This window comes from Chelonia mydas, chromosome 7, assembly GCF_015237465.2.
Source record: "Chelonia mydas isolate rCheMyd1 chromosome 7, rCheMyd1.pri.v2, whole genome shotgun sequence".
Taxonomy (NCBI): Eukaryota; Metazoa; Chordata; order Testudines; family Cheloniidae; genus Chelonia; species Chelonia mydas.
The window spans coordinates 90888404-90960492 of NC_057853.1; the positions used below are offsets into that span (position 1 = coordinate 90888404).

The 72089-nt window shown below is 45.6% G+C and overlaps 1 long non-coding RNA gene across 1 annotated transcript; it reads right to left on the minus strand.

Moving 5' to 3' along the window:
* Positions 1-23328: 23328 nt before the first annotated feature.
* On the minus strand, positions 23329-37262 carry LOC122466587. Its single transcript, XR_006292221.1, has 3 exons — positions 36082-37262; positions 35463-35574; positions 23329-26267 (listed from the first exon to the last, which is right to left on the minus strand). It is a non-coding gene; the product is annotated as an uncharacterized LOC122466587 (long non-coding RNA).
* Between the last annotated feature and the right edge of the window lie 34827 nt (positions 37263-72089).

Here is a 72089-nt window from a genome sequence, read left to right on the forward strand (position 1 = left end):
ACAGGTTACAATAAGAAATGCAAGGTTCAGGCAGCCAAACAATCTTAATGCTGTTCTATGCTGCCACCACGCATTAACCACAGAAGTATGAGCGTTTCAGTGTTTCAGCGTTTCAGTGTTTTTAGTCCCAGATAATCAAATCTTATTTTTAAAGGCACATTAGTTTTATTCATATTTTTCCCCTTATGTTACTACAGTGCAGAGTTATTTCCATACCTAAACATGTTTGTATTTCTTTTAAATATAATCTTAACTCTGGATTTCCAGGGTTTGTAGGACTTGGTTTGAGAATAATTCCAACATCCTTGTGATGATTTTTGCTCTTCAATTACTGACGTATACTCTCAATCTTAACTCCATTTTATTGTCATGCAGCTTCACCCTGAAAAGTCATGCTGTAAAATGGTACCTTCTCACCCAACATCTCGGGCCTAGAGGCATGATTCTCATTACACTTACTCCAAGGTAAATCAAGAGTAAATCACTAGTGTAAGGGAAATTGGAATCTTGCCCTCAGTGTGTATTCAAAGTCATATCCTCTCTAAGGTTAGAAACAAAACTAAAGTTTTACTACTTTTTCTTGCAGTTAGCACTGCAGAGCCAGCCTAACTAAAGGACCATCAGTGGGATCCTAGTCCTTTTCACACATCACCAACAAAACAAATAAGTAGTTTCCAATGTCATTTGCAAATAGAGGGGTTGCACAGGTATAAATGAAGCCAGAATTTGCCCTGCAGAATATTGACAGAAGGCACTAATTTCAAATCCCAGATTCACTTTGCGGGGGGCTGACTCTTTAAGTGGGGGGGAATCTTTTGAATTGTAAAGTGAGCCCATTTGTAAGGAGATCACTAAGAAAACATCAGCATGGGACTGTGTGGCACCATTTCTACGGAGTGCCTTTTTAAAGAAGGGCTTTTAGGATGACATCAACAGGACTCCACTGGGAATTTCATGGGCATGCCTACATGATTCAGCCACCTGATTCCATTAATATATCAAAACTTTTTTAAACTAGTGTGGCTCACTCCAAAGCAGATATTTTGTTATCTGAGATGTTAGAGATATTGAGTATCTTAACGTTTGGTACTATACAAGTTTCCTACAGGTATTTGGCATTACAAGACACCTGTTTGACCTTCATTTAGAACTCATGTGTCTCTCACATGGTAGGATATAAGGTCAAATGATATTTTGGGCCTGATCCTAGGTTCTTTACACATCTAAAACCTCTACTGTATTCTGTGTTTATATGAGGAACCAAAGCAACACCTTAAGCTTTGAATCTGAATCCCTGCACAGGTGTTCATAACAAAACCATGATTATAAGGAGTATAATAGCTCTTTATATGCATTCATGTTATACGGCATATTTATTATCAAATTATTGTTACAACGTTATTTTGAGAGTATTTAACAGATGAACATCTAAAAATATAGGACCATATAGCAATGACCTTTTTAGTACCACTTTGCAATCTCTTTTTAAGTGCATTTACTATGTCCCATGTGAATATGTTTGATGGCACTGTTGGGGAGGGGGGGATTCCGTCCCTCCTAATTCTATGAAAAAGTCCTAACATAATGTAATAATCTTTCCGTGGAATTTTTCAACCCAGCCATAGAAGTCTATGTCAGGCATATAATTCTGTATTAACAATTCTATTGAACAGATATCATTCTTGATTAAATTCAGTGGGGGGTTATAGTAAGTTTTACAGGACTCTATTTAATTTCTATGGAATCCTATTGGCTTCTTTCTTTATTGTTTTCTGTAAGAATTTTGCATAACAAAATGTTTATAATTTTAATTTTTCTTTTGTCATCCTTCTACAGTTTGTGTCTCTGGAGACTGATGATGATCTGAACAGTGGTGAGAAGGAAGGATGGTTTGTGGTTAAGGTATGTTGGGCACATCAGTCAATCTTTCTGTGCTTCAGTTCCCCATCTGAAAAAGGGGGATAATACATTCCTGAGAGGGTTGTTGTGAGGATAAATCCATAAATACTCAGGAGGAATTCAGGTGGTGGGAGCCATATGAGTACTTAGATAGTGGAAAGTGCACTAATGATTCCTGAACAATCAGAAAACATTACTGGAACTAAATCTTGCTTCAGAAAAATTACTGGTTCAGAAACAGAGCTCTGGAATGGGTGATATAGTACAGAGGAGAATGAAGATAATTCTTGGTTTGTGGTTGGAACTGAAATAGCTATGTAGTTAGCCACAGCAAAAATTTCTGGAAGCCAGAATAAATAGATTCCAGTTTTTCTAGGTCCTTCCTTTGAAAAATAATTACACGTACGTAGCTGCCAACTTCTGTTGGCTCAGTTATTAGTCTTCTTGCAAACTCAACTCTAACTCTCCATTAGTGATTACAATAGGCTTTCTTTGTCTTTATATGGTTGTTTCGTATCCCACTGTAGTTAACTCAGACCACTCCCAATTACATTTTTATAGGTTAGGGAATGACAAGCCTTGTGATTCTGGGCATCGGTCCCACTTTTGAAATAGAACATAGCCTTTCCTGTTTACATGAAAGGTGTGCTAAACCCAAGGCTGTAGTCTGCTGTTAAAATTTAATATAATCAACAAAGAGTGATGTTTAATTAGTAAATATACTAAATAACCCCTTTTTTCACCCATTGATAGGACAAAATATACTGGAACTCATCCTGCTTCCCTAGCATTTGGTTCATATTTGGCTTATAAGTTTGTTCTTAGATAGTCAGTAGGCACCGCTGAAATGAAGAATAAATCTTTGCCCCAACGTGCACATTGTTTATATAGAAGGGAGTTCAGATCTCCTCACTGGAGGGTGTTCTCTCAGGGACATAGTCTATTAGCATTGCATTTTTGAGATTGCTCTGCATGCACCTGTATTACTGACATCTCTTTAAGCAGAAATTAATCAATTTACAAAGTGATGTGCGACTATTTAATCATGTGCAACTTCTGAGGATTTTCAGTCTTCAACATACTGCAATGATATATGTACTGTGGAACATAATACTGTACTTTTATACTTCCAAGATAATAAAAACTAAAAATACAGTGGTGGTTCTCTCCTTGGGTGGTACAGTGTGGTGTGGTGTGGCGTGGAGGAGGAAAAGCTGGCAGACGCATGTGGGAACAAAACTAAGGAGCTGTATGGACAATGTAGGAAATGTTAACGTGGAGTCAGTTATTCTTCTCTTCTCCATAAGATCAGTATTGCCTCATCCAATGCCTGATGAAATCACTGGAAAGACTCTTGTTGATTAAAAGTTGCTTTGGATTGGACCATACTAATATACCGGGAATTGGACATATCCCATTGCATAAGACAAACTGTATTGCATATGCATGGGATTTGTATTTTTGATATCAGGTTTTTGAAAGATTATGGAATTATTCAAAAATAGAATGCACATGGTTTTCTTTTGTTCACACTTTATTGAAGTTAACTGAGAATGTTATTGTTTTGGAAGCACTTTTGTTAATATTGAAACAACTTCTCTTATTTCAGCTCTCCTCTTGCATAATCTCTATTTAACCTGAAATTCACTCAGTCCTCTGTAAAATTCAAGAAATATTGTTCAGGAGGCAAGAGTAAAATAAGATATTGGTAAAGAATTCAGGATAAGTGCAAAGTCTTAAGCATGGAAATAACAAATTAGTCAGTCATCATTACTTTGCATCATTTTGGTTTATAGAACAAGCAAAGGTTGGGTCTGTATGCCGATGCAGTTCTTTGTTTGATATATTCCGCCAGACTGTTTGTACTTGACGGAAAGAAGTTCTGTTTGGCTGTCTACCAGTACTTCTCTTTGCTTCCTGAGGAGGAGGTCTGTGTAGAGCATGTAGGGTGACATTCCAGAGGCCAAACTGTCCATATAGTAACACTGCAGAGGTCCAGTGTGTTTAAACTTCTACTGCCATTAGAGTTATCAGTGAAGCTGAGATTGCCCATGTGAACTCACAAGGACAGCAGGACAGGAGACTCAATAAGTGTTTAATTTCCTAACAGGAACTAAAACTGCACCCAAAAATATAGATAGTTAACACAGTGACTGGCTGCAGGAATGGCAACATTTTGACCAAGGAAAACTTGCCAGTGTTGCCATTTATTTGTATTACAATGGCACCCAGACACCCTAACTGAAATTTGGGCCTCATTGCGCTAGGTGCTGTACAAACATGATTAGTGACAGTCCCTGCCCCAAAGAGTCAGAGTCTAAATAGACAAGAAAGACACTTGGCTGTGGGGAAGCAGCAGCACAGATCAGTGAAGTGCCTTGCCTCAGGTCACTTAGTGAATCAGTGGCAGAGCCAGGAGTAGAATCCAGGTCCCTTTACTCCTCGGCCAGTTCACTATTCACTGGGCAGTGCTGCCTCTAAACAGGGATTAAGTGGAATGTAAGTAGTGCATAGACTTTGTGCTGGCTCTCTGAACGGGGCGATTTGCACCCTTTGTGAATGCCATTTTATTTTAAATCAAGGAGCTATATGCATTTTCAGAAAGCTATAAACTTGTGACCAGACCCTATTGATATTTCATGTAAACAAACTAATTATGATTTTTGTGATTTTTGTATTTGTATATATTTGTATTTCTGTATTTTCTGAGCTAGTATCTGGGATTGCCCAGATAAGGGGTTCTTTCACCACCTTCCCTGTAACCCTGGGTGCTTCTGTACTGTGCAGATTTGGCTCAGAGCCCTGACACTAGCAGTCTGCCACAGCACAATGGCCTCACTCTGGTTTCTACCAGCCTGGTTACTCTTTAGCAGTGACACCAACAACCCTTCTGATCTTGAGTCTCCCCATCTCCTCTATCGCCCCTGTAGGGTCCAGTCCCTTTCACTGGATACTCACAGAAGTTACTAAGTTTGCTGCTGCCAGAGAGACAGAACACATAGCAGACTCGTAGCTGAGGACTTCACCCTTAGGTTTAATATGAAGCACTGAGATGATTTTATAATAAAACAAGAGTAAGTTTATTAACAAAGAACAAAAAGAAAAGGAGTACTTGTGGCACCTTAGAGACTAACCAATTTATTTGAGCATGAGCTTTCGTGAGCTACAGCTCACTTCATCGGATGAAGAGCTGTAGCTCACGAAAGCTCATGCTCAAATAAATTGGTTAGTCTCTAAGGTGCCACAAGTACTCCTTTTCTTTTTGCGAATACAGACTAACACGGCTGTTACTCTGAAACCTAACAAAGAACAGACATTTTAGTGATAGTAAATAAGAGTTCATGACACAGGCATGGGTTACAAGTCAAACCAAATCAAACCCGCTTCTAGTGACTAAAACGTAACTTCAGCATATTACAGTCTTTGTCTAAGCAGGCTCCTCACCTATAGTCAGTTCCCAGAGACCTCAACCCCGTTAGCTGGCCTCTTGTGTCCCCCAGGAGATCAGTGCCAAAATGGTTTCTGCTTCTGCTTGTAGTTCCCAAAGTCTACTGACTGTTTCCAGAGCCAGGAAAGCTTCCTGGGGTTGCAGGCTCCATCCCCCAGTATGACTATTAAGCAGTCTTCCCCACCACCACCTGTTTAGCTTTCTGACTTTGTTTACCCTTTCTCTGTCGATACACTTTTCATTATCCTCTGAGGTATTACCTGGCCCAATTTACACTGGAAACTCAGGAAAACAAGTAATACAACATTCCTATGTCTAGGACAGACTGGACTTATGCACTGCTTGCAAAACACCTTCTAAGAACATACTTCCAACACACATCTATAATTCTTTATACACCACCCGTACATACATCACACAATAATTTTAATTCCCAGCATGTTACTGATTTGGATATGATACCTTACATGACAGCTTTTAGATGCAGATTATGACAAGAGTGTGTTAGGGCAAGGAGTGTGTCAGGCCGATGTGAGTTACAGGATGAGGTGCTCTCTGGCAGTGGGACTGAGGGACTCCCTGGGTCACAGCTGTACAAATATGCTATCAACAAGACAAGGAGATGATAATCTCAGCCATCAAACCAAAAGCAATTCGCTCGGTTTTCTCACTCCTAATGCTCCAAGAAGAATTTCAAAGGCATTTGCTATTGGGTTGCTAACAGCTGCTTCTGTTCCTTTTATCCAGTAGATTCTAAAGCCCTGATCCAACTCCCATTAAAGACAATGGAGAGATTCCATTGACATCCCTGGGAGTTGGATCAGGCCCCATATAGTCTATGTTCTGTATCTGGAACATTTACACTGATACAAAATACAAATCCTGGAGTTTGCTAGGGAGGAGTTCTGCATAGCAATGTAACAGGGTGTGCCACTGTAATATAAATATTGGTTGATAATATTTGTGTGAGGGTTCACAAATGAGCACTCTACTAACTGTTTGCTTCTGCTTCATTGTACATGTTAGTTTGGGTGCTAGCATTTAGAAAAGCATTTAACATCTGCTAAAGTAAAATAGCAGAAAATAATTAATTAATTTAATTAATCTGAATATGAATTATGCTGATATTGTGAAGGCGGTGAATGTTATAAGCATTGCTTGGTCAGTTTTTATAAATGTTTGAGAACAGTTGCAAAATGACTGCATGTAATATTTTTAATTTCTAAAATATGTCCACTGAGATTTGAAAAACAAAATAAACCCTTCTAAGAATTAGCTGACAATAGGGCTGTCATTAACAAATGTTCCCAGTATTTTACCACAGCCCTTGGTTGACAGATGATGTGACAAAAGGAAGGCCATTTTATAGTTTCATTTTCTGTAAGTTTGCATTTAAACAAGTTTGAATGCTTGAAAGAAAAACTTGGATTTTGAATATCTTAACTTTTTCACTAAAAGTCAGTGCATTTTCATTTCATTGCCCACGGCACAGTAGTATATCTATGGTAACCTATAATGGTATCTGGTAAAATGTTCTGAAATATGGAACTCCTAATGAAACAAGCCATTGCACTGTTGAATAGGGAGGAATTTAATAGGTTATAAGAGAGAATCAGGGAATCAGTGACAAAAGCTAAAAGGAAGTTGAATAAAATTCAAAATATATAAAGATAATGTAGTGTTTTATAGCAGCTTGTGGGTTGATCATATACCACACAGCAATCCTTGACTATATAGCAGTGCTTCTAATATAACTGGGAATGTGCAGAAACTCTCAAAAGTGATCACTGCTTCCTGCTCAAAATAGGATGTGTGCTGCAGAAGCTACATCAAAGGCTTACCGCTCATCAGACACCACATTCTCCCATGCCTTCACTCAGCTCCGTGCATTTTCTATTAATTTCTATTACACACACTGCAGAACTTGCTAGAAGCAGCTTACCTGTTTGCTACCACACTTTGGACAGTTAGCACATTTCACAGATTCTTCATCAGTTTGATTTGTGTGCCGCAGCGTGCTCTACAAATTAAGACCTGAAATTCACTGCAGTGCAGAGGGCCCTATGCATTTCTTAAACCCAACTTCAACGATCTAAGTGGTGTTTAAGTGGTGCAAAGCCCTGCACGGATCCTCTACACTGGAGTGAATTTCACCCTATTGACTTGGAATGAATCGAGTCCTTATGTGCAAAGAAAGCAACAAAAGAAGTTTTGGAGCAAAAGTACACGTTCTGCCAGCTGCTTCCTTTCATGTGTCTCGTGAGCTAACTATGCAGTGAAGTAGCATTTTCCACCAGGGTATACTCTGTTGCCCCATATGATTTCCTACACTCGGCTACAGACTCGCCTTTAGTTCTGCTGGCAGCTTGTAAAGTAAAGAAAGAAACATGCTTTTGATTCTGTGATCCCTACCCTTAGTCTCCAGCCTCTAATGTTAGAGAAGCATTTCAAAGTCAGATGCCTTTGAAGTATTGTGATAATCAGACCTAAAAGAGGGGAAGTGATAATACTTCACTAATAGAATCATAGGAGAAACAGTGCCCAGGTAAATGAAGCATATGGATAAAGAGAAGGTTTGTATTGAAAATGGCTACAAATACTCTGGTAAAGCATTGGCAGTAGACCAAAACCCCAACTGGGGTTGCATTTTTGAGCGGATACCCTAGAGCAGTGTTTCCCAAAGTATGCACAGCACCCACCAGTGGGATTCAAAAGGCAAGCCAAGGGGGTGCAGGCAGCTTTCTCCATTGTTCTGCAGCATCTCAGCTTTCAGTAAAAAAAAGAAAAAAAGGAGGAATGCAATTAGTCTCGTTCTCCTGAAAAGAGGGGAGGGGGGAGGGCATGTAGCTTTCCAAAGAGCAGGAAATGTTGTTCTAGACAAATAAAAATGTTTGTTTAACCCTTTCTCTATATAGAAAAATGATGGAAAGAAAGATATGGGAACCAAAAATCCATAAACTGACACGGAAACTGTATAAATTTCCAGTAACTTGGTTATATGTGGCTTTGAAGCCTGGGCAGGTCACAGGTAACTCCTGTTCTTAATACCAGTGTAGAGTCTTGTTTTCTTCCTCTCGTCCCTAAAGACAGGTTCCCATAAGGCTCTGATTCAGTAAAGCCCTTCAACGTGTACTTAAAGTTAAGCACATGCTTAAGTGCTTGCTGAATTGGGGCTATACTGAATATTTTACTGCTCTACTTTTTGTTTTTTGAGAGAAGACATGGCATAGCCAGTCAGAGTAAGAACCACTTAATATGGTAAGTTTGTTTATAAAATGTACAGTTCCCAAATAAAACAAAGAAGCTAAAAAATCAGAAAACTTAGTATGGTTGTTCAGAAATGGTGGCATTTTTGTTTTCATAGAGATCTTTTTCTGGATCAAATTTGTAAATACATTTGAAAGTATCTGCTTTTTCTTGTAAATATTTATTAATTAGTCATTTTCCAATCCCAGTAAACCAATCTAATTAATTTTCCAAGCTATTTTTATGTCTATAGTACAAAATTTGCTCATAAGATAGTGGAAGTAATGATCCAAAAAAATGTTTTCAGCAGCAAGTGGAGACTTACTGAGCAAATATTCTGTTCCCAATTATTCAGAGCCATTCTGAGCTCCCTGTTTTTAATCACTTCACATAGACAATTAGTAATGCACTTAATACTGGAGTAAGCTTCTTTAACTAAAACATGGAAAATGTGGTTATGAAAACATTTGAAGTCTGTGACTTATTTTCTGGATAGACATGTTAACTTTTTAGCTAACATTGTTTGGATTTTTTATTTTTAGCCCAACACGTGCTAAAAGAGGGCAAAAATGGTTTGTGAATCAGATCCAAGCAATTTCCCAAGATATTTCATCATGATCAAGGCAGACTTTTATCAGACAAGACCATTTATATTGGCAATTTTTCAGAGGTTACCATTCTCAAATCAGGTTATTTACACGGATAACTCATACTTTACTCTGGACATTGATTCAGAGATTGCAATCATGTAGTAAAAAGCAATATGTTAAATTTTAACTGACCTTTAATAGACTTTTTAGTTTCTTTCTGATGTATAAACTCAAGTTAGCTATGAAGAGTCAATATATATTTTTAGCCCTGCAAATGTTAGCAAACAACTGAAGGTTAACTAAAAATTTTGACTGCCCTAGTTTTCAGTTTCATCTTCCTAGGTATTATTAAATGTAATATGTATTTTAATCAAATAATAGAATTGATTCACTTTTTACCCACAGTATGAAACTCTTTCTTGATTGCTAGCTAAAAGTACAGTAGTATAGTGCTCATCAGTTAAATGGGTTGAACTGATTAGGAAGTTAATTTTTACTTTTTCCCCTATTTTTTTTCTTGAATTTGCCTATAAGTGTGTGATGTGATGTGAGAGAAAAAAAATTTCCTTTTAGCTGAATCCCTCTTTGTTATGAACTATTATTCTGATTCTGCATTATGTCCAGGACACCCAAAATTGTGCAGTTAAAGGGACCCTCAGGTTGAAGGCCCCCAAACGTTTGCCAAAGGTCATACTGAGGTAAAAGAACAGAAGGTGATACTTTTCTGAGCTGCCTTCAGTATGCCTGTGGGCTCTGCTACGCTTCTTGGACTTTTCTCCTTCTTGATCAGGGTAAAAAAGTAAGTGGTGGTATCTCCTAGACATCATCTGCATTAAATTGTGTGGATCTGTGATCCTCCCTCTCCTTTCTTACGTGAAGAGAAATGAAATAGTTCATGCTGACAGATACAGTGCCATCCACTGGGTAGCTGAGTTAACCCCTCCCTGAGAAGAATGAATAGTTCTCACCTCTGATTGCTGCTGTTCCAGGTTCCCTGCAGACTCATCTCTGTATTATTTACACTTATTTCACACTTTTGAAGTTTTCTGCACAAACATACCACCTAGAGACTTTTTTTTATAATAAAAGTTGAGATTCTAGCAAACAAGATAGTAGCTTCGGAGAGGCACTAATAGGATGTAGGGCTGTGTACTGGCTGCTTCTGAGCTCTGACACTTGCAAATTAAAGAGCCAGCCCTAAAATAGCCCAAAGAATTGCAAACATAGGCTGAGATCCTCTAGTATGATTTATGTGGGAACATGACTATGCCCCCAGAGTCCCATTGAAATAAATTTGGGCTCTGTATGAGCACAAGGTTCTGCCTGCAAGGTTTCAGTTGCAAGATTGGGGTCAAATTTGTTTTAAAATATTTTATTTTTCTTGTTCTGAAAAGGAATAATATATAATAAGAGATAGAAATGACAAACTACTTTTTTATCCTAATTTCTTCACCTGATGGGAGATTACAATTTAAGACAATAGATTTTTATAGGAAAAAAATTTAGGGACTTAGGGAAGCCAAGGGACTCAGGCTTCTAAAATGTTACCTTTTCTTCTAGCAACAAACAAACATGTATTTAACATAGCTCTGAAAAGCTAAGAATCCTTTTTCACCAACATCTCTCTTCTTTCCTCTTGACCAGTAATATCCTGAAGCTTACCATTTTGTCTGGTCTGTCACCGACTGCACATTTGGTATTCTGAACATGTCCTTCATGTGGCTAACGGGTTTTGGCTGTGGCTTTATAACTGGAAGCTGTGAAAACACAAAATGTTCATATTCTGCTACATGAGCCAGAATGTGATTTTGAGGCCACAGTGCCACTGAGCAAGTATAGCACACAAGAAGGAGATGGACACAAACTGTAACACTTACTGCACATAAAACTAGCCAGGTCTGAGGAAGGAATGGGGAAGACATTCTGCTTTTCAACTAAGTGAGAAACATGGCAAACCATATAATACTCCATTCTATGGTGGCCACATACTTACTACAGCAAGAAATAAAGGTATTTGCAGAACCCAATGACCCAAAAATCATTTAATGATTTACATGCAGCAAAATAAGTGTGTCCCCTTAAATGGGCCCCTGTATAGATGCCACTTACGTGTAACATCCCATGTACATTGGCTGTTGTCCCAGTGGTGTAATGAACTAGGATATACATGCTGTTTGCGCACATAGATCTACACAGACTCTGTTAGGCTGCCTTGAAAATATCATTGCAGACTTCATTGCTAGGCCTCAGATGGTGTCTAAGCACCCACAGTGACCAGAATTTGGGGCCCAAGTTTTCCCATAGGTGCACAAATATTACTGAGATTTGGCTTCTCAGTTATATGTGTACTTAGGATAAATCTGTCTCTAAAATATTTCGTTCTGTCCCAAAACTTTCTAAAACTGCAGACTAAAAGAAATATAATCTACAGCTTCATTCCCTGCCAAGACCAATTCTGACTTACTTCAGGGCATACAGAAGATCAGTCTGACCTGTGCAGGGTTCAGTTGTATTTTGCTTTTCAGAGACCATTTTAATTCTTCACGGACTCATATATGGGGTTAAAATAACCTGTGAACTGGTCTTTTCACTATGTAAAGTTCCTAGATGATAGAAACACCGTGAGAAGACGAGATTTCATGCAGGTTTCAGCTGCATAAATGGCTGTCTCTGAGGTCAAAAATATGTAACTAAAAACATGAACAAAAATACTAACACTATGATATTCAGGTTTACCTGAATAGGCCCCCATTCAGCGACGTACTTAACCTTACACACATGCTTAAGTCTCATTGAAGTCAGGACTACTCACATACTTAAAGAGATTCATGTATTTAATACCTTGGAATCAGGGCCATAGGGAGAGGTTGAAGCTTATTGTGGTTCCCATGGAGCACTTGTGAGGTCTCAGCTGGAGTACTGTGTCCAGTTCCGGGTACCAAATTTAGGACGGATGTGGACACACTGGAAAAAGTCCAGAAGGAGAGCAACAAAAATTATAAAAGTTTTGGAAAATCTGACCTATGAGAGAGGTTAAAACTGGGCATGTTTCCTCTTGAGAAAAGAAGCCTGAGGGGTGACCTGGTAACAGTCTTCCAGTATGCGATGGGCTGTTATAAAAGTGATGGGGATCAATTGTTCTCCATCTCCACTGGAGGTAGGACAAGAAGTAATGAGCTTAATCTGTAACAAGGGAGATTTAGGTTAGAGATTAGGAAAAATTTGCTAACTATCAGGGTAGTTAAGCTCTGGAATAGGCTTCCAAGGGAGGCTGTGGAGTCCCCATCATTGGAAGCTTTTACGGTTGGGTCACCCTCACAGTTATATAAGTATGGTAAAATTATAATCAAGTAGTAGTAGAAATAAAGATAGATATCAGAGTTATATAGGTATTGTAAAAGGTTCTGAATATCAGCTCCATGCTGTATTATTATGTTGAATTTCACTCCGTAACAAATGCAAGACCAAAGTACAAATTATCTCAGGCTGGTACAAGGACTGAGTTAATAGGCCAGGGGTCAGCAACCGTTCAGAAGTGGTGTGCCGAGTCTTCATTTATTCACTTTAATTTAAGGTTTCGTGTGCCAATAATACATTTTAACGTTTTTTAAAAGGTCTCTCTCTATAAGTCTAATATTATATAACTAAACTATTGTCGTATGTAAACAACGTTTTCAAAATGTTTAAGAAGCTTCATTTAAAATTAAATTAAAATGCTGATCTTACGCCGCCGGCCCACTCAGCCCATTGCCGGCCTGGGGTTCCGTTCACTAGGCCGGCAGCAGGCTGAGCGGGGCCTGCGGCCAGGACCCTGGCTGGCAAGGGCCCGGCAGCCAGAACCCCAGACCAGCAGTGGACTGAGCGGGGCCAGGACCCCAGACTGGCAGCGGGCTGAGCGGGGCTGGCGGCTGGGACCCCAGACCGGCAGTGGGCTGAGTGGCTCAGCCCGCTGCTGGCCTGGGGTTCCGTCCGCCAGCTCCTGCCAGCCAGGGTCCCGGCTCAGTGGCTCAGCCCGCTGCCGGTCTAGAGTCCTGGCCCTGTCCACATAGAGTAGGTACCTACCTTCTCCCTGGTTCTAGCCATTCTCTTCCTCTCTCTGCACTGAGATGAGGGTGGGAGTGTGCTGAGAACAGGGCTGGAGGTGAAGGAGCAGGCTGGGCGTTGGTGTGCAGGGTCTGGCCAGGAACTAGAATGAGGGAGGGGACTCAGGGTTGGGGCAGGAGGTTTGGCTGTGGAGCGCTTACCTGGGCAGCTCCCATTTGGTGCGTGGGGTGCAGGTGGGAATGTGGGTCTGTGTGTGTGCAGGAGCTCCCGTTTGGTGCTCAGGGTGGGAGTGGGGATGTGCGGGATGCAAAAGTCAGGGCATGGGGTGGGGGGGGCTGGGTATGTGTGGGGGTGCAGGAGTCAGGGCAGGGGGCTGGGTATATGTGGGGGGTGCCAGAGTCAGGGCTGGGGTTTTGGGGGTGGTGCAGGGGTAAGGGCACGGAGCTGGGTGTGTGGGGGGGTGCAGGGGTGAGAGCAGACGGCTGGGTGTGCGTGAGGAGGGTTCAGGTGTCAGGGCAGAGGGCTGGGGCGTGGGGGGAGTGCAGGGGTAAGGGCAGAGGGCTGGGGGTGTGAGCTGGGGTCGTGTGGGTGCTCCCAGCCCCCTGCCCTGAGCAGCTCACGGCAGGGGGGTGGAGGGGATATGCCCTGATTCCACCCCCTTCCCCAAGGTCCCTGGAGCAGAGAGCATGCTGTGGCTCCGCTTTTACCTCTCCCCTTCCGTAGCAAGAGCCGTCAGCTGATCGGCCGCAGGGAGGGAGAGAAGGAGGGGCAGGAACCCAGCACGCTGGGGGGAGAGGTGGGGGGAGGGGGAAGCTTGCCTGCCCTGCAAGGAGAGAGCCATGGACAGGGTGCGGAAAAGAGCGGGCCGAGCTGGGCAGGATTTTTAGTGGCACACTGCTGTCTGCCCGGATCCAGCAGACAGCAGCGTGCCATTAAAAATTGGTTCACGTGCCATGTTTGGCATGCGTGCCATAGGTTCCCGACCCCTGTAATAGGCTATGCAAGGAGATAAGAATGGCCAGTATAGGACAAAGAGTCTGTGCTGGAGAGTGATAAAAACTTTGAGAAAACAATGCTGTTCTTTGAAGCAACACCCTGATGCTCTTCCTCCCCCGCGGGAGTCCCTTATCATGACTATGTAAATCTTTGTAACCAAAGAGGGAAAAACAGTGGGATGAAACTTGTTAAACCCAAAAGAGTCCTGAGACTGTGGTTTTAAGTAAAAGAATGAATAATGAGTGCATGGAATTGAATGTCTGAAGTGGGTAAATAATTGGTTAGTAAATGGTGCCAGTCTAATCCTAAGAATTACAACCTTGGTATTGATAGGCCAAAGAGTATGCAGAGTGGAGATAACCGGATGACCCCTGGAGGGCGAACCGGAATCCACCCAAAACGCAGCAAGGAAGAACAAGAAGATAACACCTAGCCGTCATAGAGCCGTCATGGGTGTACCATCTGCTGACTGAGCTGATTGATGGTCATCTCAATTGTAAATTCAGCATGATGAAGCAACTTCCATAGACTTGTATTGAACCAGAGACCTATAAAGATTGGACCCCGGGACTGTGTTCTTTGAGTCTGGTTCTGCGACCACCCTCCAGGAGCATCGGATGCGCATCTGACAACGACTCGGCTCCACTCTCGTGTCCAGGCCCACTGGCCAGTGACTTGGCATGAGCAATGTCTAGGCTGGTAACTATAACAACCTCTTTGCAGAACCTGTGTGAATGTCTGTGTGTGTGAATGGATCTATATAGAAATTGCATATAGTAATGTTTTGTTGTATTTACAATAAACGTGGTGTTTCTTTTGCCTTATCCCTCTTATAAGATCCTATTGGTATTATTTTATTAGTGTAACATAATTGGTGGAAATTGCGGAAGAGGGAATATTGGCATCCGTCCCAGTTATTGTAAACCAATCAGTGTGCACACAACGGCTCATAGGAGCACGGCAGTATTGGTTAACCTAAGCTCACTGGCCTCCGGGACGTAGGAACGCTATAAGAGATTGGTACCTAGCTCACTGACCTCCGGTAGGTAGGAGCTTCACAGAAAAACTGAGAATTTTGTTAAAGTTACGATTATGGTATTCAAGCCGGATTGCTCAGTGAATGAGATCAGGAGTAATAAAGAGCCGAAAGGCCCAGCACAAACTCGCTGAACGACATCGAGGTAGACAGATCAGTAAATCTTGGCTGAATTACTCAATGAGCAATACCAGGGGTAAAAAAGGAAATAAAATAAGCTTGTAAAAATGTTTAAGAAAAGGCAAGGTAAGCCAATAATGGAGGGAGGAATGGAATTAACATACGCTCCAGCCTCCTACTTTGTAAAAGAGATTACACCTTTTAAACAAGTTCTTCAAAGGTACGGGCACAGACCATGGACTGAACAAGCCCTTGCAGATGTATGTACTATTTCGGACTTAGAGGATAGATTGGCTCAATACATCCTTATGTACAAACCCTCCAATGCGGCTAAAAGAGCTGCAATTTGGTTATTATGGGAGGCATGCAATAACAGCTTCCTTCGCCTAACCACATGCAAAGAAAAGAAAGCATCACTAAAAGAAAAAAGAAAAGGAGGACTTGTGGCACCTTAGAGACTAACCAATTTATTTGAGCATGAGCTTTCGTGAGCTACAGCTCACTTCATCGGATGCATACTGTGGAAATTGCAGAAGACATTATATACACAGACACCATGAAACAATACCTCCTCCCACCCCACTCTCCTGCTGGTAATAGCTTATCTAAAGTGATCATCAAGTTGGGCCATTTCCAGCACAAATCCAGGTTTTCTCACCCTCCGCCCCCCCACAGACAAACTCACTCTCTTGCTGGTAATAGCCAGCAAATTGTCTGGGGCGGGGGGCGGAGGGTGAGAAAACCTGGATTTGTGCTGGAAATGGCCCAACTTGATGATCACTTTAGATAAGCTATTACCAGCAGGAGAGTGGGGTGGGAGGAGGTATTGTTTCATGGTGTCTGTGTATATAATGTCTTCTGCAATTTCCACAGTATGCATCCGATGAAGTGAGCTGTAGCTCACGAAAGCTCATGCTCAAATAAATTGGTTAGTCTCTAAGGTGCCACAAGTCCTCCTTTTCTTTTTGCAAATACAGACTAAGACGGCTGTTACTCTGAAACTAAAAGAAAAAGTATCCCAATTGGAAAAAGGGATAGAAAACTGGAAAATAATGGCCACAAATTCCCAAAATCAAATGGAAATCATAAAACAAGCCTTACAAGAAAGTGAAGGCCAGGAAAGATTTCTAACAGACCAAATAGAAACCTTTAGAAAACTAGAAAGTGAAAACCAAGCTTTAATTAAGGAAAATCAAATCCTACAGGGGATGGCAGGTATACTCTCACCTCTAGACACTTTGGATATGACTTGTAATCTCTCAATGAACTTAACATCTAATTCCATGTGGAAGCAGAGGTTGGTAAGGGAAGGACAACAGAACTTTGAGTCTAGCTTGTTAGTGAAAATGATTGGTCTCTCTTTAAGACAGAGTGCAGCCTTGGAATTGGTAGCTGTTAAGGATCTGAAAACTGGTGAACTGGCTCCTGTCTATGGTAATGCAAATTACTTGGCTGGCAGGGAAAAGAAGGACTTGCTAATAGCCCCTAGCAGAGAGAGCACACCCAATCAGCCAGTGAATTCTGTTAAGCAAGGGAAATCAGGGCTTGACCCTTCAGGACAAGGAGGAAACAGAGACCTTAATTTTGCAAAGGGAAGCCACAGGTTGACCCTAAAAGGCCCAAACCCCAATGGTATTGAGCCAGAGGTATGGCAAGACAAATAAACATGACTTTAGATGGACACTTGCAATGAATTTGTTGTTATTGCTCATGGTAATTTTTGTAACTAATGTGTTGCTATTACCAAGAACTGTAAAGATGTACAATGTGCCTAATCTTTTGGAAAAATCCCTTGAATATGTTAAAAGTGATACATAAGAACACACTTTATGTTAAAAGGCCTTGTTATACTGATGATGCAAAGTTAATGCCTGTAAACAGTACTGAAACTTTTCACAGGAAAAAAGACATTTCAAACCTGATGTGCTGTATGAAAAGGGAAACTGAGGCACACTACCATATTGCTTTCATGGCTAAATGCCAAGATTTCTATGCTATGGACAACATCGTCACCCCGAGCGCCAGGGGCATGCTGGGGAGGACCCTGAAGGCAGCCATCCACTCACTGTACATGGAAACCCTGAAGCGTAAACTGGACCAGGGTAAAGCCTTCGAACTGACCAGCGAGTGGGACGCCAGCAATCACTTCCTCGCCGGGGGTGGCTTCACCCGTTTCACCAACTGGCGGTTCATCCACTGTGCCCGGCTCAACTGCGTCCCGCTCAACGGAGCCGTCCGCCACGGGAACCGAGACAAGCGTTGCAGGAAGTGCAGCTACTCCAACGAGACCCTGCCCCCCGTCCTGTGCAGCTGCAAGCCCCACTCCAGAGCCTGGCAGCTGCGCCACAATACCATCCAGAACTGCCTGGTGAAAGCCATCGCACCGCAGCTGGGGGAGGTCGCCGTGAACTGCACCATCCCCAGTACTGACAGCCAGTTGCGACCTGACATGGTAGTCACTGACGAGGCCCAGAAAAAGATCATCCTCGTCGACATCATAGTCTCCTTTGAGAACAGGACCCCGGCCTTCCGCGAAGCCCGAGCTCGTAACCTGGAAAAATACGCCACCCTGGCCGACACCCTGAGAGCGAAGGGCTACAAGGTGCAGATGGATGCCCTGATCGTCGGAGCCCTGGGTGCTTGGGACTCCTGCAACAAGCGTGTGCTGCGGACCTGTGGGATCGGTCGACATTACGCACGGCTCATGTGGTGCCTCATGGTCTTGGACACCATCCTATGGTCCAGGGACATCTACATCGAACACATCACCGGCCACAGACAGTACCAGGAGGTGTGAGCCGGTATGACATCGTGCATCAACTATGGGAAAGGGACTGAGAGACTTTTTCCATTGGACCATATGAACTGGAACCATAAACTCACTGAACATTAAATCCCACCAAATGAGGGTAAATCCATCCTCATCATCGTATCCACTCATTATACTCCACACCTGAACATAGCCATTATATGGACAACATACCCCCATATCTCAATGTCTGTACTTTGACCCGTTAAACTTTTACCCCCAATCGGGGAGATTGCAGATTATGTATTCCTTACGCCACCAGTTCCTAAACTGAATTTTGCACCCCTTGATAATCTGTACCTTATTCCCTGATAACGAGAAACTTCTATGCTTAAACTCTGTACCATTTTCTTTTTACTTCAACATCATCTTAATAAAATTATTATTTCTGAGAGGGGTGAATTGCTGCTTAGAAAAGCTCCTGGGGAAAGAAATCCTCATGGTAGTCTTTGCAAGCAGTTTACTGCAACTGAAGGGTGTGAAAGTGATTTAATCAAGAAAGTTTCAGTTCCTAACAGCCAGAAATTTTCTGTTGTGAATGGATCCACTGACTTTTTCCTTTTGAAAGATCCAGTGTGGATAGCTTTGAAAAGGTCTCAGATGGAGTGAAAGCTGGTAAAAAAGCTGAACAGTCCTATAACCAAGTGGCTGGGTTTGGCCAGCTTGTTGGGGAGACAAGGTTGTTGAGAAAGGAATGTCTCCATGCTGATTCTGTATGTGAACAGTCTGTGTCTCAGGTTCAGAGGGAAGACTGGGTAGCTGAGTCTGCAGAGCAGAACAGCTGAGCAGTTAATCTCTCGAGAATGGAAGGGGATGAAAGATGCTTTAGAAACATGGGTCAGGAACTGTGTACAGTGTGCTAAGGATAGGGCTCGACCCCCACACCAACCCCAGATGCTCCATCAGTGGAGACTGGGCCCCTGGCACCGCATCCAAATTGATTTTATTGATAAATTGCCCAGCAGCAAGAAAGGATTTTGTTACCTCCTTGTAATTATAGATGCATTTTCTGGGTGGGTAGAAGCTTTTCCCACCAGAAACAACAGTGCTCAGACAGCTGCCAAAATTGTCAACTCCGATAATGGAGGGTCTTTTGTCGGGGAAATGTTTAAATTTATGCTTAAAGCTTTGGGGGTCACACATAAGTTCCATGTCCCCTACCAACTGCAATCATCCGGTCAGGTAGAAAGAATGAATCGCACTATCAAGGAAGCAGTCCGAAAAGTTGTGGACAATACTGGTAAAAACTGATCAGATAAGCTGCCGCTGATTTGGGCGGCTATCCTCAGCAGCAATAGACTGCGGACTAAAATACAGCCCTACCAACTCCTTTTTGGACAAGCCATGAGATTGGCCATCGACCCTGACCAAATTCTGGAAACAGAAGGGTCAGAGGCCCCCAGAAACCATGACTATTGGCAGTGGTTAAAACAATTACAGGAAGACAAAACCACACTCCAATTCAGGGTAACCCAAGCTATCGAACAAATGAATCAAAAATGGACCAAAGAAAACCAGGGGACCCCCAGCTATGGGAGGTAGGAGATCAGGTAATGTATTTAAAATCGGGCAAAAGGGATCACACCTTGGAGTCAAAATGGTCAGGTCCATACTCCATAGTGGATCGCCTCAGCCCTCTTATCTATCGCATAAACAAGGAAGGTAAATTGAAGTGGGTCCATGTCTCACAAATCAAATTGTTTGGCTAATATAATATCACCACCTTTACACTTATGTTTGCAGACCCAGATCCCCGCCCCCAATGTCACCTGGATACCAGGACCCGTGGACATGGTGTATTTTTATTGTTCTCATCGCAGGACTCGTGGGTGCCGTACGGTGTTGCTATTACTCACAGTGCTGCGGGTGCTCCCGAGACAACCAGTCCCGACTTCATATCCGCAACTTTGGGCAAGCCCCGACAGTTGAGAAAGAAACAAATGATGCCATCCCAGATCCAGCAATTATTGATTTGGACCCTATGGCTTAACACCTTTGTAAGGGGGATGCTCATCCCTGAAGATATGTTGAATCCTGGTATCAAGGACAACCACACTCATCACATGGAATCGCAAGGAAAAGGTAGAACCATTTCAGTTACACCCACCAGCAGTATAGACGTGGATACAACATACACACCGTGGGTCCCATCACAGGACTTGAGTATTTATGTAAGATGGGTTGACTTAAGAACAAATCTTACAATACCACCCTTTGGGGACACGCATGTATATGTGGGAGAAGGGGAACTCGGGTTACAAGTAAACATTGACGTCCTAGAAGGAAAAGAGAAAAACTGGATGGTGGGGGTCCAAATGGAAGGGTATGTGGGAGACACCACAGTGATTTCAGATTACCCCCTCACCCCATATATCTGGGATGGAACAGTTAAATCCGGAACGTTAATTACGTTGTGGTCGTATATTGTCCAAAACACACACAGGAAATAACATTCCCAGATGGGTGTGACTGGACATGGGAAAAAGATCATCTTTATTAGAAACACCCCTGTTACCGTGCCTAAACCTATGCTGTTTACAGTAAAAACAACTCCTGTTAGAGTCCTTGTCAGCCCCCTCCTGGTAGAAGTAAGGATTACTATGGATTGGACACAGTTAAATGTATCAAGAGTAGAACCTAAGTGTGCACCCAATTCTCTCTCCCTATTTTGACTGCATGGATAAAAACACACACACTGATTCCCAAGGTTCAACACACCCAATGGTTAGAAGGGGCATTATGGATACGGTATTAGGCGGGTTTGGGGCGGGGCCAGATTGGCCAAAGCAGTAGATTTGGAAATAATTAAAAATAAATGAAATTCCCTGGCAAAACTACAAGATAGCATGAACTTGTTTCTGAATCAGGCTAACGTAGACCTGGTCCAAATAGGCACTGGCAATTTAAAAACTAGATGGAATCTTTGGCAATGGCTGAATACCACTACCTGGATGTTGCATAAACAACAACTACAGCTAGAGAACCGTACAGCCATAGCCATGGGGTGTATGGAGATGCAAATTATGGCACTCTCCACATTAGAACAGGAAATGTTCTGGGTTATATCAGGGAATACTAAGGTCTTGCTACACCTACTAAAACAACGAAAAAGATCACTGTTTGACATGTATCAGTACAAGTGGATGCAGTATGTGTCCAGTAATGTAAGACCAGACCTACTGCTCGGAGAAATTGTTATTAAAATAACACATCAACAAGTACATGAGGCTCAGATATGGAAAGTTAGCTCACTCCCTACAATACATTTGGGATCATACTGTCTACCTCGGACCCCGAGCCAGTAGGCTGTGGAGGATGGAAAACTATTGGGTACTAGAGGATGTACTGAATGGACACCTCAAAAGTGGGTGTGCTTATCCCTGCCCGAAGCCTCAGAGCCTTGCAGTAAGAATATGTCTATAGGATCCTGTGTATGGGATGAGTTAATTAATGAGACCAGGGTATTGTATAACGGGCAATGCATTTGTATCACCTCGTGGGAAATTGTACATTGGGAGGATGGGAGCACCAGTAATCCATCAGTAGCTGAATGTACATGTAATGTGAGCACTATTTTTACTAAAAGTCATACTTACTATTTGCCACAACCAAAAAGATCTCAATTCAAAATGGAGGCAGAACTACCACAGTTCTCCATTCACCTTGATTGGCAAGAGTTAGCGCTAGAGTTACTAAAGAGCAAAAAAGTCACCCAGCTATTAGAACAAACAAGTGATACCGTAGGGAATAGAACTATCCACATTATCCATGAAAATGGAAACATGCTAAAAATTGCTACTGCAGAAAAAGAAATTACTACTTATCATTGGTCTGACATTTTTTTTCAGGATGGTCACCTACAACCCCGGGTATATTATCTGTAATGTTACACCCTCTGCTGATTATGTTAATTTTAAATTGTATTTGTCTAATTGGAATGTGTGGAATGTGTTGCTGGATAAAAAGAATGTATGTGAGGCTAGAGCCACAAGCCCAGCTCACCTCCCAATGTATACTTTCTCAAAGATTATATAGAAAATGACACTATTAACTATATTATTATAGTGTCAAAAGAGGGATAATGTTGGGTCACCCTCACAGTTATACAAGTATGGTAAAATTATAATCAAGTAGTAGTAGAAATAAAGATAGATATAAAAGTTATATAGGTATTGTAAAAGGTATCTCAGGCTGGTACAAGGACTGAGTTAATAGGCTATGCAAGGAGATGATAAGAATGGCCAGTATAGGACAAAGAGTCTGTGCTGGAGAGTGATAAAAACGTTGAGAAAACAATGCTGTTCTTTGAAGTAACACCCTGATGCTCTTCCTCCCCTGCGGGGGTCCCTTATCATGACTATGTAAATCTTTGTAACCAAAGAGGGAAAAACAGTGGGATGAAACTTGTTAAACCCAAAAGAGTCCTGAGACTGTGGTTTTAAGTAAAAGAATGAATAATGAGAGCATGGAATTGAATGTCTGAAGCGGGTAAATAATTGGTTAGTAAATGGTGCCAGTCTAATCCTAAGAATTACAACCTTGGTATTGATGGGCCAAAGAGTATACAGAGTGGAGATAACTGGATGACCCCTGGAGGGTGAACCGGAATCCACCCAAAACGCAGCAAGGAAGAACAAGAAGATAACACCTAGCCATCATGGAGCCGTCATGGGTGTACCATCTGCTGATTGAGCTGATTGATGGTCATCTCAATTGTAAATTCAGCATGATGAAGCAACTTCCATAGACTTGTATTGAACCAGAGACCTATAAAGATTGGACCCCGGGACTGTGTTCTTTGAGTCTGGTTCTGCGACCACCATCCAGGAGCATCGGATGCGCATCTGACAATGACTCGGCTCCACTCTCGTGTCCAGGCCACCTGGCCAGTGACTTGGCATGAGCAACGTCTAGGCTGGTAACTATATCAGTTATAGTTTTTTTTTCTTTGCAGAACCTGTGTGAATGTCTGTGTGTGTGAATGGATCTATACAGAAATTGTATACAGTAATGTTTTGTTGTATTTACAATAAACGTGGTGTTTCTTTTGCCTTATCCCTCTTATAAGATCCTATTGGTATTATTTTATTAGTGTAACAAAATAAACAAGTTGGACAAATACCTGTCAGGGATGGTCTAGATTTACTTGGTCCTGCCGCATTGAAGGAGGTTGGACTTGATGATTTCTTGAGGTCCTCACCAGCCTTATATTTCTATGATTCTATGAATGTATAATGTGTCAGGAAGAAAGTAGCATTCACAGGAGCTACCATTAAGTGATGCATTTAATAGGCAGCCAGAGACATACAAATCTGAGTTCTGTCACGGGTAGTTTGTCCTTCATTGTGAGATGTCTTTTGCCTAGGCAGTATGCCACCTTATCTGTAACTTTAGCCTGTTGAACTTGGCCTGAGCCTTATTTATTTTTACTAATACAGTGATGAAATGAATTATTTTTCTGACACATGGCATGGCTAAGTGAATGCATCTCATATGATCAAATGTTTTCTACTGCAGGAGGCATTAATAGATTAGGAGCTTCATGCCTTCATATTGTATGTTTCCATATCCTAAGATGTCATGTAGTAGCTCTGAGGAGCTCCTATGCCCAAACAGACCACTGAAGCCTAGGTCTACTTAGTGATAGAACATGTTTATGAACATGGTCCTATCTAGTGAAGAGAATCTGCCAAAGTAAATAATTCCGCAATTTCCACAGAGCACTAGAGATAAGAGAAACCAGAGAGGTTTGGGGTTAAACAAACCCTATAAATGTCATCTTAAATAACTGTATAGATTTAACAAGATGTTTTAGGGCATAAGTAATGACAACAAAATTATAATGGTTCCCAAAAATGCCAAATACTCTTGCTCCAAATGTTTGATATAAATTTAAAGGCAATTTCCATAGGCAGGAAAGTCTCATTCACGCACATGAATACTGTATTGATGAAGCAAAACAGGATTCATTTTCAGCAGCTCTCTGAACTGTAGGTTTATTGATGGCTGGATGGATTAACTGAGACATCAATGGGGTTGTGGACTCAACTCCCCAGGCTGGGGTCCCCCTACTTTCACCTAAGGCTTTTGTTGGGGCAGAGAAAAACATTTCCTCACCTTGCAGTCCTGCTAATGTTTGCTTTTGTGGTTCTCTAGCACTATTTGAAGGGAGGAAGAGAAGCTTTTTCTTCTCCCTGATGGCCAGTCTTGTGTCTGAGATTGCTGCCCCATTGGTGACGACCAAAATCAGTGGCAAATTACAGGATTGAAGTATTACTGGAAGTCACTAGAAGGCACTATTGTAGAGAGTGCTATAATTTCCATTCATCTCAATATATAAGGAGTTAGCTCTTAGGAAATGCTTATTGTCAGCTGTGATTGTTTGATTTAAAAGTGGAGCATATCACTAGTAAAGTCTGTTCTGTCTTAGTCTGTTGTGCTAAGCGTCATGATTCCTAGCTGTAGGCGCACCCAAATGCATGAACAAACTGTTACATGCTGCCATAACAATAGGGGGATGAAGACTCCAAAAGTGAAAGACATAAGAGTAACAGTAATGAAGGAAGCTTCAAAGGGAAATCTTATGGTTCAGTGAGTATATTAAGGCAGGTAGGGTTGCCAACCCTGCCGGATTGTCCTGGGGTCTCTAGGAATTAAAGATTAACCTTTAATTAAAGATTATGCTGTGTGATGAAACCTCCAGGAATAGTCCAACCAAAATTAGCAACCCTAAAGGCAGGAGACTTTGTGTTCTAATTCACGTGCTGCCACAGACATCATTGTTGACATTGGAGGAGTTGCTTAATATTCTGTGTCCTCAGGGCTCCTCAGTGCTAGTAAATTCCAACCTGCTATCCAGTGACCTGCTAACAGTTGCCAGAATAGGAGCTGAACTCTGACAGAGGACTCCAGTCCCAGAAGCTGACTGGTGGGATGCTGGGGGTCCTGACTGATTCACAGCTTCTCTTTATACCCAGCACAGGAACAGGAAGTTGTCTGTGCAAGTGGGTTCTCCCTGCTCAGGCGGCCTGCTTCCCCTGCAATACCTGCTCCTAGTCTCCTGGTATTCTGACCCTGCCTGCATCCCGACTCTGGGTTTTGCCCTCTGAGCTCCCTCAGACTCTGACCTCCTGGTACTTGACCCGGCCTGACTCCCACCCCCTGCTCTGACCACTGTCTATGTCCCTATCATGACAACTTGCATGGACCATGTAGGCCACAGAAGTGGGCCCGGTGCCAATAGAATAGACCTGGCTAACCCTTCGGGCTACCCACCTTCAGGCAGACAACCAAGTCCTCCAGACCTGGGTCATCCGGCTGACCTCAGGAGCAAGTCACACAATTGCTTGCTGAAAACAACGCACTCCAGACACAGCTCATGGAGTCCTGTTCCCCAGTACATCCGCCGGAATGGTTTGATAGCAATCACCAGCGACTCCAGCGTTTTACAAACCAGTGTCATCTAGAGACGCCAACTTCCCCAGTTCCCGGGAGGTGCTGGAACTGCACTCCTCCTCAGGCCCTGCCCCCACTCCACCCCTTCCCCCACCTCTTCCTGTCCCTGCTCCTCCCCCTCCCGCTGACAGTTGATCGCAGCGGGCGGTAGGTGCTGGGAGGGAGGGGGAGGCACTGCTCAGCGGGGGCTGCCAGTGGGCAGGAGGGCTGGAGAGGAGGGGGAGAAGCTGTTCCCCGGGGCTGCCAGAGGGTGCTGAGCACTCACTATTTTTTTTCTATGCTTGATCCAGCCCCAGAGTGCCCACGGAGTTGGTGCCTATGATGCACCCTTAGTCCTATATTACTGATCATGCAAAGGTGAGCCCAGTTATCAGCCTGCTGCCTAGGGCAGCGTTAGACTGGGCCTCCCGCTGCTTGGAGTGTCACAGTCCGGTACTCTCGACCTGGGAGGTCTTCATCCAAGGCATGTTGGTATTATCTGCACCAAGTTCAAATGGCAGAGGCTGTCCTAAGGAAGCTCTCACAGGGGTAGGCACCATAGCCTCCTATGCTGCACGATTCTGCTGCCTCACCACCGATACAGACAGGAACAAGGTGACACAGATGTGCCAGTTCCCTTGGGACCTGCAAGAAGAAATTAAAGATGAATAAGCCCAGGTAGAGATGCCTATGAGTCTGGATGCCCTCATGGATCTCGTCATCCATATAGGCAACAAGTTACGGAAACAATGGGGTTCTTGCAACCCTCCAATCCAGGTACCTTTTCACAACTACCTCCCATTGAGCCAATGCAGGTGGATGTGGGCCGTCAATGGCTCACCTCTGTAGAAAAGGAACACCACCACCAGCTCTATCTCTGCTTCTACTATGGTGTCAGACCACTTCATCTCTGTCTGCCTCATATGAATGCCAAGGAATCAGGGACAAGAGCTCCCCCACACTTCACTCTTGCCTGGAACACAGCTGGAACCCTGCCCAAGAGCTCCCCACTTGCATGTGCCAGTTCAGTTGCACATACTTGGGGTGTGTTAGGATATAGATATTCAGACCTGTCTGTAAAGGCCTATACGCTAAGAATTTAGGTGTATTCTTATCACTTAGCTAGTTACAGAGGTATAAAAGAAAGAATCAAAATCGCTGTCTGCCGGTGTAAGGGCCTTCTCTTACTGTGACAGTCTGAGGCCCTGTTCTTAGGCTCAGGCCTTTGGCTAAGCAGCAGAGGCAGCCATAAGCTAGGAACCGAATGGTCACATCCTCACATTCCAAACTAGTCACATTGAAATAAGGTGCTATTGGGCTGTTAGGAATACAGTCCTGTCCTGATAATGCCTGTCGCCTCCAGAGAAAGGGAAGTGCCTAGAAGATGTAAAAGGAAACTTAGTTTGATAGCATCCTGTCTGGCAAGAACTCACTTATCAATAGACACAGCTGGGAAACCCTTATGTCTTTATAGCTGTAGTTGTGAAATCCTCACTTCTGTATTGTTTTGTCATTATAGTTCCCTCTGTGCTATTGTTTATTTGCATGGTCTCTGTCTGCTTCTGTGATTGTTTCTGTCTGCTGTATAATTAATTTTGCTGGGTGTAAACTAATTAAGGTGGTGGGATATAATTGGTTAAATAATCATGTTACAATATGCTAGGATTGGTTAGTTAAATGTCAGTAAAATGATTGGTTAAGGTATGGCTAAGCAGAACTCAAGTTTTACTATATAGTCTGCAGTCAATCAGGAAGTAAGGGGGGGAATGGGAACAGGGAATGGGGGTGGGGAAATTGGAATCATGTTTTGCTAAGGGGGGGAATGGGTACAGGGACACAGGTAAGGCTCTGTGGTGTCAGAGCTGGGAAGGGGGACACTAAGGAAGGAAACTGGAATCATGCTTGCTGGAAGTTTACCCCAATAAACATTGAATTGTTTGCACCTTTGGACTTCGGATATTGTTGCTCTCTGTTCATGCGAGAAGGACCAGGGAAGTAAGCAAGTGAAGGAATAAGACCCCTAACAGGGTGTCCCTGCAAAATCCTGTCCTACCAGCCCTCATCAACTCAGGAGCAGCTGACTGCTTCATTGATGCAGCAGCAGCCCAGATCCTGCAGATTCCCCTACAATACGAGGCCACTCCTGTCCTTCCAGAGACTATTGCCAGTTTCCCCTTTGTCTTCTGGTCCAGCCACAGAGGAAACAACTTCCCTGGAGGCTGTGATTCAAGGGCACTGAGAAATATTACACCTTGGTGTGATCCATTCTCCATGTTTTCCCCTGATCCTTGGTATCTCCTGGCTGGCCCTCCACAATCTGTTCATTTGGTGACAAGCACAGGAAGTCTGTTTTCCATCACAGTCTTGTAGACAGTACTGTTGGGGACCAGTAGCTCTAGTCCCAGCATCCGAATCTTGAACGGCTCAAATGAGGGTGGGTATCCAGGTAGAACCTTCCACTGAAGCAACAACTGAACTCCCCTCAAAATACCAAGACTACACTGATGTTTTTGAAAAGAATGAGAAAACTCTACCTCTGCATGGGGACTATGACTGCCCAATAGAGCTGCAGCCAGGAGCAAAAATACCGTTCAGATGAATGTATGTAATGTTAGAACCTGAGCTGACAGCACTCTGAGTACCTCCAGGAGAACCTGGCCTGAGAGTGTATCCACAAGTCAACCTCTAGCTAGCGCACCAGTACTTTTTGTCAAGAAGAAAGACAATCTCTGACTCTACATTTATCTGACTCAGTGCACAGTAATCAATATCAGGAATTGTTACCTGCTACCCCAATACCTGAGTTGCTGGATAGCGCAGGGGGTGCCTCTATGTTTACTAAGTTGGCCCTCCGGGGGCATACAACCTTGTACGATTCACAGAGGGGGATGAGTGGAAGACTGCCTTCCGAACCCGGTATGGTCACTATGAATATCTCGTAATGCCCTTCAAGTTGACCAATGCCCCAGTCACCTTCAAACATTTTATAAACGATGTGGTCCGAGATACACTGGACCAGTATATAATAATCTACCTAGATGACATACTGATCTGCTCTGGCTGCCCAAAACAGCATACCACTCGTGTCTCTCACAGTCCTGAAATGCTTATGGCAGCATGGCCTTTATGCCAAACTTGAGAAGTGTGCCTTCAATCAGACCTGCACACGCTTCATGTTATCCCCAAAAGGGATCCAGATGGACCCATGCAAGCTCCAAGTTATCCAAGATTGGCTGATTCCACACACAGTACATGTCCTGCCATGCCTCCTGGGGTTCACCAATTATTATCAACTATTTATCCTGATATTTTTCAGAACAAATTGATCCCCTCACCACTCTCCTCTGGAAAAATTCCCAGTTCCATTGATCTCCTAAGGCCCAGCATACATTCAATTAGCTGAAACTCACCTTTACTACAGCACCCATATTGTCTCATCCAGATGTCACACAAGCCTTCATTGTAGAAGCTGACGTCTCCAGTCCAGCGATAGGCTCTCTGAAGATTCACGTACTGTTTCATGTATAACTTTTGAAATCCTACACAGAAAATCCTTTTCCTCACAGGACCCAGCAACCTCCTGCACCAGTACAGGTAAAGGGCCATGTGATTCACAAAATCCTGGATTCTAAATATAAACGTGGCAGACTCTGGTATCTTGTTGACTGGGAAGGGTATGGTCCTGAGCAGCGCACTTGAGGAAAAGATACATGCCCTGCCACAAGCGTTCCATAGGAATCACCCTGCAAAACCTGGCTCCATGTCAACCTGAGGCAACCGCTTCGGGAGGGGGTGATGTCAGGAACCTCAAGTGTTGAACACTGGTCCCCAAGGCTCTTCAGCACTAGTAAGTTCCAACCTGCCAGCCAGCCAACCAGCTAACAGTTGCCAGAATAGGAGCTGAACTCTGACACAGGACTCCAGTCCTGGAATCTGACTTGCGGAATGCTGGGTGTCCTCATTGGTTCACAGCTTCTATTTAAATCCAGCACAGGAACAAGAAGTTGTCCGTGCAATTGGGTTCTTTCTGCCTAGGCCTGCTTCCCTTCCAATGCCTGCCACCTGACTCTGGGTTTTGCTCTCCTACCTGCCTCACACTCTGACCTCCTGGTATCTGACCCAGCCTGACTCCTGACCCCCTGCTCTGACCACCCATGCCCTGATCATGACATCCTGTTTATAAATAACATTCCTGTGAGTTTTTGTTTGTCTATGAGGCATAATCCAACTCTGTTTCATGATGCAGCATTTCAGATGTCATTAACAAAGTGAAATAGCAGAATTAAATCTGGTTGCAAACTCACCCACAGAGTAACAATTGAGCATAATCATGGATGAGAACTGCCTCTGAAAAAGCAAGGACTGGTTTTCAAACAAACAGAATCATTTTGTTCCTGTTCAGCTGAATACCCCCCTCCTCGCTTTCTCCCTGAATCTCCAATAGCCCCTGACTGCCCCTGCAATGATCTTCCAACAGGACTGTATTCCAAGACAGTACTAATTCTGCCAGCTTTTTGGATGCTATGCATGTAACTCCTTCCAGAAATCAAATCATTACTGTTCAATGCTAGTTCCAAGCAGTATGTGACGAGGTGTACCAGCCCCACACTGGGCCGCCAGTTTGTGGGCCCAGGAGGCCGTGCCTCTTCTTCCCTGCTGCACATGCTCCAAGTGGAGAGCTCAGATAAAAGGAGGCAGCCCACACGAGTCGGTGGAGGGGGAACGGATGGAGGAGGAAGGAAGTACACTGCTGGCTCCTGCAGAGGTACCTGCAGCGCCCCAGTGGTAAAACCCAGGGACCTGGACTACCCGCCGGCTGCAGAGACCGCCGTGGAAGCCAAGCTGCCGCCCGCTGAGGAAGCTGCCTGAACTACGCCCCAGCCCAGAGAGATGTGAGGCCTGTAGACCAGGGGTGGGCAAATTATGGTTCGGGGGCTGCATCCATCCGTTCAGATGTATTAATCCGGCCCTCAAGCTCCTGCAGGGGAGCGTGGTAGAGGGCTTGCTCCGCACAGCTCCCGGAAGCAGCAGCACGTCCCTGCTCCACCTCCTACACATAGGATCAGCCAGTGGGCTCCGCACGCTGCCCCTGCCCTAATCGCCAGCGCCGCAGCTCCCATTGGCCAGCAAATGGGGCCAATGGGAACTGCAGGGGCAGCATCTGTGGAAGGGGCAGCGCGCAGAGCCGCCTGACCACACCTCCGCGGAGGAGACAGAGGGGGGACATGCCACTGCTTCTGGGAGTTGCTTGAGGTAAGTGCCACCCGGAGCCTGCACCCCGACCCCCTCCTGCGCCCCAACCCCTTGCCCCAGCCCTGATCCCCCTCCCACCCTCTGAACCCCTCAGTCCCACCCTCCTGCACTCCAGAGCCCACACCCCCAGCCAGAGCCCTCATCTTCCCCACTTGCACGCCAACCCCCTGCCCCAGCCTGGAGCCCCCTCCCACACCCTGAACTCCTCATTTCTGTCTTCACCCCAGAGCCTGCACCCCCAGCTGGAGCTCTCTCCCCCTCCTGCACCCCAACCCCCAATTTCAAGAGCATTGATGGCCCAGCATACAATTTCCATATCCAGATGTGGCCCTCAGGCCAAAAAGTTGGCCCACCCCTGCTATAGACTGATTGTTCACTTGCCTTGCCCTGCCCAGGGGCTGCAGCCTGTTTGCTGCTTTGCCCTGACCAGGGGGCTAATTCCCCAGACTGCTTAATTGTTTGCTGCTCCTACCAGGAGGCTGCAGGGCTATAGACTGCTTGTTTACTTTGCTCCATCCACGGGCTGCAGCCTGCTTTCTGCTTCACCCTGATGAGGGGGCTAATTCCCCAGACTGTTGGATTGTTTTGTTGCCCCAGCCAGAAGGCTGCTGGGCTATAGGATATTTGCTTAATTTGCCCCACCCAGGAGCTGCACCTGCTTGCTGCTTTGCCCTGACCAGGGGACTAATTCCCCAGACTGATTGTTTTGCTAGCCCAGCCAGGGGGCTTCAGAGCTACAGACTGTCACTTACCTCGCCCCACCCCGGGGCTGCAGCCTGATTTCTCCTAATAACTATTGCCTGCCCCGCCAGGAGGCTGTGGGGCCACAGACTATTTGGTGGTTTTGCTGCTCAGAATCCATGGATTACCCGTTTAGGTGACCCCATCCGGGGGCCGGGCCACACTTGGCAGAAATCACCCGCTTAACGAGTGAACTCCAACGAACGAGTGGCTGAGCGGGCCACCCCCATACTGGACTGATGGGAGCGCCCCAGCTTGATCAGCAAGGCCCCACCTGTCACACGTGGTGGAGAATGTGAGCAGCAGTCAGGTCCTGCTAAAACGACTAATCTGAGGAGAGCTACATGTGAGAATCCCACAGAAACCATGCACACAGACAAGATATTAAAATATATGCTAGAAAGCCAGCAGCAGCAGGCTACCCAGCAACTACAACAACAAGCTCAAATGGCCTTCAGCAAATGGCCACCCAACAACAACAACAGATGGCCCAACACCAACAGCAGCAGCAGCAGCTGATTAGGGAGCTAGCCACACAACACCAATCCCAGCAAGAACGGCTAGTTCGGCAGATGATGGCACTCCTGCAGCTGCAGGGCCCACCCAATCCTGTCAGGTGAGCCAAGGCTCAGAGAACACCCTTACTGGGTTACCAGAGAGGCTGGCCAAAATGGTACCTGGGGATGACTCAGAGGCCTTCTTGGTCATATTCGAACAGGTTGCCATGGCAGCCCGCTGGCCTCCAGAACACTGGGGTACCGTAGTGGCCCCATACCTAAACAGACCCACACAAAACGCCTGCCGGAACTTAGACCCTACAGAAGCCCTTGACTACGCTAAAGTGAAGGCCGCCACCTTAGAGCAAACCAGGGTGAGCCCCGAAACATTCCGTCAGCAGTTTCTACGGGAGAGGTATTCCCCAGGAGCATGACCTCGGGTGGTGGTTTATCGACTCCGGGATTACTGCTGGAGGTGGTGGGAACCCAAGAAGTTGACTGGACCTCAAGTGGCAGAGGCTATTGTACTGGAGCGGTTTACACAGATCTTCCCCCAAAGGGGGAAGGAATGGGTTCGCCGACACCGGCCAAGGGCTGTCGCTGAGGCGGTGTCCTTGATGGAAGATTACTTGGCCACAGAAGGGCCCCGACTTCTAGCTCCTAAACAAAGGAGCCCTGGGGACCACAGGAGGGACCCAAGCAAAAAACCACCCAAACCAGAGGAATCATAGAATCATAGACTTTAAGGTCAGAAGGGACCATTATGATCATCTAGTCTGACCTCCTGCACAACGCAGGCCACGGAATCTCACCCACCAACTCCTGTAACAAACCCCTAACTTATATCTGAGCTACTGAAGTCCTCAAATCGTGGTTTAAAGACTTCAAGGTGCAGAGAATCCTCCAGCAAGTGACCCGTGCCCCACGCTGCACAGAAAGGCGAAAAACCCACAGAGCCTCTGCCAATCTGCCTTGGGGGAAGATTCCTTCCCAACCCCAAATATGGCAATCAGCTAAACCCTGAGCATGTGGGCAAGACTCACCAGCCAGACACCCAGGAAAGAATTCTCTGTAGTAACTCAGATCCCACCCCATCTGACATCCCATCACAGGCCATTGGGCATATCTATTGCTAGTAGTCGAAGATCAATTAATTGCCAAAATTAGGCTATCCCATCATATCATCTCCTCCATAAACTTATCAAGCTTTGTCTTGAAGCCAGATATGTCATTTGCCCCCACTGCTTCCCTTGAAAGGCTGTTCCAGAACTTCACTCCTCTGATGGTTAGAAACCTTTGTCTAATTTCAAGTCTAAACTTCCTGATGGCCAGTTTATATCCATTTATTCCTGTGTCCACATTGATACTGAGCTTAAATAATTCTTCTCCCTCCATGGTATTTATCCCTCTGATATATTTATAGAGAGCAATCATATCTCCTCTCAGCCTTCTTTTAGTTAGACTAAACAAGCTAAGCTCATTGAGTCTCCTTTCATAAAACAGGTTTTCCACTCCTCGGATCATCCTAGTAGCCCTTCTCTGTACCTGTTCCAGTTTGAATTCATCCTTCTTAAACATGGGAGACCAGAACTGCATACAATATTCCAGATGAGGTCTCACCAGTGCCTTGTATAACGGTACTAACACCTCCTTATCTCTACTGGAAATACCTCGCCTGATGCATCCCAAGACCGCATTAGCTTTTTTAAAGGCCATATCACATTGGTGGCTCATAGTCATCCTGTGATCAACCACTACTCCGAGGTCCTTCTCCTCCTCTGTTACTTCCAAGTAATGCGTTCCCAGTTTATAACAGAAATTCTTGTTATTAATCCCTAAATGCATGACCTTGCACTTTTCACTATTAAATTTCATCCTATTACTATTACTCCAGTTTACAAGGTCATCCAGGGTCAACTTCCCACCGAGGAGTTTCGCGGAGACCTAGTGGGCAACCCCACGGGGAAGAGATCCCTGCTTGGAGGCCTGTGTCAACATTGCTGAACTCAGAAGGAAAGGCATTGAAAGGTCAATGTTATGAGTGTGGCCAGGAGGGGCACTTCAGACGTGACTGCCCTTTCATGGACTGTAATTATGGCCAGGTCTGGGTAGCAGGTTCTCAGGCCCGGCAAAGAGGCTCACCAAAATTGATAGTCCCTATGCAGGTCAATGGCACCCTACTAGCAGGTCTTATTGACTCGGGTTGCAGCCAGATCCTCCTACGGGCTGATCCGGTGGAGTCACTAGACCGGACAGAGGCCCCTATATACCTCCAGTGCATCCATGGCAATGTACAACCCTACCCTGCCACCAAGGTGAAACTGAAGGTGGGCAGACATGAGGAGAAAAACTAGTATACCCTGCAGTTTGGGGAAGTCATGCGATAATGGGGGAACCAGCCACCAGTGGAAACAAACCAAAGACCTTGGGCAAGGGGAATCCTGGGCCAGCAGGAGGAAGAGACCCTCCCCCGACCCATCTGAGTACCCCAGACCATGTCCCGCAGGAAGGTTGACACTGGAAGCGGAGCGTGAATGGTTGGTGACTGACAGGGACTTCCTGAGAGAGCAAAGAGAAGGACCCTACCCTGAGTTGTGCATGGGAGCAATTGACCCCAACCGAGGAGGAAGGGGACACCAACCCATGGCCACCCCAAGGGCCCCACTTTGAGGTCCAGAATGAGCACCTATACTAGATGACCAAGGACCCACAAACCCAAGAAGTGATCCAACAACAACTGGTGCCATGTAAATTCTGGTGGGATGTGCTGTGGCTGGCATTCTCAGTGCCCTGGGCCGGATACCTGGGGTGAGAGAAGACCCTACACTGGGTGGCCTTTAGGTTTTTCTGGCCCAGCATCCATAAGGAAGTAAGTGACTTTTGTGGTTCCTGCCCGGAGTGTCAGTGCGCCGGTCCCAAAGGGATACCCAAGGTGCCCATGATCCCCCTCCCAGTGGTAGGAGTGCCATTTGAGAGGATACGTATGGACTGAATAGGGCCCTTAGAGAAGAGAGGTTCTGTGTTCTGCTACTTATTGATGGTGGTAAATTATGCAATCCAATACCCCGAGGCTGTCCCCTTGCATTCAATGATGGCAGCCACCATAGCAAAGGAACTTTTGAAATGTTTGCCCGAGTTGAGATACCAAAAGAGATTCTGACAGACCAGGGCGCCAACTTTTCATCCCAACTAATAGTGGACCTATGCATGCTACTAAACATCTGGGCCCTGAAGATTTCCATCTACCATCCCCAGACGGATGGCTTAGTTGAGAGATTTAACGGGACCTTGAAATCGATGCTCTCTAAATCCATTGAGGATGATCCATGGCATTGGGATAAACTGTTACCTGCCTTGCTGTTTGTGATACGGGAGGTACCACAAGCATTCACGGGGTTCTCCCCATTTGAACTGTTGTATGGAAGACAATCCAGGGGGATCCTTGACCTCCTTCATGAGATCTGTGAGGAACAAGAGTCCCAGGTCACCAGGTCCATTCCATATATATTACAACTGCGAGAGCACCTTAAGAGGCTCGGAGGGTTTGCCCACGAGAACCTAATGAAAGCACAACAGACCCAGGAGCAGAGGTACAACCAGGGTGCCCGCTGTGGACATTCGAACCCAGTGATCATGTCTTGTTTCTACTCCCGTCATCTGAGTTCAAACTGTTAACCAAATGGTAGGGACCGTTTGAAGTAGTCCAAAGGGTGGGACCGGTAGATTACGAGGTCCGGTTGCCCAGATGGCGGCGTGAGGCCCGGGTGTACCACGTCAACCTCCGAAAGGCCTGGAAAGCCCACAAGGGCATGCTAATTGCCCCTTACCCAACTGACCCTGAATTAGGGCCAGACACTTTAAGCCCCCCCGATGCAACAACGATTGACATCGGGCAGGAGCTCACTGAAGGATGACGGCAACAACTACAACAACTGACCAAGTCTTTCTCAACCATTTTATTGCCTTACCCTGGACGGACAAAGATGGTGTATCATCACATAGCCACCAGCCCAGGACAGAAGGTGCGGGATCATCACCAACCGTTGCCCTGGAAGATTTGGAGGATCAGAAAGGAGGAACTTGAGGTGGTATTAGCCTTGGGGGTCATTGAGAAATCCCATAGCGAGTGGAGGAGTCCTATCATCCTTGTTCCCAAGCCAGACAGGTCCACGAGGTTCTGCATAGATTTTTGGAAAATAAATTAAATCTCCAGGTTTGATGCATATCTTATGCCACGGGTATATGAGTGGCTGGAACAGTTGGGGAGTGCCAAGTTCAGATCTATGCTCGATCTCACAAAAGGATACTGGCAAATTCCCCTGACTCCAGCATCACGGGGAAGACAGTCTTCTCCACACCATTCGGCCTCTTCCAATTTACGACCACGCCATTTGGTCTACATGGGGCTGCTGTGACCTTTCAGAGGCTTATGGACCAGGTACTGCGGCCACATGAGCAATATGCGGCCACCTATATCAACGATATAGTGAAATAGAGTACCAACTGGGAGGACCATCTTAGACACCTCACCACTGTGCTGCAAGTTCTTGGAGAAGCCGGATTGATGGCCAAGCCCTCCAAGTGTCACCTAGGGCAAAAGGAGGTAACATATCTGGGGTACATGGTGAGGCGGGGGAAGCTGTGCCCACTCATGGATAAGGTCCAAGCCCTGAAGGTTAGTCCAACCCCCATGACCAAGAGGCAGGTGAGACAGTTTCTAGGTCTGGCTGGCTACTACAGATGCTTTGTTCCGGAGTTTGCCACATTAGCAGCACCCCTAACAGACCTGACGAAAAATTCCCAACCCAAGTCGGGAGCCAGTCCTTTTTCACCCAGATTTTGCAAAAAGGTTTATACTCCAGACCGACGCTTCAGAGGTAGGCCTGGGAGCTGTCCTATCACAGGAGCATGACAGAGAGGAACAACCGGTACTTTACCAGAGTAGGAAGTACCCTCGTGAGACCAGGTACTCAACGATTGAGAAAGAGGCTGTGAAATGGGCCGTTAAAGCACTACAATACTACCTGCTTGGGAACCACTTCAGGCTCATCACAGATCACGCATCCTTCCGATGGTTCCATTCTATAAAAGACACTAAGGATTATGAGATAGTACCTTGCCCTCCAACCCTACAGTTTAGAGGTACTTCACCACCCGGGCCAAACCCAGGCAAATCCAGACTTCTTTTCTGAGTTAGGGGGGAAGAGGGTGAGGGGGGACCACCATCGGGTCCAGACTTGAGGGGGAGGGTGCGTGACGGGGTATACCAGCCCCGCACTGCACCGCCAGGGGCGGACCAATCATTGTGGGTCCAAGAGGCCACACTCCCTCTTCCCTGCTGCACATGCTCCAAGTGAAGAACTCAGATAAAAGGAGGCAGCCCAGGCCAGTTGCGGGGTGGAGGGGACACGGATGGAGGAGGAAGGGAGTACACTGCTGGCTCCTGCAGAGGTACCCGCAGCGCCCCGGCCGTAAAATCTGCGGACCTCGACTACCCACCAGCTGCGGAGAACGCTGTGGAAGCCGAGCTGCCATCTGCTGAGAAAGCTAGCTGAACTACGCCCCAGCCCAGAGAAACGTGAGGCCTATAGACTGATTGTTCACTTGCCTTGCCCCACCCAGGGACTGCAGCCTGTTTGCTGCTTCACCCTGACCAGGGGGATAATTTCCCTGACTGTTGGATTGTTTGCTGCCCCAGTCAGCAGGCTGCTGGGCTATAGACTATTTGCTTGCTTTGCCCACCCAAGGGCTTCAGTCTGCTTGTGCTTTGCCCTGACCAGGGGACTAATTCACCAGACTGATTGTTTTGCTGCCCCAGCCAGGGGGCTGCAGAGCTACAGACTGTCGCTTACCTGGCCCTGCCCTGGGGCTGCAGCCTGATTGTTGCTAATAACTATCGCCTGCCCCGCCAGGAGGCTGTGGGGCCACAGACTGTTTGGTGGTTTTGCTGCTCAGAATCCACGGATTACCCGTTTAGGTGACCCCGTCCAGGGGCTAGGCCACACTTGGCAGAAATCACCCACTTAACGGGGAAGTCCGACGACCAAGTGGCTGAGCGGGCCACCCCCATACTGGACTGACGGGGGCGCCTCAGCTCGACCAACACGGCCCCACCTGTCACAGTACATTCTCTATATTTTAATATCATTTATTTGTACCGTGTTTAAAGGGCTTTTTTTCTTCTGATTTAAGAATAGAATCTGAACCTATTAATATGCATAGAAAATCCAGAAATTCCCATATTTACCAATGGCACCTAGGTTGGAGCCATCCAGTCCTGGAGTCCCCTGTTGGCTGCACCAGGAGAATTTAGTTCCAGAGAGAAGCAAAATGGAGCATTATTTAGTTAGAGCTAAATAACTTTTCCGCAGAACAATAAAGCCCTTCTTGGCGGGGCTGGATCATATCCACACGGTAAGAGAGAACTGGGCAGCAGCAGAGCAGAGCATACATTATTTGTAACAGCAGGCCTGACCGGAGGAAACTCTGCTATCATGCTGAAAAAGAAAATGAGGGAAATCCTGGAAACGAACTGGGAAAGGGAATGAAGCTGGAGGGAGGCAACGAGGGGACTAAACAGAGAGAAAGTGGAGGAGAGCAGAGAAGGCTACAGATTGGGGTGTTGAGGGAGAGATGCCTCAGATGTGTTCCTCTTCTTGCTGAGCAATGAATAAAAGGGAGAGGCAAAATGAAAAGCTACTATAGACAGGGAGAGAGCTGGAAGAAGGTTATCAGGGGAATGGAAGCAAAAGAAGGTCAAGGGAAGAAAATAACCCATATATGGGGGAAAGGAGGTTGTAGATGTAAAACCATATTAAATGAGCTCAGAGAAAAGTAGACAGGAGAGGGAGTGAGGGGGAAATACAAACTTGAAGGGAAACAGTCACAACAAAACCAGTTGAGGGGAAAGAGATGAGGAGGGTGGAGTTAAAAATAAACAGCCACACTTGAAAGTTTGACAGATTTTTTAGGAAGCATAGAAAACAAGAGAGAAAGGAAAAAACCAAGCGTGTTAACAAATGGTGACCTAAATCCGTTGTCAGCAGTGAGTGTCTGGGGGGGGAGGGGGTTGGAGTGGAATGCCGTGTCCTTTTTAGTCAGATTTGGTCTAGCATAGCCTTGCAGCAGCATAGTGGCTAAGAGATTTGGATTAGATCCAGTTACTGTAAATAGGCAACAATCTGATATGAGCAGGAGCTCATTTTATATCTAAGGTTTCATGAGCTCAGCAACTTTCTCTATGGTATGATCTAAGAGTTCCCACCTCCAGAAAATAACCCAGCCAGTGACTCTATATAACCTATGAAGCCTGTGCAATATATCCGGCTTTGCAGGGAGATGAGTCAGTAACTGATGGGGAAACTGAAGGGCTTGCCTAGTAGGTGCTGATTTTAATACTTAGCGTCCCATCATTTGACTTGGAAAGCTTGAGGTGAAACTGAGAACTGATTTTTCTCTCTCATGCATAGAGCAAAACTCCTAGCAACCAGTTTTGTAGCAATTGTGTCAAAAAAGATGTAAATAATTAATATTGTAGTACTATATAGACTGTGGTAATGCTGACAGTGGTCTAAGCACTTTCCAAACATACAGGATTGTGCAGTCCCTTTGGAAATAATGGGACAATTATATCAGTAAATAGTCCTATTAAAATTTTGTGCTGATCATTAACACAACTTTAATGAAAACTTACCAGTCCAGGCACAGAATCTACTCATCCATTCCTATCATGATGAGGCTAAGATTGAAAAAGCTAACAATAATTTACTTGTCTCTCAGAAAACAAAGGATCTCCCCCAAGTAGGATGGCCAACTTTCCGATTGCAGTAAACCGAACACCCCTGCTCACCCCTTCCTGAGGCCCTGCCCCTTCTCCGAGGCCCCACCACTGCTCACTCCATCCCCCCTCCCTCCATCACTCACTCTTCTTCCCCACCCTCGCTCATTTTCACCGGGCTAGGCAAGGGGTTGGGGTGTGGGAGAGGGTGAGGGCTCCGGGGTGGGGCCAGAAATGAGGGATTTGGAGTGTGGGAGGCGGCTCTGGGCTGGGGCAGGGGGATAGGATGTGGGAGAGGTTACAGGCTCTAGGCTGGAGATGTGGGCTCTGGGGTGGGGCCAGAAATGAGAGGTTCAGGATTTGGGGGGCTCTGGGCTGGGGCAGGGGGTTGGGAAGCAAGGGGGGTGAGGGCTCCTGCTGGGGATGAAGGCTCTGATGTGAGGCTGAGGCTGAGAGGTTCGGAGTGTGGGAGGGGATGTGGGCTCTGGGAAGGCGTTTGGGTGTGGGAGGGAGGGATCCGGGCTGGGGCTGGCGTTTGGGGTGTGGGAGGGGGCGCGGAGTGCAGGCTCTGAGAGGGAGTTTGGGTGTGGAAGGGGGCTCAGGGCTGGGGCAGGGGGTTTGGGTGTGGGAGAGGGTTCAGGGTGTGAGCTCCAGGCGGTGAGCTCCCAGAAGTGACTGGCATTTCCCTCTGGCTCCTAGGGGGCTCTTTGCACTGCCCCTGTTCCTGGCCAATGGGCACTGCAGAGCCAGCGCTTGGGGCGGGAGCAGCATGTGGTGCCCCTGTGGCCGTGCCTCCACCTAGGAGCTGGAGGGAAATGCTGGTCGTTTCCAGGAGCCGCAAAGAGCCAGGACAGGCAGAGAGCCTGCCTTAGCCCGGCTGCGCCACTGACTGGACTTTTAATGGCCCAGTCAGCAGCACTGACCGGAGCTGCCAGGATCCCTTTTCAACCAGGCATTCCGGTCGAAAATCGGACACCTGGCAACCCTACTCCCAGGCCAAGGGGAAGAATTTTTTTTAAGGCCAGTTTTAACAGTCTTGCACCCACAGGTCAGACCCTCAGACCCTGGCTAAACAGTGTCAGTGTAAGATAGTCATGCTGCTGTGACTAAAAGGAAACTCGGACCCTATAGCATGTAGACAACAGTAGTAGCTTCTGCCAGGCAAGCTGGAGAGAAGCATAGGAATGGCTTTTTAGCAATGGAAGCTGTGTGATGTCTTTTGTTACCTGGAAGCCTCTTACACAAATATAAAATGGAATGGTAAAGATTAAGTATGCTTTTAAATCATCAAATAGCACTTAGTGAATGTGCACTAACTACCCTAAGAATTAATAACTGTGGGCCAAATGTTCAAACAGTGAAGCTAACTTATGCCTGCATAAGATACATAGGAACATTACATTCACATGCAGGTGAAACTATCCATTTGAATAAGCAATTCCAACTTAACATGCAAATAATGATTTTGCATGTGCAAATGCCAGTGTATACAACTGGTAGATGCAAAGAACTTGCACATGCAAATTCCACATTTTTGTATTCAGCTGAATACTTGTACTCACATTTGTGTGTGTGTCTGTTTGTATGCGCCTCCAAACACAAGGCAGCCACTATGGTTTGAATGTTTTGGAAAATGGACACAAATCAGAAAACGTGTTAAGATCCACACTATTTGAAATATATTCTTAAAACTAGGCATTTAGGGCCAACTTAGAAAAATGGTAATTTATGATGTTTCTGAATGTTCTAATTTCTGTCCATTGTCCAGTGCAAAACATCAGTTCACCCAGTGGTTACAGCTCTGTAGATTACCATCCCGCTCACAAGCTCCTATCTGGCTATACAGAGAGAAGGTAAACCAAAAACCCAGTGAAAATAACAAAAAGCAGAGGAAGATGCTAATGCAAGTACAGGTCTGAGAAACAACAAAACTGAAATTAACCAGGCAAATTTCAATTTCTGGATTCTAACAAAATGAATAAAAAGAAGCAAAAACTAAATGCAAGTGTGTAAAAGTAATTATCAGAGTAATCCAATGACATGCAATATTACTCAAGAGTGCTGTGTGCATTTGGATTTAGTATATGAACATTTGGCTTGTCAGTGAGTCCTACTTACTTGTTGCCTTGAAATATGACTTTCTAACAATATTCTCTTTTTTGGAAGATTTTTCTGCAAAGTCTATGCTCGCGTCAGGACTCTGATAATTTATTTCATCATAAACTGTTGATGATGGAATGTCTTGCTGATTTGGCCCTTTATTTGGCAAGCAGCCTGTCATGTATTTCTTTAATTTGGGAAAGAAGGAAGGAAGGAAGGAAAAACACAGGGCTCTCTGAGACACATACTACAGTAAGGTAATTCCTGAAACCTCTGATTTAAGCTCTTCAACCTTTTCCATTGTACAGCTTCTGTTTTCCTGATAATCAAAGGACTCTCACTGGCGAGGAGAAAGCAGCTTCTGAAATACAGGTGACAAGAGCTCTTTAAGAAGTACCATTGTAGCGCTCTAAACCAAATAATGGCATGTGATATTGTACACTCTCTGCTGAATGTTTCCAGTTAAGCGCAGTTGACTTGAATTTGGCCCTGAAGCAATGCAGTACGATAGTCCATGGGAAGCTTTTCTTAATTGTTAAAAATAACACATTCTTAGCTGTGTGGTAGAGCACTTCCAGAATTAAAACACATTAAAAATTAATGTCCTACAATGCCAGAAAAGGAAAGCTCACCAGTAGTACGAATTTAATAACATTAAAGTAAAATGGTACCTTTGATGAGAGTTCTCATTGCATTGCAAAATCTGTGAAGAAAGAGACCTTAGAAACCAAGTATAGTAAATACTGTTGGAAAAGAAGAGTTTGCATTGTAGACTGGGAATTAGTTCCAACAGCATATTGTACAGCAGCTAAACCTGATGTTGATTTTCTATTTCAGGGGAAATGCTGGATCTAATTTCTTTAACCCTTTTAAGGCTAACACAAGGACTGCTAGAACTGTAAATGCTCCTCCCCTTCTCAGCTTTCATTTCCTAAGGTCTGTTTCTGCTCCCACTAAAATCAGTGGCCAGACTCTCATTGACTTCAGTGTGAGCAGCAGGAGCAAGCCTCCCAGCACTCATTCTCTTTGCATTAAATTTGACCCTAACGGAGGTGTTATGAGCTTTCTCGTAGCTCCTTGAATTTACCCATCAGGTTACAAACTGCAGAAGTTTAAGGTTTAAAAATGAACAATTACAGAGCAAGCCATCCTATCTAAAGAGCATTTAAATTTAGGGGCATCATTCCTATGGATAGCACAGGACATTGATTAGCTCCAATATGTGACTTGTTACGTTTAGTTTATTTTGTTTATGTTGCACCATATTCAGTTTGTGTACATACTTGGCATTATCTGCAACATACCACATGGAGCTCCATGTTTCTTCAGGAGTCGTGGAGCACTGATTGTATCTAAAATAACCTCTCCATCCTGGGTCTAGGCATAATTGGCCACATTAATGAAAAGGATTCAGTCTTAAATGAGAATGTGCTGGCTTCTGTTGATTGGTCACCACTTTAGCATTGCTTACCAATAAGTTTTCTCTATCACCATTTATTTTTTAGGACACATTTTTTTATGGAAAGTGCTGACATGCACATTTACTGTGGGAGCTGGTATGGGCTATCTTAGATGAATGCACATTTTAGAAAAATAACTAATTTTAGAATTAATTTTAGATGGTAAATATCATCCACCAGACAGACCATAAATGGCGCCTTTGGGGCTGTGTTCTGTTTGTATAAAGCCTTCATAATTTAGGGACCGGATAGACTGTGACTGCAGTATGTAATAAGGCTATATATGGCAAAAACTTTTGATCAAAAGTTTCCCCACAAGCACAATGGTTTATTTTTGTTTTTAATTAAAGTGATTCAACATTTGTAATGGGAAAAAAATTAATAAACCTTAAATCAGAACTGTTGCCCACAAAATTCTTTTCAAATCACATGCTATGTTTGAATTGTCCCTCTGAAAAGATTTCTAAAGCCCCGAGCCTGCAGCTGGAACCATCTAGACAGAACTTTTTGCCATCGTACCCCCATTGACTTCAAGGGGTCTTTGCACAGGTGTAAGGATCCAAGTGCCGGATGGAGCCCTTATATTGTAAACTTTATGGAACAGGACCATGTATTGTGATGTTGCCTAGAGAGCACTGGATCCCAATCCTGACCGGGACCTTTAGATGCTCCTGGAATGTAAATATAATTAATAATAACAACAACAGGGAAAGGTATTTTATCTGCACAGACTTTAAAGCACTTTTGTAACTTAGAAATGGCCAGATGGATTTTTCTCAAATTTTGTTTGGAAAAAATTATTCTTGGGCGTAGGCCTCATATACCTCCTTTTGGCCCATCATAGATTATTATCCCTGGACACACTCTCCTCTGCCTGGATTCTAATGGCAGTTTTGGGGCTATTTTCAGATGTGTTTACTCCAGAGGTATAATTAAATGTTAGGTTTCAGAGTAGCAGCCGTGTTAGTCTGTATCCACAAAAAGAACAGGAGTAGTTGTGGCACCTTAGAGACTAACATTTATTTGAGCATAAGCTTTCGCGGGCTACAGCCCACTCCATCGGATGCATAGAATGGAACGTATGGTAAGAAGAGATATATACACATATAGAGAACATGAAAAAGTGGAGTAAAAGGCTAATTAATTAAGATGAGCTATTATCAGCAGGAGAAAAAAACTTTTGTAGTGATAATCAAGATGGTCCATTTAGACAATTGACAAGAAGGTGTGAGGATACTTAACATGGGGAAATAGATTCAATATGTGTAATGACCCAGTCACTCCCAGTCTCTATTCAAACCCAGGTTCATGGTGTCTAGTTTCCATATTCAAGCTCAGCAGTTTCTCATTGGAGTCTGTTTTTGAAGCTTTTCTGTTGCAAAATTGCCACCTTTAAGTCTGTTACTGAGTGGCCAGAGAGGTTGAAGTGTTCTCCTACTGGTTTTTGAATGTTATGATTCCTGATATCAGATTTGTGTCCACTTATTCTTTTGCGTAGAGACTGTCCGGTTTGGCCAATGTACATGGCAGAGGGGCATTGCTGGCACATGATGGCATATATCACATTGGTAGATGTGCAGGTGAATGTGCCCCTGATGGCATGGCTAAATGATGGTGTCACTTGAATAAATATGTGGACAGAGTTGGCATCAGGCTTTGTTGCAAGAATAGGTTCCTAGGTTAGTGTTTTTGTTGTGTGGTGTGTAATTGCTAGAGAGTATTTGCTTCAGGTTGGGGAGGCTGTCTGTAAGTGAGGACTGGCATGTCTCCCAAGATCTGTGAGAGTGAGGGATCATTTTTCAGGATAGGTTGTAGATCTTTGATGATGCGCTGGAGATGTTTTAGTTGGGGGCTGAAGGTGACAGCTAGTGGCGTTCTGTTATGTTCTTTGTTGGGCCTCTCCTGTAATAGGTAACTTCTGGGTACTCTTCTGGCTCTGTCGATCTGTTTTTTCACTTCAGCAGGTGGTTATTGTAGTTGTAAGAATGCTTGATAGAGATCTTGTAGGTGTTTGTCTCTGTCTCAGGGATTGAAGCAAATGTGATTATATCTTAGAGCTTAGCTGTAGACGATGGATTGTGCGGTGTGTCCTGAATGGAAGCTGGAGGCATGTAGGTAAGTATAGTGGTCAGTAGGTTTCTGGTATAGGGTGGTGTTTATGTGACCATCGCTTATTAGCACAGTAGGGTCCAGGAAATGAACTGCTTGTGTGGATTGGTCTAGGCTGAGGTTGATGGTGGGATGGAAATTGTTGAAATCATGGTGGAATTCCTCAAGAGCTTCTTTTCCATGGGTCCAGATGATGAAGATGTCATCAATGTAGCGCAAGTAGAGTAGGGGCGTTAGGGGATGAGAGCTAAGGAAGCATTGTTCTAAGTCAGCCATAAAAATGTTGGCATGCTGTGGGGTCATGCGGGTACCCATAGCAGTGCCGCTGGTTTGAAGGTATACATTGTCCCCAAATGTGAAATAGTTATGGGTGAGGACAAAGTCACAAAGTTCAGCCACCAGGTTTGCCGTGACATTATCGGGGATACTGTTCCTGACAGCTTGTAGTCCATCTTTGTGTGGAATGTTGGTGTAGAGGGCTTCTGCATCCATAGTGGCCAGGATGGTGTCTTCAGGAAGATCACCGATGGATTGTAGTTTCCTCAGGAAGTCAGTGGTGTCTCGAAGATAGCTGGAAGTGCTGGTAGCGTTGGGCCTGAAGAGAAAGTCCACATAGCCAGACAAAACTGCTGTTAGGGTGCCAATGCCTGAGATGATGGGGCGTCTAGGATTTCCAGGTTTATGGATCTTGGGTAGCAAACAGAATACCCCTGGTTGGGGTTCTAGGCATGTATCTGCACAGATCTGTTCCTGTGCTTTTTCAGGGAGTTTCTTTGAGCAAATGGTGTAGTTTCTTTTGGTAATCCTCAGTGGGATCAGAGGATAATGGCCTGTAGAATGTGGAGTTAGAGAGCTGCCTAGCAGCCTCTTGTTCATATTCCAGCTTATTCATGATGACAACAGCACCTCCTTTGTCAGCCTTTTTGATTATGATGTCAGAGTTGTTCCTTAGGCTGTTGATGGCGTTGTATTCAGCACGGCTGATGTTATGGGGCAAGTGATGCTGCTTTTCCACAATTTCAGCCCGTGCATGTCGACGGAAGCAATCTATGTAGAAGTCCAGTCTGTTGTTTTGACCTTCAGGAGGAGTTAGCTACACACGCAAGAAAACCATCCAGCTGAAAATATCCATCCATTTTATTTAAAATTTACAATGGGGTTGAATAAAAGTGCTGGGTAGGTCCTTAGAATTATTTCTGATCATCTGTATCCAATGGCTGTCCTTTTCTGATCAGAACCGCTTTCTTCATCCCTGAGCAAATTCAAAAGCAGTCTATTGGAAATAGCCCGTTGGCTGAATTTCAAGATCTCTAGCCGTACACTAGTAGCTAGCAAAAATTGCACCAACCTTCCCAATGATAATGAAGCCAGATTCCCAAAACAAAAGTATTATTTATCTGACATTTCCTGCCTTGATGCTGAAAGCAAGAACTGAGTTGACCAAAACATTGTTAATGAGAAGATACTTTGCCAAGATGCCATGTCATATTAGGATGGCAGAGCTTTATACACTGTTGCATTACTGCACTTTGTTTTTTCAAGCCCAAGTCCAATTTACTGAAATGAAAGCAATTTATATAAAATGCCAAGGCTAAATATAAACAGTAGCTGCTGAAAGCTCTGGTTGCCCAAATACTGTTGCTGTATTTAGCACTTGTGACTGAGAGTGTGGGAAAGGGCAGATATTCTGGAATGCTTTATAAATTTGCATGATGGGACAAATCATCTCTGACTGAGCTACAGTATGATCAGATAAGTCACACAGGCATATGCAATGCTCGTGTTTTCTTCACTGGAGTTATGCTGATTTACACCAGCTAGATATCTGGCTTTAGTATTTGAGGAGTTATTAAACTAAGGGTATGTTTACACTACAAAAATAGGTCAATTTTATAGAAGTCAATTTTTAGAAATTGATTTTATACAGTCGATTGCATATGTCCACACTAAGTGCATTAAGTCAGTGGAGTGCATCCTCACTACCGTGGCTAGCATCGACTTACGGAGTGGTGCACTGTGGGTAGCTATCCCACAGTTCGCGCAGTCTCCGCCGCCCATTGGAATTCTGGGTTAAGCTCCCAATGCCTGATGGGGCAAAAACATTGTCATGGATGGTTTTGGGTACATGTCGTCAGTTGTCCCTCCCTCCGTGAAAGCAACAGCAGATAATCGTTTCGCACCTTTTTTCTGTGCAAACGCCATACCACGGCAAGCATTGAGCCCACTCAGCTCAGCTCACCATCACCGTGACTGTTGTGTCCTGGGTCCTGCTGTCAGCAGACGGTGCAGTAGGTCTGCCAACCGTCATCATCCACCGCTTCCGCTACAACTCTGCTCTCCTGCAGTTCGGGGGATCCATTCGGGTCCTCCTGGGTGCTGCTAACCGTCGTCATCCACAGCTTCCGCTGCAACTCTACTCTCCTGCAGACGCCATACCATAGCAAGCATGGAGCCCACTCAGCTCACCATCACTGCTGCTGTTGTGAGCATTGTAAACACTTCACGCATTATCCTGGAGTATATGCAGAACCGGGCTAAGAGATGCCAGCACGAGGAGGATTTTGATGAGGACATGGACACAGATGTTCCTGAAAGCCCGGGCTGTGGCAATTGGGACATCATGGCGGCAGTGGAGCTGGTTGATACAGTGGAACACCAATTAAAACAAGCACACACTGGTGGGACCGCACACTGTTGCAGGTATGGGATGATTCACAGTGGCTGCGAAACTTTTGCATGCGAAAGGCCATTTTCCTGGAACTCTGTGAGTTCCTTTCCTCCACCCTGAAGCGCAGGAATACCAAGATGAGAGCTGCCCTGACAGTTGAGAAGCAAGTGGTGATAGCCCTGTGGAAGCTTGCAACGCCTGACTGCTACCGGTCAGTCGGGAATCAAGTTGGAGTGGGCAAGTCTACTGTGGGAGCTGCTGTGATCCAAGTAGCCAATGCAATCATTGACATTCTGTTATCAATGGTAGTGATTCTGGGAAATGTGCAGGTCATATTGGATGGCTTTGCTGCAATGGGGTTACCTAACTGTGGTGGGGCGATAGACGGAACACATATCCCTATCTTGGCACCGGACCACCTTGCCAACCAGTACGTAAACTGCAAAGGGTACTTCTCAATGGTGCTGCAAGCACTGGTGGATCACAAGGGACGTTTCACCGACATCAACGTGGGATGGCTGGGAAAGGTGCATGACGCTCAGATATTTAAGGACTCCGGGCTGTTCGAGCAGCTGCAAGAAGAGACTTAGTTCCCAAACCAGAAAATTACCATTGGGGATGTGGAAATGCCAAAAGTTATCCTTGGGAACCCAGCCTACCCTTTGGTCCCATGGCTCATGAAGCCGTACACAGGCAGCCTGGACAGTAGTAAGGAGCAGTTCAGCTATAGGCTGAGCAAGTGCAGAATGGTGGTAGAATGTGCCTTTGGACGTTTAAAAGCTCGCTGGCGCTGTTTGCTGACTAGGTCAGAGCTCAGCGCAACCAACATTCCCATTGTTATTGCTGCTTGCTGTGTGCTCCATAATATCTGTGAGAGTAAGGGGGAGACTTTTATGGCGGGCTGGGAGGTTGAGGCAAATCACCTGGCATCCAATTTTGAGCAGCCAGACACCAGGGCGATTAGAAGAGCACAGCTAGGCGTGCTATGCCTCAGAGAGCCTTTGAAAACCAGTTTCATGACTGGCCAGGGTACGGTGCGATAGTTGTGTGTGTTTCTCCTTGATGCAAATCCGCCCCACTTGGTTGATTTTAATTCCCTGTAAGCAAACCACCCTCCCCCCTTCAATCACAGCTGGCAAAGGAAATAGTCACTACTGTTTTGAAACCATGCATTCTTTCTTTATTAATTAAAAAAAAAAGTGAGATAACTGAGAAGGTAGCCCGGGTGGGGTGGGGTGGGGTGGGAGCGGAGGGAAGGACAAGGCCACATTGCTTTTTGTAGCCACACTACAAATCAAACTGTTTGAATGACAGCCTTCTGTTGCTTGGGCCATTCTCTGGAGTGCAGGGGCTAGGTGCCCGGAGCCTCCCCCCCCGCGTTCTTGGGTGTCTGGGTGAGGAGGATATGGAACTTGGGAAGGAGGGCAGGCAGTTATACAATGGATGCAGCGAGGGTCTGTGCTCCTGTTGGCTTTCCTGCAGCTCCACCAGACGCTTCATCATGTCCATTTGCTCCCCCATTAGCCTCAGCGTCGCCTCCTGCCTCTGCTCTTCGCGCACCGGCCTCTGCTCTTCGTGCTCACTTAATGCTTTCCTGGCCTCTAACACTGAATGCCTCCATGCATTAAGCTGTTCCCTATCAGTGCGCAAGAACTGCATGAGCTTGGAAAACGTGTCATCACAAGTGCGGTTTTTTCGTCTTCTAATCTGCGATAACCTCAGGGACGGAGATGATAGGGGGAGCATAGAAACATTTGCACCTGTGGGGGGGGAGGGATAAAAAGGGAGAGTAAAATTTAAGATGATACTTTTCTGAGAACAAATTGGAGACTCTTTCACAGTTAATCAAGCAATTCACAGCAGACAGCACATGTGATTTAGGTATAAGGTCGCATTTTGCCTTTTATATTGAGCGCCTGCTGGTATGGTGACATCACACACAGCTGCGCAACAGAATTTGTTTTCCAGGCAGCATGGTAAGGCACAGGGTATGCGGGGTTGGCTTCTTTCACATAACATGTGGGAATGGTTTCAAACTGCAGCGCCATCCTTTCCCATAGCAAGCAATGAGTTGGGTTTCACATTTAAAAGGAGGGGCTGCGATTTTTGGGTGGATGCGCAGCACACACCTCCCCCCATCCCACCGCGTGGCTATTCTCTGGGATGATCCCTTCACCCCTCCCCCCGCCATGTGGCTATTCTCCAGGATGATCCCGTTTAGCCAAGCGCAAACAGCCCAGCATGAACAGGGTAAATCAAACATTAAACACTTTTGCTTTTAAACCCTGTACTGGAGTTACAAATGTGCACTCACCAGAGCTGCCTTCTCCGGCTTCAGGGTTGGGGATCCCACCTTCAGAGGCTATTGGGTCCAGGGTGATGAAAGGATCCTGGCTGCCGGGGAGAAAGGATTCACCACTTGCCTGCTGCGCATTCTCCTCCTCCTCCTCTTCCTCATCCACAAAATCCCCCTCCCTGTTTTGTGAGACTCCCCCCTTCCAGGTGTCCATGGACAGTGGGGTGGAGTAGTGGTAGGGTTCCCCCCAAGAATGCCATGCAGCTGATCACAGAAGCAGCATGTATAGGGGTCTGACCCGGAGCACCCGTTTGCCTCCTTTGTCTTTTGGTAGGCTTGCCTGAGCTGCTTAACTTTCACGCGGCACTGCTGTGTCCCCCTGTTGTAGCCTCTCTCCAACATGCCCTGTGAGATTTTGGCAAATATATTTGCATTTCTTCATTTTGATCGGAGTTCGGCCTGCACAGATTCTTCTCCCCATACAGCAATCAAATCCAGTGTCTCCCTTTTGGTCCATGCTGGAGCTCGTTTGCGATTCTGGGGGAACTGCATGGTCACCTGCTAAGCTCGCCATGCTGACCAAACAGGAAATGAAATTCAAAAGTTCCTGGGGCTTTTCCTGTGTACCTGGCTAGTGCATCGGAGTTCAAAGTGCTGTCCAGAGCGGTCACATTGAAGCACTCTGGGATAGCTCCTGGAGACCAATACCGTCAATTTGCGTCTGCACTACCCCAAATTCAACCCAGCAAGGTCGATTTTAGTGCTACTCCCCTCACTGGGGAGGAGTACAGAAGTTGATTTTAAGAGCCCTTCAAGTCGACGGAACGAGGTTGGTTGTGTAGATACAGCCATTTTAAAATCGACCTTACGTGGCTAAATTCAACCTCACCCTGTAGTGTAGGCCAGGGCTAAATGAGGGTTTCTCTACACTGGCAATTTACTGCGCAGCAACTTTCTCCCTCCGAGGTGTGAAAAAACACACCCGAGAGGAGCAAGTTTCAGCGTTGTAAAGCGCCAATGTAGACAGTGCACCAGCGCTGGGAGCCGCACTCCCAGCACTGGTAGCTACACCCTTCATGGAGGTGGGTTTTTTAAGAGCGCTGGGAGAGCTGTCTCCCAGCGCTCTGCCGCGACCATACAAGCCATGTTAAAGCACTGCAGAGCTTTAGTGTTGCCAGTGTAGATTAGCCCTGTGTCTTTTTATTTAACACCCCCACACACACAGCCCAAGAATGCATTGCTGTTTGGTGATTTTTTTTTAATCTGTATTTTTTTTGAAATGCTGTTTGTTTGTTTTGCCCATTTACTAGGCCTTTGTTTTACTATCAGTTTTGTTGCTGCGCTATTTGTTGTTACTCTGTGGCTAGAACAATGAAGACAAAAGCTGCTTTTTCTCTGTAATTGTTTTCTTACATATATTTCCTACGAGAATGAATTCTTTGCCTGGGTTCATCTGAGTCAATGGGTAAAATGGTGAATTCTTTGGGTAACTGCCAGAGGGAAGTTTCGCAAGGAGATGTTTAGGTTAGCAGGAAGGAAATGCTACAAAGTGAACCTCACTGAATTTTCCGACCTCTCTGGCCGTTCCCTGGGTTTCTCTAGATAGATGAGGATGCAGTAATAGCCCACAATTGGACCTTGAGATCAATCCATCCTTTTAAATTCTTCCTTTCCTTTTTACATACACTTTGCATCCTGTCCTGTGGCAAGTGTCCTGAGAGTGATTCAAGTGCTAGAGTAGAAAATATGAATATGATTTCAGTTAGATCAACATTATAATGTTTCTCCCTTAATTTTCAAAAATCCAAAATATTATTGTTTCATCAATTTTTAAGGCCAGAAGGGACCATTATGATCATCAGACTTCCTGTCTGATTAGTGTGACTTGGGTGAAATTTCATTCATAGGTTTCATTGCTGTGTTGGTTGAATATGAATTAATGAAGGTGGATAAAGGTAAATCCATGTAAACAGATAGGTAAAGTGTCTGTCTACTATGCTATACAACTAAAGGGCCAAATCATGAGGTTTCAATGTAATAATTTCTACTCATTCCAAGAAGAGTTTTGTCTCATTATCCAGTATTAATAAATAATTGTAAAGAATATTTTAGTTCATCTCCTCAACTATTTATTTATACCTCTGGCAGGCTTTCCTACAGCACTTGTCACTGTGATGTCTAATTCTGAAAAGGCCATTTAGTTCCACAAAGCATTATCCAAAATGGATTTCCCAGTGAATTCTGTTCTTCAGCTTTCCAAGGCTCCAGGAATCTTTTCTAACATTGTGTGTGTTGGCACCTCTTCTATCATGACAGGAAGGCTTTGGCACACTTTTCTGGTATGTTGTGAAGACAGCCAGGTTTTGGCTTAATCTTACCTCCTCCAGTAGCTTGTTCCAAAGTCACATGCCATTAATTGAAAATGTTTAGATCTAGACTGTGTAATCCTAGTGCATATTGGGGAGCACAAAGGACTACTTGTGTGAATTGGTGCTCACCAATGTGTCAGGACCTTCATGCTAGGCCTTCTTAGTGGCTCTGTCCCAAAGAGTGTAGGTGTCTAAAAGTCAGGTGGATAGAAATGAAGTGGTCCCTATTGTAGCTGGTCCTGACCCACTGATGCCTGTATAGAGTAAAATCAAGGTCTTAAATTCAGCACAAAGAAAGCATTTTGTATATTTTCATTCTAGGATTAGGAATTCATAGTTGAACATCGACAGCATCTCTGAATTGTTGAATCCTTCTCCTCAGCATTAGAACAAGTAGAGCACAGAATGTTTTGTTTTGTTTTGTTTTTTCTTAATGAGCAGCTATGGCAAGGAAAACACTCTCGCTGAGCATTATCACCACAGGGAGTAAAGGTGCAAAGACTGACATGTATACTCCAAATACTTCCATAGCCCAATCCAAGAATGTGGACCAAACTCCAGGACTTCTATTCATTCCTTACAGGCTCTTTAACTGCTCCCATTACCACCACCTGCTTTAGCAGCTATAGGAGACTAGGGGACCCAAAGGGACAGTTCCCAGGGGCATACAGGGTGTCTTAGTACAGACATAACCAGAATGTATCTGGGCACACTGATTGAGTGCATGACAAGGCATCCCCTACTGCACCTTTCCTAAGGTTGCATTGTGTGCTCCACCTTGCAGCGAACTTTGTTCAGTTGCTTGTAAAGAAGGGAGAAGGGCCTAGAGCCCCACCCTCTTTTGGAGGGGCTAGCACCAGAAGCAGATCCGTGAGTCCTGCTCACTTGTGCTCTGAGTGTGCAAATGCTAGGATTGTAGCTCCCTCTTGCAGATGTGCACAGGAGAGAAGCTCCTTGTGCCATTGCCCTTCCATTTTATATCTACAACCTGGTCCCTTCTGTTTAACATTTAGGTCCCAATTCTGAGCTATTTGCTAGCCCCTCTGTCTCACTCTTGTGCTATAAAGGGACCTGAAAGCAACTAAAATTCCCCCCAGCTGGGAATTCACCAAATGCCATAGGTCTGGCACAATGACTTTACGCTCTCTCCCTTGTTGGAGCAGGGCTATGTCCGGAGGAATGCTCAGAGACCAGATGTGTTTGTAAAAGGAGTTATGTCCAGCGCCCTCAGCACTCTGACTAGTCTGTACCTGCACAGCAGTCCACAGGGGGAAACTTCCCTAAGCTGGACCAGTCCCTGCTCTGCTCTAACTTATACCAGAGGCCAGACCCAGAGCTCAGAGGTGCAAAGCCAATTAAAGTCACATTTGATCCCTGCTTGCCAGGATAGTGCAGCTCAAAACCAGGGCCTCTGCCCTATGTCACAGTTCTTCTTCACTGCACCATTAAAACGATTTTAAATGACATCAAACTTCTAGGCATTTAAAAGACAATGATGATATTAAATGAGATTGAAATGGAGCAGTGTTTTATAAAGTGCTCGTGTTGTTGACAGACTTTCTTTTTGCAGGATCCCCTTGGAAACCTGATAATTATGTCCCAGGGGCTATACCTAGTAAAATGAATTATAATTACCTAGCTATAAAAGCATTAGTGAGATCAGAATAGCCCCATGACTGGTACTTATTCCATACTAGGGAAATATATTTGTGGTAGCTTAAGTACAGTCATAACAATGCATTTATTTTACTTCTGACAAAAGCTTAATGGGCTTTTAAACTTTAACATGAATACTCCCAGGCTTAGGACTAACAGACAAGAATACTAATGAGTGCACGCTACAACTCTTAAAGTTTGGTGCTTTAAACCAAAGCTGCCTGATCATTTCTAGCCACACAATACCAGAAGTGTATACTGCCGTGAGTGTCTTTGGCTTTTTTACGGCAAAACCTCAACAACTGCTATTAAACTGCTAGTGCCAATAAAACTACTGTCAGAGCATATTATGATCCTAAATCAGTTTTTCTGTCTTTGGGTGAGTTTAGTCTATGGTGCAAAAAAGGTTATGCTCTTCTTTGAGTAATTACTCATATCGATTCCAAATAGGTGTGTGTGCGCTGTGTGCATAGTCATCAGAAAGTTTTTCCCCTAGCAGCACCCGTCGGGTCAGCTGTGGAGCCCCCTAGAGTGGTGCCTTCATGGCGCTCAATATATGACCCTGCAAACTTTGTGCCTCCTCGGTTCCTTCTTACCGCCAGTCACAGTAGTTAGAACTGTGGCGTCTTGCTTCACAAGCTCTCCACATTTTCCCTAGCTTCGTACTGTTTGTATTCCATAGTTGATTAGTTTATAGTTGGTTCATAGCTATGTATGTTAGTTAGTTAGCTGATAGGTTAGGGGGGTTACCCTCCACCCTGACTGTGTTCTCCCCTGGGGACTTACATGCCTAAGTCCCAGAGGTTCAAGTCCTGCAATAAGCCCATGCCAATGGGCGACCCCCATGACACTTATTTAAAGTGTCTGGGGGAAGTGCATCAGTCCAAAAAGGGCAGGATTTGTAAGGGTTTGCACCCCCAAACCAAGGAGGAGTGGGACTTAGATTGAAACAGCTCCTTATGGAGGCAGCATTTAGACCGCATCCCACATCGGCATGATAGGACCCAGCACCGAGTTCGTCGGTGCACAGTGCCCCAGCGGCACCATGGATGGACTCTGGTCAAGACCCGCAGCACTGCTGCTCCCTGGCACCAAAGCCGGCAGGAACGGCCCAGCACAGATCCCATTCGCTGACACAGAAGTGGCACCAGAAGCAGGGGAGGAGTGTTCCTGGGCTTCGGGACCCACCTCCTCAGAGCCAGCCAGTGGGGTGCGTCCCAGGAAGGAGCTACCAGAGCTGAAAACTTTGGAGCCTGCACCATTGACTTTGGCCCTGCGAGGGGGACCGTCAAGTCCAGTGCAGTTGGACTCCCCATGTCAGGTGGTGGAGGAGGTAGAACTGTCTTCCACCCCAGACACCTTTGAGGCTGCGAGAGAACTCATTGCGATGACAGCACCAAGGTCCCCCACTCTTCATGCTAAGCCTCCGATACCGCAACAGGCAGCACTGTCCTGAGGAAAGCTGGCAATGATATGCCCCTCGACTCAGCCCGCAGAAGCAAGACACCACTCGGAGTCCCAGCACCACTCAGAGTCCTGGCACCGCTCAGAGTCACGGCGCCGATCACACTTGCGGCACCGATCGGACTCACTGCGCCGGTCTGACTCGCAGCACAGTTCCAGGTCCTGCCAGTGCTCCTGCTCATGACGCCGATCGCCTTCACACAGTAGGTCCCAGTCTCAGCACCATTCGTATGGGCACCAATCTGGCTCTCTGCTAGACCCCGCTTGTGGCACCGCTCCCCAGCCTCGCGGCACCGCTCCCTGGCATGGCTGCACTTGGCACAGCCATGGCCATCGGGGTCTCGGTCCCCATCGTCGGGCTCGGAGATGGGGTCCAAGTATTCGCAGCAGCCCCGACACAAGTCCGCACAGGACAGACCTGACGTGGATGCAGGGCCATGGCCTGTGCAGTGGCACAGACCAACAGAGTGGCCATTTTGGACCCTATGAGCGTACCACCAGGCCCAGGCACATAGTCCAAGGCTTCACGCGTGTGGTGTCCGAACCCAGGGTACTGGAGGCAGCGGCCAGTCCCACCCCTAGGGGTGCAGAGGAGTTGGCAGTCGCACCACCTCCTCTGGAACCCGCCCCTGTTCCTGAGCCAGACCCTGGAGTGGCTGGCATGGAACTCAAGCTGAGGCAGGAGGTCCCTGAGGACCAAGAGGGTCCCTGAGGACCAGTTCCTCCACTAGCCTCCTTGTCCTCCTCACCAGACGAGGCGGTGGCAGGCACCTGTGCCGCAGGTCCACCCCCCTATAGATAGCCGTGCGCACCAGGAAGTCCGACGCAGGGTAGAACAGAATATGAATCTGCAGGCTGAGGAGGTGGTAGAGTCGGAGGACCCTATGATAGCTATCCTGGCACCAGAAGGACCATCCAGGGTCACTCTACCCCTCATCAAAACTATACAAGCCAGTGCAAGGACCACTTGGCAGACCTCGGCCTCAATCTCTCCCACCACTAAGGGTGTGGAGAGAAAATACTTCATACCCTCCAAAGGGTATGAATACCTATTCACAAACCCACAGCTTGCTCGTTAGTAGTGGCTGTGGTGAATGAAAAGGAAAGGCAGAGACAGCAAGCCCCAGCATCTAAGTCCAAGGACACCAAGCACCTGGATTTATTCGGACGCAAAGTATACTCCACGGGGGGCTTGCAACTCAGGATTGCCAACCAGCAGGCAACCCTGAGAAGATAGTTTTAACTCCTGGAACTCAATGCTGAAGTTTAGGGAGTTGGTTCCAGCAGAGTCCAGGGAGGAGTTTGGGGGCAATTGTCGAGGAGGGCAAGGCAGTGGCACAGACCTCTTTACAGGCCTCACTGGATGCTGCAGACTCAGCAGCGCACGCCCTGTCCTCAGGGATAGCTATGAGGCGTAGCTCATGGCTGCAGGCCTGGGGGCTCCCGCACGAGGTTCAACAAACCATGCAGGACCTACCCTTTGATGGGGTGAGTCTGTTTGCTGAACAGATGGACTCCAGGCTGCATAGCCTCAAAGACTCCAGGGCAACAATGAAATCTTTGGGTATGCACACCCTGGCAACCCAACGAAAGTCCTTTAAGCTCCAACCGCTGCAACAGCAGTCTTATTCTCCTCGGCCGAGGCAGGATTTCTACAGGTGCAGGGGTAGGAATGGCAAGTGCAAGCCCTCCCATCCCACCTTCCAGACAGGGACAGGGCCCGACTAAGCCTCCATCGGGCTCAAAACAGACATTTTGAAGGTGCACCCAAAGACGGAGCACCTGTCTCAACAGTGGATCCTTCCCCAGGTTTTTTGAACCATCTATCCTACTTCTACCGTGCATGGTCCCAAATAACTTCGGACCACTGGGTTCTTCACACAGTAGAAGTGGGATATTCTCTCCAATTCTGCTCCTACCTTCCCTCCCACCCCCCTTTCCTGTTCCTCTTCAGGGACCCTTCTCACGAGCAACTCCTTATCCAGGAGGTGCAGGTGCTCCTCGCCATGAGAGCAGTGGAGGAGGTTCCTCAGGAGCTCAGGGGCAGGGGATTTTATTCCCACTATTTCCTAATCCCCAAAGCCCAGGGAGTTCTCAGACCCATTCTAGACCTGCGAGGACTCCACAAGTTCATGGTGAAGTTGAAGTTCTACATGGTCTCCTTCAGCACAATTATCCTTTCTCTGGAAGACTGGTTCGCCACCCTCGACATGAAAAACGCGTAGGAAATTCAGAATTAAAACTCCCACAGCAACATTAGTTGTGCTTCCTGGTATGTATATATAATACGGTCTCTCACTGCAGGATCACATTCTGCTGTGTGCAATGTGGCATACTTTGGGGGAATGCTGAAGAGTTCTGTGATCTGTTACAGAGGGAGTGGGGGGTAAAGGTATGTCTCTGTCAACAAATGGTCCTTAGTTTCTTGTACAAATGAAACACAAATTATAATGTGATAACATTACTGAAATTAAGTGTATGGAAATTAGCTGTCTTTTCTAATACACAAATACAGTGTACTTTTTATTATGGGTTTTTTACCATTGTATTAAGGATAAATAAAACCAATTCTTTTCTGAGCACATATACCTCTCCACATTAAGCATTGGGTCCCATCTATCTGTTGTCATCTTGAGGAAATGCTGGTAGGCTGTTATTCTTTGGTGTTTTCTGGGGCATCTGGTAGCCTTGCTACCCCTTCTGCCATTGAAGGAAAGGGAGGTCAAATGGTAGACAGGTCCATATACTTGCCAACAGTCTCAAATTGAAGTCACGGGGAACTGGTGGGTGCTTGGTTCTTCTAAAAATCAGATCACTTATAAATGCTGCAAACACTTATACCATACTTAACTCTACTGCTGTGAGCAGTCCCTCTGAAATCAATGAAACTATACATGGTAGTAAAAGTAAGCACCCATGTAAGTCTTTGCAGGATCCGAGTACAAATATGGATTTAGGAGCCTAACTTTTGGCTCCCATCTTTAACTATCTTTGCCATATTGTATATAGCTTTCTCTGCCTACAGGGAGACTACTGTACAATAGTCATCTTGACCCAGATCCTCATATGGTTTTATGCACATTAAATAGAATGTGCATAAAAATTCTTCATTCTGTCTAACACTAATAAGTATATTAAAAGATAATAAAAGATTATCCATCTGACCATTGCTTTCACTTACAAATCGCTGCAAATGACAGTATGCCATTGCTGTAAAATGTTAGGTTAGTACTTTAATTCACAGGACTATTTATCACCTCTGGTTAAGAAATGCAGTTCAGGCCATAAGTGAAAATGAGTTTCTTGGTCTCTCCCTAGTCCCTTCCTGCTCTTTGTCCATGTACAGGATTCTGCATCATTGCTGGTGAAGGGTAGCTGGAGATGGGGAGGGCAGTTAAAGTCAGGATGGAAACATTTTGACAGAGTTGTGAAGGAAAGATTGCACAGCACCTAGCTATAATTCACTTCTTTGTGCCTCAGTTTCCCAATCTGTAAAGAGGGGATAATGACACTGACCATCTTTGTAAAGTGCCTTGAAATCTATAGCTGGTACCTGATGGGCCATCAGCCCCAGCCTCACCCAGTGCCAGTAAGTGTAAAAACAAATCCACAAAGATAAGTAATAACAGAACACGTGATAGCTGTCAGTGATGGAGACATGGAAAGTAGAAAAGAGGGTTTCATTGCTAATAACACTATTGTACCAGGCTACTAGTATGGCTACTGATTTATTAGAATGAACCACTTCCTACTGCTGTTTCACTATTTCTAATCACACTAATGCATACTTGAGACTCAAAGGGAAATATCTGGCAAGCATAAAACTATGTGAAGGTTACCCACACCACTAAGGAGCGATCTCAAGCCTTCCAGAATATCATTATTTGCAGTATATAACAGTAACAAGGTGGCAGGTTATAGGACCCTACATTGAAATACAGGGTGCCACTGCTGAGTCATCATAAACTCAGTTGCTAAACCCTATGTAAAGATGTAGTGTAATTACTATTGATTCATGTTAGCAGATGGAACTTGTTAGATTCAAACAGGATATAAGGTGTGGAGTGCCCCTCTGGGATACTGGAAACCAAGGGCTGTGTTAGAGGAGGTGCTGTAACAAAGCCCCCAGAATAGCTCGGCATAGGGGGAGGCTTAGGCTAAATCTGTTTTCTTATTTGAGCTACCTATAAAACCAAATCTCTCATTGGACTATAATCTGGTATCTACACTGTTTGAAGCGGGAGGGAACTCCACATTATAGACTCAAAAAGAGTGCCTGATACTCCAGAAATAGATTCTGCCCTGCATGTAGTTTGTATAACATGCTCAGTCAAAAATATTTCTGTAAACATGCAAGAGCTTGTTGGGGGATGAAGGTTAGCAAAACCACATACCCTTCTCTTCACACCTTCTTTTCTTGTCAGATTAAATCCATGCCTGACTTACAGTGCTGGTCCTTGCTGAATGAAGGGAGCAAAACTGCCTTGGAAGTACTGAGAACAAGTAAAGCTGCCTCTCAGACATGTTTTCAAATCAGCGAAATTGGCCAGTGGCCCTAAATTCTGTGCCCTCCATTGTCTCCTAGAACGGCTCTAGACAGAGCTAGGAGTAAAGACAAGACATTCTGGAGGAAGCAGCTCCTGTCTGTTCAGTGGAAAGCTATTGCTATTTCAGCAGCTCAGGCCTCTTGTAGCAGAGGGATGTTTTACTTTACTAGAACGGAGTTAAGGCATGGCCATCACAGCTCCCCAAGCTCTCGCTCCCTTCCCCTTACCGCATTGACTGACAAACCTTTTCCCCATTCTCTGTCTGATGTGGGGCAGACTCTGTGCTTGGCAATCAGAGTGGGAAGAGAGAAGCTGGATGTAAGTGTTAAGTAAAGGACTGTGGACAGCCTCCAGGGTCCCTTGTCCACATTCTCATTCTTCACTTTCATGCTGCTTGCCAGTACAGGAGGCAGTCACATACATCCCCAGTTTATTATAGGAGATGCTTAATTTAAGCCATTGTGGTGTGTGGGTGGGGGGAGATCATTTGGGCTTGTAGTTTTGAAAGCAAGTGCTCTCTGTTGAACAAAAGCTCAGAGAAGGCAGCTTGAATATAAAGGGCCAAATGACACCGGGGCAAATGTCATTGATTTAAAAGGAATTCCCCCAGTGATGAAAAAACCCCATGTTTTACTGGTAGCAATGTCAAACAAGTTGTGTGTGTGTGTGTCGCGAGCAAGACGGTGACACAAAAACAGCTTCCCACAGCAACACCAAGGTTTAATAGCAGGAGGCAGGAATCAAAAATCAAGTTACAAAAATAAAAAAGGGAAGTAAAGAACAGTTTCAGTAAAGGAATGCAAATAAAAACTATGTAAAGTACACTCAAGTGCTGTGAAGCTGCTACACAAAAAGTTGTGACCCAATGCAAGAAGAAAGTAGTTTGAGAGAAATATAAATTAATCCAAGAGATTCATGATTATGTCCACGCTGGATGAAAAATCTGTCAAGATTATTTTAAATTCTGTGGCAAATGTACCAGCAACTCCTAACCCACAAGGCACATGCTGTATTCCCTGCTCTGTTTACCAAAAACCTAACCAAAAATAGAAGGAAAGTCTTGGAAGTGTAGTCTGGTCTTGGGCTTGCAGGACAGGCTGTCCCATTACTGTCTGAGAAATGCCCACAGAAGAGGTCTTTTGATAACGTGTCTTGAATCTCCTGGTCATGGTCCATAAAGAAGCTTCTGTTTAATTTGCCAGGGAGTTGTGAACACCAGAAAGGAACGCAGCCTGTATCATGATTCAGTTCCTGATGCACCAGTAACAAAGTCTGCTGGCCCCTGGAAGAGGAGACGAGATCTCACTCCTCCCTGTTTGTTTATACAGACCACAGCTGCATTACTGTCTGTCATGATCTGAATATGGAGTGAGTGTAAAAGTGGAAGGAAGGCCTTCCATGCAAGGTGGACTGCCCTCAGTTCCAGTAAAAGTTTATATGTAGTCTGGCCTTTCGTGGGGTCCAGGTACCATCAACAGTATGTCTGTCCAGGTGAACACCCCACCCCAGAAGGGAGGCATCCATCAAAATGCTGGCCCTGGGTGGTGGGAGGGCTGAACAGAACTCCCACCATGATCTTTTCTGGGTTTGACCACCAAGTTAGAGGAGGGACAACTCTGGCAGGAATGACCACCCTGGAGTTGATGTGGCCCTTTCTTGGTCGATAGGTCAAGTGGAGCCAAACCTGCAGGCACCATAAGTGGAGTCTGTCAAAAGGAGTCAAGTAGGTTGTTAGGGTTCCTTCCCCACTCTGAACTCTAGGGTACAGATGTGGGGACCCGCATGAAAGACCCCCTAAGCCTATTCTTACCAGCTTAGGTTAAAAACTTCCCCAACATACAAACTTTGCCTTGGCCTTGAACAGTACGCTGCCACCACCAAGCGTTTTAAACAAAGACCACTTGGAGACTTCTTTCCCCAAAATAGCCCCCCCAATCCCTACACACCCCCTTTCCTGGGGAAGGCTTGATAATAATCCTCACCAATTTGTGCAGGTGAACACAGACCCAAACCCTTGGATCTTAAGAACAATGAAAAATCAATCAGGTTCTTAAAAGAAGAATTTTAATTAAAGAAAAAGTAAAAGAATCACCTCTGTAAAATCAGGATGGAAAACACTTTACAGGGTATTCAGATTCAAAACACAATAGGATCCCCCTCTGGGCAAAACCTTAAAGTTACAGAAAACAGGAATAAACCTCCCTCTTAACATAGGGAAAATTCACATAAAACAAAAGATAAACTAATCCGTCTTGCCTGACTTACCTAGACTGATTGCAATATTGGAGACTTGGATTAGGATGGGTTCGAGAAGATGGATTTCTGTCTGGCCTCTCTCGGTCCCAAGAGAGAACAAAAACGTAAACAAAGAGCACAAACAAAAGCCTTTCCCCCCCCCCCAAGATTTGAAAGTATCTTGTTCCCTTATTGGTCCTTTGGGTCAGGTGCCAGTCAGGTTAGCTGAGCTTCTTAACCCTTTACAGGTAACAGGATGTTGCTTCTGGCCCGGAGGGATTTTATAGCACTGTGTACAGAAAGGTGGTTACCCTTCCCTTTATATTTATGACATAGGTGCACTCAACCATGTGGGCTAACAGTTAGAGGCACTTGTGCACTGTGGTTTGTAGTCTGCGAGAGATGTGTGAAATCAGGGTGCTCAATGCATGAAAACTTTCTGAGGGGAAGAACAGTCTTGCAGAAATGGAGTCTAACCTTGCTCCTATAAAGTTTATTGACCTTGTGAGTAACAAAAACAGACTTTTCCTTCATTTTTGCAGACACTTAAGGCTGTTAAAAGTTGTATGAGAAACCTTGTCACCGACCTGACCTCCTGACGAGATCAGCCTACCGGGAGCCAATCATCCTGACATCTCATCTGGCCTGCTACCACAGAGAAAACCCTTGTAAATACTCTTAATTCTGTAGTCACCCCAAAGGGGAGGACTCAATACCGGAAGTGTTCCTGGCTTATCATAAAATACAGGAACTTCCTGTGTGATGGGTGAATATCCACATGGAAATACATGGCCTTCACATTGAGAGCTGTGAACCACATCCCCTGTAGAAGGAGGGGATTGTAGATTCAGTACCAGCATAATCATCCAGAACTTTAGCTTTCGAATAAAGATGTAATTTACCAAAGGTCCAGGATGGGTCTCCATCCTTCATAGTTTTGGGGAATTAGGAAATATGGGGAGTAGAATCCTCTCCCATGGTAATGAGATGGGAGGTTCTCGATTGCCCCCCCAGTGTACGAGGGATTTTGCTTCCCATTGAAGAATTACCTTGTGAGAGTGGTCCCCGAAGCGGGACCTGGAAGGGGATTTGTGAAGTGAGAAGGCAAGAAACACTACGGAATATTCCTGATGGACAATCTCCAGACTGTCTATCTTGATCTTGTTCCAGTTGTAGGTGAAAAGTGTAAGACAATCCCCACAGATAACAGAGGACAACACAGTTGGCATCAGTGGTGGTACGCAGGTCTCGACCAATATGTCAAAAATGGTTCTTGGTTGGTGGCTGAGAGTGAGTAGAGCCTGTGGCAATAGCAGGCCTAGAAGTGAGGTCTCTGAATCTTCCGGTGTTTGCACGGCTGCTCAGCTATGTGCTGGTAATAAGGTGCATGAGGAGGCGGTAGCATCGGTCTGTAGTGCTGCTTCTGGTGTCCCCTCCTAAGGGATGGGGTATAAATCCCCAGGGAATGCAGAGTCAGTCTCAAGTCTTGTTTTTTTCATTAAACAGATTTGACTTGTCAAAAGGGAGGTCCTGGATGCTGCTTTGGCCCTCCCTAGGAAACCCTGATGATTGTAGCCAGGAATCCCTCTTCACAACCAGACCAGTGGCCAAACTTCTGGAAGCCATTTCTACCGCATCCACTGCAGCCTGGAGGTCTACCTTTGCCACTAGCTTCCCCTCATCTAAAAGAGACTGTCCTCTGTGGGAAGCTTGTCTGTGAAGTTCACAAGCCTGGCATAAGTATTAAAAATCATATTTCACTAACAACGCTTGGTAGTTAGTGACACAAAATTGCAGGCCTGCAGAGGAGAAGACCTTCCTCTCCATCCAGTCTCTTACAACCAGGGTGGCCCTTTGATAGCACAAACTAGCCCATTCAGCAACTGCCTGTACCATCACTGAGTTGGGGGTAGGATGGGAGAATAAGAATTCAGCCCCATTAGCAGGAGTAAAGTACCATGTCTCACTCTTTTTTTGGTGTGGGGTCACAGGATGCTGGAGCATGCCATACCATTCTAGCTGGTTCTAGTATGACCTCACTGATGGGTAGAGCCACCTCACTTGGTCCCTGCGACTGCAAGATGTCTAGGAACCAGTGTTGATGATCCTGGACCTCCTCTGATGAGATCTATAGGACACTGGCCACTCGTTGTAACAGCTCCTGGTACTGGCAATGAACATCGAAAGGAGAAGACGAAGAAGGAGTGCCTGCTTCATCTGGGGATGATGAAGAGACACCTGTCAAAACTGTCGGTACCTGCAGATCTAATTCCACCTCTTCCTCCTTGTACACCAACAGACCCAGCTGGCAAGAGGGAGAGGAGTGGTATGACTCTTGAGAAGGGCCTTGACACCTGCCGTAAGGATCCCAAGGACCACAATAAGACCAGAAAGGAGAATTGATCGGTGGTGTGGGACCCCCAAGGAAATCAGTACCAGCAGTCCCTGAGGTGTCATACCCAGTGAAATGGCAAGCCTAACCCCATGACTGTTTATCATGGCTCAGCTGCCTCTGCAGAGATACCGCTGTGGCCACCTCCTCTGAGAAAGGAGATCCCTCAGGAGTGCCAGGCCAGAAAGAAGTGGAGACTGCAGATAAGGGAAGAATATATCCTCCAGTGTTATGTAAATCTCGGTATATCCTGGTGTCTGTCTGAGTGGTTCCTGCAGTTCAGTTTGATGGATCTAGTGCATCTGCAGTGACAGAACTGTCTTTAGATGGATGCGGAGGTACCAATGATGGGTCTAGACCAGCACTCATAGACAGAAGTGGGCAGCGTCTATCCTTATCTTGGTACTGAGGTGAACAACAGAACTGGCAGTTTTTCTTTTTACGCATCTTGCCCTCTGATCGGGGATCTTCATCAGAGTTGCTTCCTCAGGTTCTCCTTGCAACATCTCACCTGACCTGGACCGGCTCATGGGGGAAGTGTGTTTCTTATGGACTGTCCTCAATGGGGATATGTACTTGTGCCCATGAGAGTGCCTTCTATCATTATGGGGAGCACGGGAAGAAGAGTCCTTGGGCTTAAATGTTGAGGGCTCCACTCCAAGGCACATGCTTGGAGGGGCACTGCTAGGCAGCTGAGGCCGACATATGGGGGGTCTCCCTGGCCCAGATCGGAGATGGGCCTTATAGCCTTTTCCATCAGGGGCTTCTGTAGGAGAAGCTCCCGGGCTTCTCGGGTCCTGGGTGGCGAGGAACGACAGATGCTGCTCTTTGCAGAGATATGTGCCTGTAACGGGGTTCACTCAACACTCTGGCACCTCTTACTGGCTGTCATGGAAATTGGCTCTGCATGTTAGTGTGCCCTCTTTGGGTGGTGCCTCGCTGCTGTCATTTCTGGTTTAGGACCCACATCTCTCCAAGGACCATGGTGTCCTCTTCAGCAACACAGCCCTCTGGCCATGCTACATGCTGTTCTCCCCCCTGCCGGGGACCTGCAGTCCACTGTTCAGCCACTTCCCTTAGTGGCTACTGCAGCGAATTATCTAGCCACTACGTTGTGACCCCAGCATCCTCTTTTCCCTTGTCTCAGGTCCTCAGCCTGCAAACCCCAGCAGCCAGCCAGGAGCTGTCTCCCGCTCCCCTGGTTCCTGCTAGCAGCACTGCTCTGTCTAGGGTGCTGGCAGTTCTCTCAGCCCTCCAGAGACACAGTCCTTCCTCCCCAGACTCCCAGCAGAGAACTGCCCTCCTCTGCCCTGCAGCTCCCTTTTTATATGGGCATGTTTAGTCCTGCTTGGCTGCTCCCTTCAGCCCTTCTCTGATTTGCTGCCTTCTGCGCAGCCTCCCTAGTGGTCTATTAACCCCTTAGAGTCCCGAGTGGGGCAGGTGACCCATCACAATGCCTCATCCAGACAGTACATGCAACGCTGATGTTCGTCACAGATGGAGAAGGATCAAGGGCAGGAGATGCAGTTCTTGAATCCTGGGACTCTGGGCATAGCCCCAGAGCTGGGAAGGGGTTCCCCAACTGGGCAGAAAGAAAAACTATATGATATTATAAACTTTTTAACTACTAATCTAAGAATATATCTGTTTACAAATGTTTTATTTATAGGTTATACACCAAAGTGAAGGAGGACACAATTCCAACTCAGGCCATGTCACGGTAAGAAGAAACTAGAGAAGGGTTGACCTACACTGGCTCTTGTACCCTCGGTTGGGAGCATGAGTAGAGCTACTGCACATGTGTAGATCAATGGACATTGCTTTGAAGAATTTCTGGACTTGGGTCCATGGTACACATGTATAACCATGTAAGGAATACACATAGTGAAAATCACTCGAAGAAGAAGGTAACAAATATACCTTCCTTTCTCTAATCCTAAATGTAAACACCTGTGACCGTTAAAGCACACGTATACATGTGGGAGAGCAGGAGATATATTCAGAGCTTTGAAAACACTCAAGGAGGGACAGAGAGAGAGCCAGACAGTCACTGCTGGAGCAGGAGGGCTAATGCCAGGCAGTTTGGACTGTTTATGGGAGAATTAGGGTTCTTTTGTTTAAGGATTTAGGATTTCTCGTGCTATACTCTTGCTATATAACTGTGGTTAGTTAACCATATATGTGACTTTCCTTGATTGTTCCTTTCAGTGATACTAGCATTCCATCCCTTCCACAAGAGGCTGACAAAGATATTGGGATATGAATTGTAGTTGTTCTAGGGTAAATTCCTACCTCCCCAAAAGATCCTTTAGCCCAAGGAAAGTGGGTGATAATTTGAGAATTTAGGCAAAGATAGGAGCCCCTCCCACCACCACACACACTGCATAAGCAGAGAACATTTTCCAATTGCAATTAATGTAATGAAGAAATGTGATTCTAGCCAACAGAAATTACATTTTTTTGCGTTAATATAACATGTGGCAAAGCCACCACTGCCAGCCAGCTGAAAAAGTCAAAGCTTGCCATTATGAGTCCATCAGAGAAATGCATTTCACAACTGTGAAGTTATAAAACAAATTCAGTGCCAATTTACACCTCACGCCAGCCTCCTGAGATTACCTGGGGTGTGAGCATTGAACTGGAGTGGACTCTCTACCTGCAAATTGTGACTTTATTGCAAGGAGAAACCCAAAACAACTTTCATAGCATTTTAACCAATTTAGCTGGATGGGATGTGACTCTGATTCTGTTGAAAGGATTTTTTAATTTTTTTTTTAAACTCAGACCAGTCACTCCTAGGAGCAGATAGAATAAGACTAGCCCATATCCCAACTCAGTCGTTGGATCATTGCCAGACCTGAACTTGCTCAAAGCCTGTGTTTGATTATCTGAAATATTCTGAGAAGTTTTAGTTACTTCCTGTGTCGAGCCATACCAGAGTCACAACTACAGAAATATCATGAGAGACAGGCTATTGTCATGTTATTCCTGCCTGGGAACAAGAGTGGAATGATGGAAATGTCATGAGAATATCGGTTCTTGTTTTATTTCAAGTTGCCCCCAGAAATTGATTGGTGGGAGCAGTCCTCTGTGAATTGGAGGAGGGAATCTGCTGAAGAACACAGGGAGAAAGGCTGGCTCCCCATCTCTGGAAGAAGAGAAGTGTTAGACCTAGCAGAGAGATGTTTCTGGTGGCATACTTGACCCTGCTCTGTTTTTCTGTTTATTTACTTTTTTCTGTAACACCTAGTACCATGATAGCTGGGTACCGAATCACAAATCAGACACGCCATTTGCAGAATAAAAACTAGAAACAGAAACAACAGGAAAACAATCAATAGAATGAACATGACTGGAATCATGCCCTGCAAGTTAATAGATTTGACTTCTGATGGGCTGCCAAAGGGAGCTAATTCCAAAAACAGATGCCTCATCTAGAATGATCTGCAACCAGATATGGTGACTTGTAGCTAGTGCAGATATTGCCTCTGGCTATCCCTCTGAATGTTTCCTCTTTACAAAAAAAGAGCACTTCCATCTTAGCCAGTGCCACACTGAGTCAGTTTATTTTCACTGCTGCATTTTGTTGGCTGAGGTGACACTTCTGCTCTAAACAGAAAAAATTTGGGTTTGTGCCTTTCCAGAGAGTGTCAGAGAGAGTTTGGTTTTTGTGGTTGTGTTTTTTGCATGAGGTTTTAGGTTTAAGGAGTAGCCCTTTACTTAGGGCAAGAGTATTGGCAAGGACTTTTTTTGGAATAAAATAGAGATGTTATTTATATAAACATCTACATGAGGATTTATATAAACAGCTACTTGAGGATACAATAGCTTTTCTAAAGAAGAATGCTTAGCCTAGATAAAAGCAACCACCGATATTATGTGCCACTGATTACCAAAAGGTTATTTTTTTCTAGACTTTTTGCTAAAACCAACTTCAGCCTCAGTCAGTTTCTTCAGTCACCAACCAACTGCAGAATAGACAAATAAATGAATTCATGCAGCAGAGACTTCATCTAGAACACAGACTGTAGTGGCCCACTTTACTGTCTCTTAGTAGGGATAAGTACTGTGGGTCTTTAGGAACAACCCACAGCTACAGTATTTCCAGTAAAAAGGGATTATTCCATGAAACAGTCTATTCTGCTTTCAGGATTGGCCTGTGAATTACTCTGAGGCCTGGGCTACACTGGGGGCCGGGAAGAGGGAGGTGGTGGTGGGGGGGTTTTCAAACTAAGATACGCAACTTCAGCTACGCTATTCGCGTAGCTGAAGTCAAAGTATCTTAGTTCGACTTTCCTGGCCGTCCTCACGGCGGCGAGTCAACCGTGGCGGCTCCCCTGTAGACTCCACTTACTCCTCCTGCCAAGGTGGAGTACAGGCGTCGATTCGGGGGTCAATTTATCGCGTCTAGACGAGACGTGATAAATCGATCCCCAATAGATCGATCACTACCCACCGATCCGGCGGGCCGTGAAGACATACCCTAAGTAATCCCTTCATGTGCCTGACCTGCTCCAAGCTCATTAGTAGAAAGTTAGGAGTATGCTGACTGTTCTTTAATGGGCCAAATGGCTGTGCAGTCATCCTAGGAACCTAGTCACCACATGTTGTGTAGAACAATCGTTTGACAAATGCCAGCCAGTCCCTATTCTTCTCTGCCCTTCCATGCTTAGGACCATGACTTTAATGAACTACTGCTGCTGCTGAGGCAGAAGGGGGTCCAGAGAGATTCTAGCATCTTCTGTATGTAATTATGTATTCAGAGATGCAGTCAGGTTCTTTGTCACTTTGCTAGATGTCCAGGAGGTTTGACAGCAGATAATGTGGTTGAGAAGAGCTGCCTGGTGTGCCACTGGACTGTTCCTTGGATCAGCTTGCTGGCACTTAGCACGTGCAACCAATTGTACTCCAGTCCCATTGGTTGACACAGGAGGAGGTGATGGCAAGAAGCCAGGCAAGACCATGATTTGATGAGCTTCCCCCACAGAAAGAGTAAGCTCCTATCCACCCTCCGTCAAGCTGGTCTCGGGCCCACCCCAGGCCCATCTTCCATCAGTCACAGCAGCAGGTGCTCCTGGGTACTCTCTGGAGGCACAGAACGCAAAGCTATCAGACTCTTACTTCTGTGCTGAGTTCTTCCATGGTGCCTAGGAATTACTCCTTTGTTCGAGCCAATGTATAAAAAAGGGCAGACTGGCCCAAGGTGACTGGGGTGCTAATCACATCCTGGCTGCTGGGGGCAAATGGCTTATGAGAGCCCCTTTTTATAAATGAGACAAGCATTGTACTGGATAGAGTGGCTGTCAGTTAGCAGTTCAGCCAATAGAAAACATCCCTTCCATTTAATCTATATTTGAAGCTCCCTCCTTACTAGGCTGCTGGCAGTCAGTATAGAAGAAAGACTCAAGCTCTAGCCTCCTGCTTGCAGCTGGCATGGGGCCTCCAGCAGCTGTTACTCCAGTGAGTAAACCTGTGCCTGGAATCCTCACTGTCCCCTCCCCAAGTTTTTCCTCTTAATCTTCCATGAGTGCCCTTATCACACGCCTTCTCCCCATGTAAGCTCTTCTTCTCTTGGCCAGCAACTCCTTCTTCCCATCTCAATTGCTGGTGCCTCCTCTCTCCTAGGAGATCATTCCTCTGTACTGGGTTTCATTGTTGCATTGCCAGATTTCCTGAAGACAGAAGACTGGGGGAGTTGAACATGGTAAGGCTCAGCGACCTATTCTCCCATCCTGATTAGAAGACTGTTCCAGGTAAGAGGAGGAGCCCATGGCCTGATAGAAGGGAGAAGGCCTAGGCATGGAGAAATGTAGGGGGTGCACTACCATCTTCATCCCCTCCCTACTTGGAGCCAGGGATAGGAGCCAGGGGTCTTTGTTTGGCATGTACTGGGATGACTGGTGCACTATATATAGACAGACACTTTGTTTCCCATGGGGGATCCTTGAGCAGAGGGTGGAGAGGGATCCCCTTCTTTCCCTCACTTCCTGCTGGGAGGAAACTAGGGGAAAGACTGCTTGGTGCCAAAGGATTACCCTTTTTTCACAAACAGTTCAGAGGAGGGCTGCTAGTCTAGGAGATCATCTTCCCCATTAGCCCCTGCCTACTTGGAGATCAGAAGAAGGATGACCGTGTTCAGAGGATATTAATATTTGTGGTAATATTCCCAGATGGAGCTACTATGAGGTGGGTGCATAATTGTTTGGAAAACTGTTGCCAGAGAGTAAGTTATGAGTAGTTCACATTCATGCTGGAAGGGCATATCAAGTGGGGATATGCAAATGCAAAATACTCCACTTAGGAAGGAGCAATCAGTTACACACTTACAAAATGGGAAATGACTGCCTAGGTAGGAGTACTGCGGAAAGGGATCTGGGGGCCACAGTGGATCACAAGCTAGATATGAGTCAGTGTTACACTGCTGCAAAAAAAGCAAACATCATTCTGGGCTGTATTAGCAGGAGTGTTGTAAGCAAGACACGATAAGTAATTCTTCCGCTCTACTCCACGCTGATTAGGTCTCAACTGGAGTATTTGTGTCCAGTTCTAGGTGCCACATTTCAGGAAAGATGTGGAAATATTGGAGAAATTTCAGAGAAGAGCAACAAAAATATTAAAGGTCTAGAAAACATAACCTATGAGGGAAGATTGAAAACATTGGGTTTGTTTAGTCTGGAGAAGAGAAGACAGAGGAGACATAACAGTTTTCAAGTACATAAAAGGTTGTTACAATGAGGAGGGAGAAAATTTGTTCTCCTTAAGCTCTCAGGATAGGACAAGAAGCAATGAGCTTAAATTGCAGCAAGTACAGGTTGAACATTAGGAAAAACTGTTTAACTTTCAGGGTGGTTAAGCACTGGAATAAATTGCCTATGGAGGTTGTGAAATCTCTGTCACTGGAGA